The following is a 72,089-nucleotide window of genomic DNA, read 5'->3' as shown; positions in this document are numbered from 1 at the left end:
CAGGGGCTGGTGGGTTCCAGGAGTGTCAGGGTCTCTCCCCAGAGTGGCAGGGCAGGACCTGGCAGCCAGGACCATCCCACTGCCCCATCCAGGGAATAGGGCAGGTGGGGGGACACCAGGGGCAGCCCCAGGCACCTCTGTTACATGGATTTGATAGCAGTCCAGGGGGAAGATAGGCAGGGACATCTATGGGTGCCCATCAGATAGTCATCCTGGTGTGTTGATGTTACTTTGAAGAAACTATTTTTTTTTTAAATGAATGCTCCATGTTGACTTTTGTTTCGAAGTGATGGGGCCTTAAGAGACATGATCCAGTACAGTAACTTGAAAATGAAAAATTATGTCTCCTGTCTGGTCAAATGAAACATTTTATTTGGCCTGAGATGGAACAAAACATTTTATCTTGAGTCAACAAAATATTTTCTGTTGACACAAATCATTTTTTTTGTTTCCATTTTTTTTGGTTCAGCTAAAATAACCAAAAAATCCATTATTCATTGTGCGCTGGTCTTTATCCTATGCCTGCCAAACTACAGAGCTGATGACATTTGTAATAATTTAAATGAAATTATATAACACATTCTGGCATACTGGAGCTCTTCCATTTGTTTATGACTTGCTTTCATTACTGACCTTGGCCAGATTGGAATTACCAACTGAAAGCACAGTGTTTACCATCTATTGATTCTTCCAGGCTTCAAATCAGAAGTTTTGTGCTGAGCTGTTGAATCATCTGAATAAAATAGCAAAACTCAAACCCAAATGAACTTAACTTTCAGGGGGCTTTTAGTACTTTTATTTGTATTATGATAATGTTTAGGAGTCCAAATAATGAACCAAGTATCCATAATACCTGCCACTGGCAGTGTAGTCCCTAAAGCTAGTATTTCCCACCCAAACCAATGCTCCAGAACTTTTCAAGTAATTAACAAAAGAACAGGAGATCATTATGTGGTTACTTCTATGGTTCCCAGTATTGCTACAGAAATTGTACTGAGTGGTTTTGAAATTTGTTGTCCAGACTATTGGACTGAAGAATACTTATCCTTAAAGAAGTCATGCATTCTTTATTAGGTTTAGATTATATTTAAATCAAACTACAAACATATGAGTGCCACTCAGTTTCAAAGATTTCTGAGTTAACAAATCCCAGAGTTTAAATATGGTTAGGTGGTATTAGGGCCCCACTATGTGAAAAATATTCACAAGCTCTTTTTCTGCTAGCGTCAGGCCAGCTAACCTGGGATGTACTCCACTGCCATTTTAAATCAATTTAAGTGTTTTCACTGGGCTACCAGAGCCGAATAAAGCCTTCCAGAAGCTCTGTCTTGAATTAAGGTTCAGTTTCTACAGGGTTTGCATATGAGATTAAATCAGGGGCTTTTTTGCTTCTAATTAGTAGCAGAAGTCCTGAGACTTTGACCCCAACTTCTATGAACAAGGTAAGAAGAGTCAAAAGATTTCTACCATGTTGAAAAAAGCATGCACATTGATATCCCTTGGTTTTGGGTATAAACATGTCAACCAAAATGGACAGCTCAAGCAAATTTGAAGATTGCTCTTTGGCAGACTTTGATTTGATTTAAAGTTTCAAATGGAATGTTCCTTCTGCAGTATGAAAGGGTTAAGAAAGAAAATTTCTTCTTTAACCCATATTTAAATGTTTATGAATGGTTTTAAAAGAAGGTGAGGAAGTTGTCTCAGTGGGTATTCTCACAGTCTGCATAAAAAATTTAATAGAACACTCATATTCATATTCCATAGCTTCACAGTCTCACCTCTGTATCATAATGAGATTGTGAAGTCACCAGGTGACTGATTATGATTAGAAAGATATACGTAATGTTGTTTTGTCTGGGGAAAAAAAAAAAAAAAAAGAAAAGAAAAGAAAAGAAGAAGAGCAATGCTTCTGAAAGTGTTAATGCAGCACTGCAAAATCATTTTCTATTTGAGTGTGGCATACCCTAGCCCTGACAATAAAGAACCATCCCACATGAAAGTGATAGCACAGTTAGCTTGCTACTGAAGGGAAAATGGTGTGACTTCTGACACCAGTTGTACAGGACTCAGTGTCAGAGATTTTAAATCAATTTATATCCTGCTTTCAAACTGGCTTAACAGTCAAGAGAAAAACAGTACTGTTTAATATTTAAACAAAATGTTCAATGTTTGAACAGTAAAATTATTTTTTTTGTGTGGTAAAATAGGTGGAAGAATTGTTTAGAGCAGTTTAGGGAGAAATAACAAGAAGTAATGGGGTAAAATTCAGTAGAAGAAGAATGGAGAATGAAAACTAGACAAAATGTGTAACTGTGGTCAATTAGAACGTGAAATAGCTTCTGGAGAGTGGAGGACTAATGGGAGCACTGGGGTTCATCACATTTAGGCTAGATACAGTAGCTGGAAATGTCCAGTTTGGGGCTTGTTTCATGTCTTTGAAGTTTGATTTCAGTCCCATGATCAACACAGGTTTCAGCAACATTGGCAATTTGCTAAACTAGGGAGTTTTTCCTCCCCTAAGTGCTCCATTTTTGTGCATATGGTGTCAGCATTATAGAGAAGAAGCCTTTAGTATTGCCCAAACTTTAGATTAGGAAAAGTGTTTAATGCTCATTACTACTTAATCTTTCAGAATGAGATTTTCAAAATGGTATAGCCCCAGAATTTCAAAGGAAATTTAGTGTTTGAATTCCCAGGACTGTCGAATATGTCTTTTTAAGTGGAGGAGTGACAGTGACAAGTGGCCCTGGCAAACTACAAAACTTAGGCTTAACTCCGTCTGCTGATGTACTTGTAGACATCCAAAGCCTACCTTGTCCCTGTTAAAGCTCTTCCTTTACGTGGGGCAAGAAGGTAACCAAATCTCTGAAAGATGTCTTTAGACACAGTTTGGTAATCTGGGTGACTGAACAAACAACTGCCAGGTATATCCTTCTACATCAGCAAATATTGACATTCTGTCTTTCTCACAGTGGTGCATTTTAATCCATCATGTCCATTTTGCCTTGCAGAAATCTACCTTAATGTGTCTGGTTCATTGAATCCTCTGATGTCAGGCTTTGGCGTCGTTTTTTTTTTTTTTGTGGTCAAATACAGAATTTCTCAGGACAGCTTCTAATCAGCCTGGGACTCATGCAGAAGACAGATCTTTTTTTCCTCCTTTTGCTGTTGCTTTTCAAGTTTTTGGTGAGCTCCCAACAGGATGAATTACAAAGTAGTTTTGTTTTCGTTTGTGTTGCTTTGGTTTTTTTGTTTTCCAAACATGTACAATGTTACAGAAACTTGGCTCTGGCCTTAATTATTACCACTTAACATATCCATATGTGCTCTCTTCCACACGGGGCATTAGGAAAAAGGTATTACATATGCAGTAAATGGTGCTTTCAAGGATCACAATAGGTTCTCATTATTTTTACTCCTCCACTGGACCTTTTATACTATCCATATGTATTTTCCTCTTTTCATCGCAAAGTCCTGCTTTGGCACTGTATTCATGGCTTAGTGAATCACTTAAGCAGGTGTTCTCCTTTCACAGTGGAGGGTTATCTGTAATCAAATTTCAACATTTGCTTTGTAATGACCTTGAAATCTTGCATGGTAAATAACATGTTCCATCAGTTCTTCACTGCTCTTGGAATCCTTGTTTGGGATACTATTTTGCTATAGGTGAAAGTGAAGACACCAACAGTTTCAGCCTTACAGTAGTTATTAGTATCTTTTCTTGTCAGTGTGAAATGCCCCAGATTCCTCTTAAGTTTGTTACTCTCAAATTAGGTGTCAGGCAATTATTGTCCACTGGAAGGTCGAATCTAAACCTTTTGCGATGGATAGGACTCAGAGACAAGGCTTCTTACTTGTGCTTTCACTGGACAACGTAAGAAGATGCCTCCAGCCTTGTGAAATATTTTGTTGATGGTTTTTATACATCTTTCAGTTGCAACTAGAAACCATAGCTGCTGTGTAAGGAGGGGCAAGTGCATTATTTAGGAGCAGGGATGGAATGATTTTCTGAATCTTAAAATTGAATTTATTTGCTTCTTAGGTGAAGAGCTGTGAGTAAAGGAGAACTTCTTGTTCTAGTCAAAGTTTAATTGTCCTCTCCCATTACATACCTCTTTAATTATTTTATCTCTTTGGATTGTATTTGGCATGTGAATATTTGCTACTTTCTCCTGTGTATAAAATTAGTCTCACTATTACATTATCTTCAATTGTAATGAGATAATACTTAATGAAAAGCAGAACCCATTTTGACAGATCCCTGGACATGGAACTACATACTGACTCATGTATGAGTCAGAGATATATTCGGGTGGAGGTTTTCAGAGGTACAAATGGATGTTTTGGATTGGAAATCACGTACTGAAGACAGCTGCATTTGAATGTTTTAGCTTCCCACAAGTAAAGAATGTACTCAAATGGGGTATATGGAGACTCTGCGCCTCTTTCTGGCAGGAAAATTTATCATCACAGAGGCTCTAATGAGACAAGAAAGGTAGTAAAGACATACTGAAGAAGGATTTTTTATGCTTTTTTGGATTTCTGTACAGTAAATTTTCTTCATTTCTACTAGTAGAGCCATTGCTGTGGTGATGCAGATACAGTGAGACTGATCCCTCTCTGTTATTCAGTTGTGAATTATTTGTGCTATAACAGTCTTGGCAGAGCAAATGAGGGATCAGTGGTGCCTCTAGTTGTCTTCTGCAGGACACAGAGAACAGTCCCAGATAATGTCAGCTTCCATATGAGTATCAAGGGTGCAGAGCACAGCCTTCCAGAGAGGTGGAAATGCTGACCTCCCCTTTTCCACCTTCTCAGGGGTCACCATGTTGTAGGAAACAGCCTTCTGAAAGGCAGGGGAAAAGAGAGGAGAGTGAGTGTTTCCCTCCTCAGGTTGGACTTCTGTCAAATCTGGGCCTCCCTGTATGACGATGCAGGTACATATATGAAGCTGGGCAGCTGGCAAAGGGAAAGTACTGACTACGCATATCCACAGCCCTCTCCTGACAGGCAATTACCCACCCCGAACCAAACCTCCCTTGTAGGAGAAGCAAAGGCTGGCCTGGGATCAGATGCAATGACAGTGGCCTGTTCAATAGAGGAGAAACTTGCCCACTGTGACAGCATCTTATGCAAGAAAAGAGCGCTGATGGTCTCTTGTGTCACAACAGCAAGAAAATAGTGGGAAGGAAAATTCAAAAAACTCCCTTCTAAGGTTTTATGCATAAAGGAACTCTCTCCTCTTGTGCCTGGCCAGACAGAAACATCATCTAAATGCATCTCTGTGCCAAACATCTCCTACCAACAGTGAGGAGCAAGATATGATTCATTGTCATTTAAGAGTACGCAGTGCAACAAACCAAAATAATGGAAAGAATCCTTCTGAAAAGCTGATTTTCCTGCCACTTTTCTCAAAGCCATCAAGACCTTTTCCCACCAGTAAGATTATACAAAGTCATTATTTATGGAGCTGATAAGTACTGCTTTTTAACCCTAGCCATATTCAAGAGGAGAATGTATTTTATTCAAGAGCCTATTTCCTTCACCTTCTCTGTTTCTTGTTGTTCAGCTATCTAAGCAATACTTTTAAGACTGAGCAACAGCAGAGTGGTAGCCCCTTGGGCAAGCAGGGAAGGGAAAGGTAAAAGCTATGCAGGGGTTGCGAACTAATCCAGAGAGGTGCTGTCAGCAAGCTGCTTCTCCATCACCAGTCTCTTCTCTGAATACAGCTGCCTTGTTTAAATATTTTATGCTATAACAGCATCACGCATGGCAACACATACACAGAGCTGTGTGTACGATATGCCTTGGACTAACATGTCCATGACTTGCTAAGCTAGGGAACACCCCTCCAGTTTCAAGGTGTTCAAGCCAAGCATGGAGGTAAGTATGCCATGAAAAGCCCTTTGCCTTTTTTTGTTGATGGAGGTGGTGGTTGCCCCTGGGTAAAGGAAAACTTGCATCTGTCTTAATCCATACGCCCTGCTATCTTCAGCAAAGCAGGAGCACTGTAATGCTCCTGGCCATTTCAGACTCCTGGCAGGTTCTGCCAGACCCCTTTCAAGCAGCGGAAACAAGGAGGTGAAGGCACAGCAAAAACACGCCACAATAATGAATGCCAGAGCGGGAAAGGAAGGAGAGAGAGGCAGCAATTACAACAGCAACAAAATGTCAAAGGGAACAAGTTTTGAAACAAAAGAAAAATAGGTCAGGCTTTATCTTTATGGGAGTCTGCAACAATGTAAGTGACATCTGAAAGAAGTTTTATTCGAATTGCTCCAGGCACTGTGTTATTTGGCAGTGGATTGTTTCTCCAGTCAGATTTTAATTCTGTCCTCTTTCCCAAACCTTCAAAAGACATCCCTCTAGGATCATTTTCAGAAATAGTAGCTCTTGGGTTAAAGTCACAAACAGCCACAATGTGTCTTGCCTCCAAATGGATGGGGCTGCTTATGAGTCAATCCCTGCAACGTGTAATGCTGGTACAAGTGCACTGTTGTTTCACAGTGCCAGGTTCCTTAATCCATGGGATGAAACCTTTGCAAAATCAGGTTCTTACTGTGCATTTTCAAGTACCATTTTTACCTCCAATGATGGTCTGTAGCCAGTGGCTTATAGACTAGCTTGCAGTGAATATTCTTTGAATGTACAGATGTGCCTGCAAAGTCAGTGTCCTCAAAATGATAATTACAGTTCTGATGGTGTTTCTTTTATATGGTAAACTTTCATTTTTGTCTGGAGGGAAAAAAGGGACTCTGTTTTGGATTACACTTTATCATTAAGCAATGTGTTACTTTCATTTTTTATTACAGTTTGGCTGTCATTAATATACCAGACAAAGTCCTGGAACCACTGAAAATTGAGGTAAGCCTCCATGGCTCACACAGGGCCAGAATTTCACTCCTTTTTGATCTATTATGCCCATTGTCTCCAGTTAATAAATCTTTGTTTCACTTCCACACATTATTTTTGCTTTTTCCCCCCAAGTTTTCTGTCCTTTTTGACTGGAATATGTAGCATTCTTTAGAACTAGAATTGCTGAAGAAAGTAAATAAGACGTCTCTTCCTTTATAACCTCCCAACTCAATATCTTCGTTACTTGATTAGCAAACTATTCTAGCATATACCTTCTCCTCACTCAGTGAACTTTCTTTGGGAAAGATTGGGTGGAGAAGAATGCTACTATTTTATGCTTGCCATTAGTTTAAAAAAAAAAAAAAAAGGTTTTGTCTTTTTTGTCCTCCAATCAGCAGCCCATAAACAATTTATTTAACTTAACAATAAAAAGCTAATTAGAGGGATACTTTTTCATCTCTGTAAAGCAATTGCAAACTTACCTCCACTAAGACAGATAAAACAAGACAATGAATGTATAACACTGAGAACAAAAATATGGGTGAGGAAGTCTACGTACTGCTGTTTGTTTATCTTGGTGACTGCAGTGCCTTACTTGCTTTTGACCACTTCATATCTTTCTGCATTCTAAGTAATTTCTAATAGCTGATGGTAATCACTGATATTTCAGATTTTACAGGCCCCTTGTCAGGACATAAAGCTACCCATCAGAAAAGCCAAATAATCTTGTCAGTGGAAATGCACCTTCTTCTTCCTCAGGGACAAAGGAAATCTCAGCAGTATGAAAGGCTACATTTGAATGAACAAATCCAGTGTCACCCTGTCTAGGGTAGTGCTGCAGTACTCTAACCTGTTAAAGGAGATAAATGATGTTTTCTGCTATGAACTATAAGATTTCCTTTACCTTCATTCTATGTAGTATGTAACAAATGTTTTAAAAAAATCACCTCCACTTACATTCACAAATTCAGCCATCATGTCATTATAAACTTTGTCATGGTCTACAAAGTAAGTTGTCAGCTGTTCAGAAGGTCCTTATAACTCTCCCCCCACCCCCCCACCCCCCCAAAAAAAAGGGAGATAGTGACTTGAAACATTTAGACAGTTTAAAAATATATATTGTGAGGAGTATTTTTCTGTGCTGCTACAGCTACTATATAATATATAGAAATATTGCATATGTATTTACAGAATCTTTCTTCCTTTTTGTCACATACACATAATTGCCATTCTCCCACAAAAACAAACAAAAAACCCACCCCCACCCCCCAAAAATCCCAGAAACAAAAAGGCCTTATAATATTTTAAGAGCCCACACAAATGTGAAATCAATCACATAATCACAGCTCATGATAAAAATCCTACAAAAATGAAGCTAATTAGTCTTCTGTCTTTCTGTATAGCATGACATTCCTTCTGCTGTCCAGAATCTTGCCAGGCTTCTCTTCTTAACAATTTCTTTAGATTTCTATAGAATAAAAAGGATTGGATGAAAAAATGTATGACTCAATTAGTACCTTGGATACCAAAAATATTAACTCTTTTTTCTTTTTCTCTATCTTGTGTTTTTTCTTGTTTGGCTTTTTTTTTTTTTTTTCTCCCAGTTCTTCTTGATCTAGGACATTACTCAGGACCAGTACACTCCTACCTGCGAGACTGTGCCTGTGTCTGGTGAAAGGCAATGTTCTTTTGTGGTGATTATACACTTCTTCTTGGTCTGACAACTATTGGCATCCTAAGCTGAAATCTCACCTCAAATCATATGGGTCTTTCTGTTCCTAGAAACTAGGTCTGATAGTTTCTTTTGATAGATAGGACTTTTTATCCCCCAAACCTGTGAAATCTACATAATTACTTGGTCATTGGAGCATGTATTGGCACCAGCTCATGAGGAAGTGGGGAACCTGACCTGACTGTTCCACAGGCTTTGCTAGATAGCTGTTTTCAGATAGATGCTGCCTTCCGGCTAAATCTTAGCAAAAGCTGTATAGGTATACTTAAATTTTGTCCTGTGGATAGCTACCTTTCAATGCGTATGTATTGGTTTTTGTGGCAAGGTTTTGGTAGTGGGGGTGTTACAGGACTGGCTTCTGTAAGAAGTTGCTGGAAGCTTCCCCTGTGTCTGGCAGAGCCAATGTCAGCTGGCTCCAAGATGGACCTGCCGCTGGCCAAGACCAAGCCCAGCAGCGATGGTGGTAGTGCCTCTGGGATAACAGATTCAAGAAGGGGAAAAAAGTTGCAGGGGACACAGAAACTGCAGCTGGAGAGAGGAGTGAGAACATGTGAGAGAAACAGCCCTGCAGACACCAAGGTCAGTGCAGAAGGAGGGGGAGGAGATGCTCCAGGCGCCGGAGCAGAGATTCCCCTGCAGCCCGTGGTGATGAAGACCCTGGTGAGGCAGGCTGTCCCCCTGCAGCCCAGGGAGGTCCACGGTGGAGCAGATCTCCACCTGCAGCCCGTGAAGGACCCCATTTTGCAGCAGGTGGGTGCCCGACGGAGGCTGTGACCCCACGGGAAGCCTGCGATGGAGCAGGTTTTCTGGCAGGACTTGTGACCCCGTGGGGGACCCGTGCTGGAGCAGTGTGCTCCTGAAGGACTGCACACCATGGAAAGGACCCATGCTGCAGCAGTTCGTGAAGAACTGCAGCCTGTGGGAAGGACCCACGTTGGAGAAGTTCATGGAGGACTGTCTCCCGTGGGAGGACCCCACGCTGGAGCAGGGGAAGAGTGTGATGAGTCCTGCCCCTGAGGAGGATGAAGCGGTAGAAAATAACATGTGATGAACTGACCGTAAACCCCATCCCTGTCGCCTTGCGCCACTGCAGGGGTTTGGTAGAGAATCCGGGAATGAAGTTGTGCCTGGGAAGAAGGGAGGGGTGGAGGGAAGGTGTTTTGAGATTTGGTTTTATTTCTCATTATCCTGCTCTGGTTGATTGGTAATAAATTGAGTTAATTTTCCCCAAGTTGAGTCTGTTTTGCCCATGATGGTAATTGGTGACTGATCTCTCCTGTCCTTAGCTCAACCCACAAGCCTTTTGTTATATTTTCTTCCCCCAGCCCAGCTGAGGAGGAGGAGTGATAGAACGGCTTTGGTGGGCACCTGGCGTCCAGCCAGGGTCAACCCAGCACACCTTTTATGGGACAGCCCTTCATGGCAGACTGGTAACTTTCACTAAGGGAACTCATCCCAGGGGCTCTTTTCACTGTTTATCTTCCTAAGCTGCCATTTCAATATTTTTTCTTTCTCAGCAAATCAAGCCTTTTTAGTTTTTGATTTCTTCCACACTTCCCTCTTCCCAAAGCAATCTGGAAGAAAGGCACTCCTGTGAAGAAAGCAGAGCTGGTACAAAATGTTATAATTTGTTGTTGTGTTAAGTTTATGTATGTGCATGACACATGCTTTCCCCTGACAACTGCTGTCATATCTGCTCAGTTTGACAGTCAAAATAATGTTTTTATTACTTTCTGCTTTGCAGATTAATCTGAATTTAGGAGAATCAAACTGACTTTATTTGCTTTGTTCAACATCAGCACTATCAAGATACTACAAAACATGTTCAATTTCAGGAATTATTATAGTTGTTGAAGATGTAAGAGGCTCATAGAAGGCAGCTTGACTCTGACTAAGCTAAATTGCCCCTGTAAGGCTTATATTAGCTGAAAAAAAACATAACAGGGAATTCAGGGAGGCTCTGTGCACAGTACATACACAGTATGCCATTTCACTATCTTTTCTTCTCAACAGATTAAAGTGAAATATGGAATTTTTACTGCAAAATTATTTCAGACTCCAGATTTTTCATATGCTATGCAAAGTTCAGAGTTGACTCATTTATATAGCAAATATAACTAAGGTTTATGTGAACTTCCTTTAAAAAGGAATTTGGTTGTAGGGGAAAGCTAGCTCTTTTTCAAAGGCAGACTTTCCTACTGTTAAGGTGCACATGCAAAATAGGCACTTTGGGGCACTTTTCCTGCAGATTCATAGAAAGGAGAAAGTAGGAATCTAGCTAGGAGGGAAAATGAAATGGGGAAGTGTGCTAATGCAGATGTTTCTGTGTGGAAAATTCTTGTGACAAGAATTTCTTTACCTCTTGCACAATCACAATTCCATTTTTTTTAATTTTCTTTTTTTTTTTTTTACATAAATTGCTCATTTCCTGTGACAAATTACAGTTTGGAGTATTTTATCTTGTCACTTTGGGTAACCAGTGCAGACATTTATCTGAATATAATGCTTCAGTGTTACGGAGCTACCTGAAGCAAGACAGAGAATCACCTGTGCTATCACAGGGGTTTCAAGGGCGTGAATATATCTCTTTCATATTGTTACTGTAAGACATGATATAGGTACCTACCTTGCTATCTCCAAACCCCAGTAACAAAGTCATCCCTCTAAGAGAAAGATGATTTTCAATGTCATTTTAGTAAATTATATTAAGAACCTTTGATACTAAATGAAGGGGTTACAGACTGTCAGTGTTGTGAGACTGCTTTTATAAAGAATAAAAGAAGCATCTGTGAGTGATCCTATATGAGATATCAAAGGGAACTCTTCCCAACTGGTAGAGGATCATAGGAAAAAGATGAAATAGGGAAATGGCAGCTTCTATTTCCTAAACTACAACAGAGAGCTACTTTCAAATCACACCTATGACTGCTTAATGCATCCCAGTCTTTCACTGAAATACATCACAGCGAAATGCAGCATAATATGTATGGGGACTTGTTGTTTGTTTGTTTACCTGCTAACTTCATTCATTTTACGTGCTTGGAGGAATCAAGAGCTGGAATCTGGGAAAGCAGATACCTTGAAATATCATTAAATCAGTAGCTTCCTGAAAATGAACTCAGTATCTTAACTTGCTGCTACTTGGCAATTAAGAAAAACATGGCCATGGAATAATTTTGAAAAGTCAGTATCAAATACCATTTTCCTTGCCTTCAGAATAGTGAAATGAATGTACTTGTTTCTTTTCTGCACTATTTTCCAGCTGAAAAACCCTCTTTCTAGCTGTCAACAGTGTCACTTCCCCTTTCCCTTGTGATGGGTTTCTACTCCTTCTTATTTTGAAACAGAGGTGCTAATTAATCTTCCCACATTCAAGCACTGCAAACATATTTCAATTTCAAATGAGATAAGACCCACGCTTGAAACGCCCACACTTATAATTTTAGATAGCTTTGTACTACATATTGTAACTGGCCTGAATTTTCTTCGTGACATTGACATTATCAACAATGAGTTTGTAAAGCTTTATATCTAATAGGCAGCCTCTACATAATAGCTCACCAACTCATATGGGAGTTAGAGAGTTGGAAATGTACAAGAAAGAAAAAATTAAGAAAACCAATTACTGTTAGCCTGCATACTGGGCTCCTGCTTTTCAATACCCACATACATTAGCCTATTCAGATGCATGCCACTCACTTCATTTTCCAAAATCTGTAGGATTGTCATGCCTCATTCAATTATTTACTTAGTTATTTACTTAACTCATATTTAAGGCCAAATGGCACAAACTGAAGTGCAGGAAATTCCCTTTAAATGGAGGAAAACACTCTTTTACTGTGAAGTTGATTGGGCACTGGAGCATGTTGCCCTGAGAAGCTGTGTGTTCTCCATCCTTGGAGAAATTAAAAACCCAACTGGATATTGCTTTGGGCAACCTTGATCCTCCTTTGAGCAAGGGGTAGGACAAGATGATTGCTAGAGGTGACTGTGACTTGAGAGTTATGTTATTTGCTGAGTGAGTTGCAGGTTGACTTCAGGGTCTCGCTGGCATTTTTTTAAGCACCTGAAGACTACAACCCTATTCCCTTCAAGGGAGAATTTAATGTACTCCTTAGCATTCTTTACATCATACATCATTCCTCATCACTTGGTTGGCATGAATATTCATAGCAAGGTAACAGCTCAATGCAGGGTCCTAACCTGAGCAGCTGAAGACTCCAGTTCTGCTGTACTTGCATTTCAATATCTGATTTGCTTATTTTCACCTCTGCTCAGAATCCCTCTGTTTCTGTCTTCTCCTTTAACCTTCACCTCTGACAACGTATTTATTATTCATGTTCATGTGGCACTGAGTATCTCAGGTGACTTCAAGTCTTCATTGTGCTGGATACTGTGTTAGTCCCCGAGTTTTCCATCCAGCAAACTAATTTCATTCCTTCTCTCATTAGGTTATCCTGTTACACCACAGGAGCTACATCTCAGGTGGATAATCTTTCTATCTTGTGAATTACTATTGATCAAGACTGGATCTCAAAATCTAGTCCCAGATATAAACAGAATAACAGAAAGGAACTGCTAGTGTTACAACACATATGGAGAAATGAGGTAGAGACAGAGAACACATTTCTGAAGAACGCATGAGGCACAATCCATCTCCAAAATCCCACTCCAGGGCCATCACTGCCAGGCAGGCTTTCCTCTTTCTTCTTTCCTTCACCAAAACTCAGCTCACTGCCTGTGATGTTTCCACAAGGCAGAATATTCCAACTCAACACCTGTACCAGTGTACTGGGTACCGGTAAGTGCTTTGTTGAGTTGTGGACTAAGCTGTGCTCCCAGTTACACTGGTGTAAATATAATGAGATTAACTCTTTAAATCAGTATTATTGAAGTTAATGGGATTGCATCAAATTCACATCACTGTCATTCAGAGGTAAGTTTAAGTTTTTTAGTTTCAGCACAGTTTTATTAGACCTCAGTATTACTTTTGCTGCTGTGAAAAAAACACTTTACTAAAGGAATAGTAAGATTCATTACACAAAGCATTTTCAAATGTACCTTCACTTCTTTTTTTTTTTTTTCCATTCTGAAAAGGGATCCTCTTCTTTTTCGTGCTCTGATTGCCATACTGGGCATGATAGCAGTGCCTGGCAATATGCAAATACAAAGTTGTCATGCCATGGTCTTCAAATTTAGTAAGATGCTGTTCCCCTTCACTAGACATGAAAAAAGTCCAGTCAGTGAATAATAATAGTAATAGCTCTTCAGGTTTAACAGGATGATACTATGGTCATTAAGTTTAATCAGTGTTTGTTATTACAAACACTATGGCTTTTGAGTCAAATAACTTAGAATGTGTTTTTAAAGATTGCATTTTATACTCAGGTAAACTGAGGCAAGAAGCAGTGATAATTTAGAAGGCCATACAAAACAGCGAATAAAATCCAGACATTGTAAACAGCTAGAAGGGCTTAGGGCTAGTTACTGGAGCAGCAGGAAAACTATTGATGTCATTTGCCTTTGCACCTAAAAGTCACAAGGACAGGTTTGCTGCCTCTGTTGTCATGGCTCTGTTTGTTTGCTTAAATGTCTTCCTGAGTGATTATCCACCTGAGCACCTGTCCCAAGAGCTCTCCGTCCAAGTCAGTAGGATTTCCAAGGATGGTCTTAGAAATAGAAAAGGGTGAAGAAAAACACTGAGGATCTAAAGGTACACTGGATTTTGCTGCACTTTTGTTTTGGTGTATAATTTGGGATAAGGTTTCCTAAATATTGGTTATGATACTTAATTTAAAGTATTTGTTTATTGCTACATAAGAAAACAATGAATGCTTCGCACACCATCTGCTTACATTTTCCCCAAAGAGTTTTGCATATCTTCAGGAAGAAATTACTCTACATATCTTGCAGTTTTCTCTGAAATATTTCATAATTTCACAGTGTCCCTGTTGATGAAGTACAGTATGTGTCCTTGTAATATGACAAAATGTTTCTAAATTGCTGACAGAATCCTCCAATGTTGTGAAAACATAGCAAAAGTTCTGAAAAGGAGAGGTCCTTTCTGTCTTTGGTCAAGAGGCTCAAAGACTGCAAGAGTTTTTCTTACTGTACTGTTATATAAAGTAAGACTTGTGAAAATCGCATGTGAATAGTGATTCAGACTCTAATATGAGTAGGAAATGGAGAGGAAATGATCTACTGGTATTTCAGTTTTAACAGCCTACAGTGTCAAGTAATTGCCAGCTTCTAAACGTCTTCTCCTGGCAGTCTCTAGGTAGCCTTAGGAAGTTCCTTCTTTAGGTTTATACCTAAATGCTACAGTTTGCCATGCAGCCTTTCTATATTGTTTTTAAACACCTTCTCTTTACCACTGCATGCTCAAATCATTCCCGCTGTTAATACAGCTCTCCACACAAAACACAACTGCTCACCTCAAGACCTAGTAAAAAGGTCACATAAGTGAGTAGGAAAGAGTGAGCAGTGCCAGATGTAAGTTGCAGTTGAATGAACCTGTAGAAGAGAGCAGAAAACCCCAGTTAAGCTGAGTAGTTTTAAAGATGTGCTTAATTTTAACCATGTGACTTGTGTGACATTTCTGGGGCTATTTAGATGATTTAGAAAATGTTTTACAGGAGTGGGGCTATATCTTCAGAAGGCCTGGTTTAGACTAATCTCTTACAGAAGGACTCACTGATATATTTGTCCATGTACATCACAGTACAAGCTGTAGGTATAATAAGGACAGTAGGAGCAATCAAACTTTTTTCATTTTTTTGCTTATTTTTGTTTGTGAAAAACAAAACATGAGGTTTCTGCACTTGAGGCACCTCAAATCTTCAAAGCACAATTGCATGCATTTGTTAAAAGGGATAACAGCAGCAGCCCTGGAGCCGGAAAACCAAGGTCCAGGTGCAAAATGAAGGATAGATAAAATAACCAGTGCCCACCCTTAATTAGGGAGCATCCCTAACCCTGAGTCCTTCAGGATATTATGCTCTCTTTAGAAATGATGAAGGGACACACAGAGTGCCAGATTTGAGTTATTTTGGCCCTTCATAGAGGGCCCTCCCAAAGTAATAACATTTCCTATATTTTCCTAGTAGTACCCTATTTATTTACTTTCAGCTAGCAGGCATGCCTTTTTCTGTCTAATTCATCCATGGAGTATGCATATTAAATAACGGATTAATTTTCGAGGGTATATCCTCAATGCCTGCATTAGGAGGCTAGTTTCCTTAAGTTATTCCTGTGATCTGTGGAGACTGAGGTTTATTTAAGGACACTGAGAGCACCTGGAGCAGATTTCTACCCCAGATCATTTTCTGGGGGAGCATTTTTGTTTGACTACATAAGGAACCACAGAGACAAGTCTTTGAACACAAACACCTGCTTAGGTGCCCAAAAGTAGGTAGTGTGAGTGCCCCTATCAGCTCCCAGTTAGCAACTTTTCATCACTGAGTAAGGTTCTCTGCATGGATGGAAAAATGGACTGTAGATTTCCAGAAGTGATGGGATCCTGACCGGAAAGACAAATTCCCATTGCACCTTTGGGGATTAGCTCTAAAAAGTCCCTATAAATCCATCTTGCTACAAATGGGGATGACATTCACAAAGCTAGTATCTACAAGGGGGAGTGGATTTGTCCCCTGGAAGCAGTGGGTAACTACATTTCTCCAGGAGTCCTATGAAGAAAAGCTAGTTTCCCTTCTTGTGCAGCATGCTGGAGGTGCCGGGCTAGTCCTGGCTGTCTTCTCCATGAGTCTCCCAGGAAGTTAATCCCACTCCAACAGCTCTGGGATGCTTCTCTATACAGATTGCTGTTCTCTGAAGGTGGGAACAAACACAGGCTTCTTTCTTGCTCCTCTAGCCTTCGACATTGTTCATGTTCCAGCCTGTAAGATCTAACTGCAGTTAACCCTGGGATGTTTCAGAGGAACAGCTGTAGCTGCAGTGGAGAATTGACTAAAAAGACAGTAGGCTAACGAGTGCATTAGCCCTCCTTAGCATGGTCTGAAATCATACGTGGAAAAGAAAGTTCATTATTGCTGCTGTCCTCTGACAACAATGTCAAGGGTGAGGCGAGCTGCTTTTCATAATGTATGTTTTTATGGCTGTCATCCTGCAAAGGCAGTGTGGGGAGAAAAGGAAGTAAAGTCGCTGCAAATTGTGATGCATCTTTTAAATTTTTCTAATCACAATGAAGTAAAATGTGTTTAAGAGCTCTGTAATGCCTAGATGCTCCATGAAGTACGCCTTCCATCAAGGTGCTAATTTCCCTGCCTCTAGTGACAAAAAAATAAAAGCAACACTTTTTTAAACCCAGCTGTTAGGGTATCAAAGGAAACAAAATGAAAGGAAGAAATGAAGTGAATGCAGTGTATAAAGGGAAAACACACAGAGTGATAATGAAATGAAAAATTACATCAGAAAATGGAAATTAGTATGTGAATGGAAATGGTGACATGACAATTTTGAGTCACTATCTAAAATTCCTGTAAAAATATGACTTATGTGCATGTCAATCAATATTAAGACCTGGTTTCCACTCTAAGAGAAGCAGAGAATGATGATATATACTTATACTACTTTCACATGGTTACAATGTTTGCAGCCTGTCTTCGAAGAATTTATTTCTCAGTAAGATTCTTTTAAAACAATTTTTAGCAAGGAATGTCTGTCTTTCCATCTAGCCTTATCCAGCATGTCCTCTATTTTTGACATCTATTTCACTCCCACCAAAAGCCTCTGTAAGTCAGGGTTTGGTTATCCAGTATATGTGGAGGAGCATCTCTGGTTTTACAGTTTTGATGATGGTTTGAAATCTAAAAGAAGGCAGAAGAATTGGCACTTTTCTTTCCACTAATAAAGATGAATATACTCCTGTTCCTTCTCCGGAACTGTTTAGAAAAGTCTTATCCCTCTCGGGGACAGCCTGTGATTCAGCAAGTGACTGCAGAAGGGGAGGGTACCAGACCTCAAGAGAATGTAGCGAGGACTGTGTGGGTTTAAAGGGCTCTAGGAGAACTGAGTCTTCCTCATGAGCAGAGGAAGAACATATCTGCTGTGCATTCCCCAAACAGGGTGACAGGAAAAGGAAGACACTTTGCTCCTCTCATCATTGGTGGGTTGTGGTAAGTAAGAGCCATTTCATGCTCTATATTCTGTAGCAATGAACGGGAGTGAAAAACATGGTGCGAGCTCTTCAGTTTCTCTGTTGCTGGATGGTAGATTCCAGAGGAACATGATTTTGACTGAGCCTGTAGCTGTCAGATGGCAAAAAAGATAGATGTTCTGGCTGGGTAAGGGAAATGCTAGACCCCTGTCACATAGTGTCTCAAATTCACTTCCTCCGCTGTTTTCACCAGGGTTTAGTGGACAGCTCCTGTTTTGGACTTCTCAGAACAAGACACAAACTAGCAGCTGGCCTATAGCAAGATCTTCAAGAAAGGCTGCCAGACTTCCCTTCTTACTTGAACACGGAGTCATGGATGTCTGAAAATGAAAGGGTCTGGGAGCTGTGATCTGTGTTTAATGAGAGAAAGAGGCAAAAGATCTTTTGATTTTATTATAATTGTCACATAATTCCTTCTCATTTATCTTCATGTTGGTGACCCGAAGACTTTTTCAAAATCTTGGTCCAGGCCATGAACTACCATTGTAATATTAAGTAAAAACAACTTACATCCTAGTTTGGAACAACACAAACCAAATTAACTCTTTCTCACATGCACACTCTCTCACCCCATCTGCACTGGGGAAGAAAACTGGCTATTTCAAATACTTTCATGGGAGGTAACTGTGCTTCTTTCAGATTGCAACAGCCTTTTCTTCCCTAGCTGGAGAAGAGCAGAAAGCATCCCCCCTCAGCCTTGGAAAGCTTCCTTGAAAGGAAAAAGGAAAAGGTCACTTGAAAAAGTGACCAAAATCAATACAACTCTGCAAAAAACTTAATTGAAACATTTCACCTAGTTCCAAATGTGACAACCAACAGAAAAGGGAAAGTTGTGAACATAACTTGCCAGGGGCGTCTGTACCTAGGATTGAATATCATACTGATGATATCTCTTCTCAGCTTTCCCCATTCCCAACACTATCTTTGGGAAAAGGCAAGTGTCTAAATTTGGAACACAGATATTATATGCAGAAAGCAATAATAAAGATAAAGAAAATACGGAATTTTAATTCCCACAACAAGTTAAAGGCTTCAGGCTCCCTCTTAGAGACACAATTTAAACTGAAATGTCAGAGCTAGTGAGTTTCCTGCTTATCAAAGGTTGCTCCTTAATTAAAATAAGAGATCTTATTTTTATACTGTGGTGAATTTAGCTCCCATTTCTTGAGCAGTATTATTTGATACAGTGGATAGAATTAAATCTTTTCCATATTATGAGCCAGAATATCAGTCTCTTGAAATAGTGAAGAGATAGGCACATGAGTAATCTGATCGCTGTCAGGGGGACTGAATGTACTCGGGGTAGGCAAAAGTAAGATTATTATTTATCTCATCTTAATATCTCATTGCTATTGTTATTGAGGCCAAATCTTACAATGCTTAGTCTAAAATACCACTGAAGATCATGGGATTGTATTTGTCATGATCAAAGCCTAAGAAGGCTCCACAATCTGGCCCATTATAATTTTATATTCATTTAAATGGCTTCTCAGAGCTCCCTGCTGCCCTTCCCTAAAAGTCATTCTTTCAAAAAAACAAAAATGCATGGTGCTGGCTCCAAAAAGCCAACAGTCTAAGACCTGCTAACACTCACTGAATGCTTAACTTGCAGCACATCAATAATCCCACAAGTTTTCATTGGATTGTCTTCTGTACTTTGGCAAATCTTGCCCTTTGTGTGGCAAGGTGAGAATAATATTGTGCAGCAACTTAACCATGAGGGTGATGTCTGAGCAGGAAGATTTGGGTGATTTTCATAGGTTTGCCTGATGCGTTTGGTTATCTTTCATTTCTCGCTATACTAAGAAACAAATAGAAAAAAAAAATGTCAAAATCTGCATTGATGAAAAGGTTCATGTCTTTCTTAAGACAGTTTCTTGTTTCACTTGAAATTGGAAAAAAGAACATGAGCACTAGAAATATTTAGATTTTAGGGTACAATGGGTGGGAGATGTGCTTAAGTCCAGCAAAGAAGAGAAAGGAAGTTGATGAAGAAGTGATAGTTCAGGAAGAAAAGGTGCAATATTGTAACTGAGAGCATTCCTGGAAAACTGTAAGAGAGACAACATGATCATTACCAGTTTTTCTTCTCTTTTTTTTTTTTTTTTTTTTTTTTTTTTTTTTAATACTTGTTTCTTTTATGAATAATTTATTGCTATGGACTTGTGCGGATGCGTGTAAAGAGACAAATTCTGAATTGTGCCTGCATGAATGCTGAAGTGGGAGTAAGAGCATCTTACTCTCTTGCTTGAAGACCATAGCTGTGAAGGGAGTGAAGTATGAGAAGTACCCACAGGCTGTATCTATACTGTTTCGTAAGAGCATCCCTGCTTAAACATCCTCAAGGTAAGATTTCCTGACCACCCTCAGTGTCTTTACAGTGGAACATTTGGGAAAGCAGCCCAGACTAGGAGGTTGCCTGGACTTTACAAGGTCCCTCACCTCCCTCCAGGCAGTGTGGATGTCCCAGGGGGAGAGCAGTCATCCCTGTGGATATAGGTGTCTGCCAGCACACGTCCCACCACAGCAATGTGCCGACCTGCCCAATGATGTTGTGTTGGACAACCCCTCTTCAGACACCCCATGGGATGTGGAGAGCTGTGCTCCCTCACCAGGAGCATTGCATCAGCGGGGAGGGATGAATCCTCTGGGAAGGTGCTTGTCTTGGTCAGCCCAGGGCACCTGCCTCCCTCCTTACGTGTAAGCTATGTTTGCCCTGATGGACTGGATCAGCCCTGATTGTACTCCAGAACCAGTCCTCTTTGCTTATGTCCTGAAGGAAGCTGGACGAATTTTGGACTGAGGGTTGCCAGGCAACACAAAATTACCTAGCAACTACTAGCCTGCAATGCAAGTGGGCAGCCTAGGAAGCCCTGCTGCCAGGGTCACATGGATGTGGACATCTGCTGCTCTTTCATACTTCTGTAGGTCCTACACACCTTTACGTCTCAGCCAGCTCAGCCTGGTTTGCTGTCTCATTTCTGAGCCACCATTACCTCTGTCCCACAGACACAGAGAAAAGCCAGGAGGGAAGGTCTGTTATTTGTTTTCAGGGCACCTCCCAGGCTCTACAGGTCCGTCTATCCCTGACCCTCTTGCCTCCCTTTGCCCTCCTCTCACTCCTTTCCTGCATTTTAGCCCCATGTGCTGCAGAGGAAGGAACACATACAGCTCCATGAGTGGCACAGAGCTGCTGCCTTGGATACAAGCTGGCCAGATCAGGTGTCTGAGTGCATGTCAAAAACAATATTCAGAGCAGCCTACAATGTATACAATGCTGTATGTTCAAGCCACACAGGGAGGCATATCAACTCTCTCTTTGTGCTTTCGGTTGTCTCCAACTCCCACAGGCAATGCCCACCACCACTTGCCCACCTTTCATGTGGCCATGTCTCCAAACAGTCTGGCTTTCCTGGGAGAACCAGACTGTAAGTCTGGTGACTCCATCAGGACAGAACTGCTGGGCAAGAGTGCTGAAAACAACAGATGGGGGGGACTCTGTGCTTTTCATAACAAGAAACAGAGCTGTGTGAGGAACTAATGTGTTTACACAAAGCTGGTCTGGCCTCTCCCAGATCCTTCTCCCTCCTGAAGATTGCAAATGGGGTATAACCCCAGAGCTGGTAAGAGCCAGGAATGGTCTCTGCAGCCAGGAACTCAGACTCCCCCTTTGTTGAGTTGCCACAATAGGGAAAGGAAGAGTCTCTGCATAAGCTACAGTATGAATCATGGAAATTATTGCTATTTTTAGTGGTCATGTCACTATTTATTGCTGAAAGTGCAGCACTTTCTTTTAGAATCTGTCTTGCAGCTGTGCCTTGTCTTTGGGATGCCACTAGTAGTTGTTGTCTATGAAGGGTTGCAGTTTGATCAAATAAGAGCATACAAAAATAATACTTGATATAATGTTGGATCACACCTTTAACAAAAGATCTTTTAAAAGTGCTGTCATTCAAGGACAGCTTGTGAAACCATTTGATTTGTCCATGGTCTCTGTGGTGGGAAGAAAAGATTTTTTGTGCTGGGAGTTTTGTTAGAAGTAAGGTGGAGCTCTTTGACAGACTTTTGTCTTCTGACTTGGAGGGAGGAATCTTAGTTCCCAACTTTTCCCCCACCTGATAGCTTTTGCCTGTGATACCACTGTTGATGAGTGCTTGTGATTCTGCAGCAGACTTTTACAATTTCTCTATGGAGAAATGTATCAGTGTCACATATCAGTGCCTGGGCCCAACATCACGTACCAGCAAGAGGGTGGTTACCAAACCAATGTCCTGAACTTGGAGACTTGGGGATAGATCCAAGTATAGTCACTTGCTCCACACTGACTTTTAGGTAGGAGGAAGTCAAAAGGCATCCACTGTGTGTGCTGGTAGGCAGAAAGGAAGGCTGCTCTTTCAAGGGCATTGGAAAGAGTGACAGCCCTCAGGATTGAAGTGTGTCTCATCCCATCCTAGATTTTTTTGGCTTTGCCTGTTGCTTTCTGTGTAGAGTCAGAGTGGTGTCTCTTCAGCAGGACAATGAGGTGGTGCACATGGTTATGTATCTCAGGAGAAAGGCAAATGGCAGTAGGTGCTGTCATGGTCTGTGGAAATGGCAGTGCTCCCAGGAGTACCACAACCAGTGCCATGGATATGGACATGGATGTGTCTGTCTGAGACAAATGGGGGTATTCCTTAACACCTTGGAGAACGGACACATGCAGGCACTCTCCTGCTGTGCTCCTCAGGGGTCATCTAATAGGAGGTGTGACCACTGAGCAGCACTGCATTTCTCTGGGTTGTTTCACTTTTTGCACAGAGAGGCACAAGTCTTCTCACATATAATTTTTGCCACTGTCAAACAGGACAAAGTAAAATGGTTATCTAAGCAAAACATGCCCAGGTATAAATCTGACACATAACTTGATGCACTCACCAGAGCCAGTGCACAGCAGAAGTATAAGTCATAGGCTCACTTACCACTTACCTGACATCAGAGAAATTCATTGTGAACCCACACAGAGAATTACTGTTTGGTTCAGAGCAACAGCCAATTTAAGCTAATTTGTTATTTGTAACAACTGGTTTGTAAGAAATGACAACTGTGCTTCAGAGAAAAATTAATGCCCCAATATGTGTCCTTGAAGAAAACAGTTTCTTCTAACGGAGAGAAAATAGTGAGCTTGTTCATGTGCAAACAGAAGAAAGATGAAGGCCTCTAGCTGATGCCCAGGTAAGTGGGAATTTATACTAGTTGAGTGTCCCTGCTTTGGTTACTGGACTTGTATGTTTTTCATGTGACCATGAAAGTATGGAGCTGAAAAGAGAAGAGTTTGTGTAATCTGTACATTGCTTTAGGCAAGTACTAAATATAACTAGATTATCCAAGACAGGTATTCATCCAGTTTCTACATTAAAAAAGTGTCAGTTAGAGATGGTGAAACACTCAGAGGTAAATTGTTTGGTACTTTACTTTTCAAAATAAAGTTTATCTGTCACGTGTCGTCCCCCCCCCCCCCTTCCCCCCCCCCAGTTAAATATTTCTATAATGATTTTGCATTTTAACCTTTCCTCTATAAACATGGAGATAAATTCATAGACTTTTGAAATGTTTGGCAGCTCTTATAGTATCACATTTTCAATTCCTTTCTTCCTTATAAACTAATCTTTTCACTACTTATTTATAGATCACATTTTCTAAACCTCTTCATTTTTTATTGTGTTCTTCTTAACCTTCTCTAGTTTGCCTAGAACTGTCTTAAAGCTCAGTGCCAAAGGTGGAGTGCATATTCCAGCTGATGCATTGCCAGGGCTGAGAGAAGCAGAAAAATTAGCTCTTGTGTTATCTATGATACTTTCAATAAGGTGCTGGACAGTTACTTCTTTCATTTTTGTTTATAATTGCCTTACACTCCTTGCAAAAATCTCAGTCAGGTGGGGACTCTGTGGAAAAGAGAGGGAGATTGCTAATGCCCTTGGGGAGCAGCTGAATCTGGGAAGATCTTCCTGAGACTGCAGAGTGGAGGGAGCATGGATGGAATTTGGAAACAGGAGCTTCTGAGGCATGACGGGAGTGTTGAGAGAAGCAAGGAAGGACCACCAGGCCTCAGAGAGTATATAAAGAGAGAGTTCTGATGAACCAGGGGGCTGGAACAGACCTGTTGCCCCTCACAAAGTTCCTGATTTAGCTAGAAGCAACACAGCAAGAATCTAATCCATAGTGGGAGTGTAGGAAGTTTGGTTTAAACTATTTCTTATTCTGACCCATCTAATCTAACCTAGTTTTATTTTACTTTATCTAATCTAATCTAATCTAGTCACTTTTAGTTGTTCCTTCATCCAGAAAGTTAAATATTCTGGTCATTATAAGAAATTGTGACTCTCTGGAGTGTAAAAGCTAATGACATTTTGGAGAAGCTTACTAAAGCAAGATGGTTCAAACTTGTCATTTATCTGGGGTTCAGCTGCATCATATTACATCAAGGTTTGCTTTTCTTGCAACAGTAACTAATTATGAGCTAATTGCACTTTGACATCCACTTAAGATAATGCAAACTTTTTTGACGTGTCTTCTGTCTGTCCAATTTTTTTTTTCATTTTCATGTCTGCATCCAATTTATGAAAGCATTGAATGGTAGTTCGTGATAGTATAAACTCTGCTTCATTGGTATTTCCTCTCAGATTGACAGTAATTTGCCCAGTTACCGTGCTCTATGCATTTACAAGTCAAATATTTATTCCAGTGGCTGTTCATGTAATGAATTTAGGCTAGTCTGTACCCTCTAATCTTTGTTTCCCCTCTCTTACATACTCATTATGTTTGACATTTTCTTTTTTCTATGAGTTCTTGAAGATAATCATTAATACTTAAGGAATTACTTCAGCTGCATCTCTTAGTGTTCTAAGGTCAACTTTGTCAGGCTCTAATAACTCAAGCAACCTAATTTAGCTCAATTTTTCAAAATTATTTTCCCCTCTTTTCTAGCTCAGGTTCCTACTCCAAACTATTAACATTAATTAATACTAAAAAAATCTAATAATAATTAAACTGCTTGTTACAACTGAAGCAAAAAAGTCATTGAACATTTCAGATTTCTCTGTGTGGGGCATTATTTATTCACTTTGTTGGTTACTCAATGAACCATTATCTTTCTCTTACTGCAGCCGATACTACAACATTGCCACCCGTTGTTTCACTCTCCACCACTCAGAGACATTCAGCACATCTTCTTACATTTTCTGGACTGCAGAGACCATGTACTTTATTGACACGTAATGTAAAAATCATGGCCCATTGTTTAAAAGCATGCATATTCAAGAATTAGGCCACTATTCAAACCCTGTGAAATATCCCTTTGAGTATCTGCTCTGCTGACCACACCACAGTTTTGACTGCATGTGACTTGCAGCTATTCTGTTTTTTCCCTAGCTCTAGAGACTTGACATACAAAGGTTTCAAAAGCTTGCCTATTGCTTCTCTTCTGCTTCCTTTATGACACCGTTGTGACTTTCCATTAAGCTCTTAAAAGCATTAATCATTTTGCCTGCCTGCATCTCTCCCTCATACGCACACGTGCACACACACACACACATGCACACACACACGTGCACACACACACGCTTTTGATGCATTGAACCTTCTACTACTTGGTGGTGGTAATAAGAGGCTGTGCACCTTCAGCAGCTAGCTCAAGTTCAACTAGTTCATTTTCTAGTTAACCAGTTTAACTGAAAGATGAGCTAGTAGGACCTGAGGAGGCTCAGGTTTGGCATTATGGGTCTTCAAAGAAGAACATGTGTTAGTCCCACTCTGCTACTAGGTTGTATGGCAGTAGTTTGGTAACTTAAAATATATAAGGAAGAAAAGCTTTTTGACTTAAGAGCACTGTAGGCTTAAAGCTCCATTACACAGATTTAAAATAAATTATGCATTTCCACTCGACATCTGTATTAAATAATTCAGTTAGTTTAAATTTTGTTTAAAAATCTTTTTTTTCTTCTTTTAATTTATGAAATCTCCTGACAAGCAATAAAATGCAATAATGTTTGGGGAGGGAATCCTGGAAAAAGTTGTCTTTTGAAGGGATATGGTAGAGACAGCATGAGGAAGGAAACTTAAAAATGCCAAATGCACTACCAATTTATTTAGTGTTACAGAAGTGTGTCAGCATAGTGTGAACAGTCATAGATGAATGAGGTATATGAATCATATATTTAAGAGCTTGTTTACAAAGGTCTAGACTGAAATATTGCATGGCTTTTTTTTTTTTTTTTTTTTCTTTCCCTGACTGCTTAATTGCTCTCTCCTGACTTTGTTGACAGAGCTGAAGTATCTTTTGTTCTGGGCAAATAGGCACTTCAGTCTTCTTTTTACTTTGCATATCTTTAAGGAACCACAGACAGACATGCAAGAAGAAAGGGAATATGCTACCTTCGCAGTGATTAATCTTCTGTAGAAAGACTATGGGCAATGCTCAGTCAGTCTTTTATATAAGGCAAGATCTCAGCAGTGTAAGGTTCAAGCAGGAAATATTTTGCCAGAGAAAACTCATCTTCTTCTGCTCTTTCCTCAAACTCATGAACTAACTTATTTGAAGAGTCACTGCAAGCCTCCTCTTTCGAGTGCAATATTTTTCAGCAAAGACATGTTGACTACACTGAGCAGCTCAGATACGAGTCTTGTCTTACATGCCTGTTCAGTGAATATATTTGCAGTCTCAGAGTATGCTAGACCGCATGTTTCTCACAGTCATGTACTTCAGCTCACTCCAGCAGATTAGGTTCTGTTCCATTCATTGAATGCTGTTTTGAAGAAATGATGAGGCACAGTGAAATTAGAAACAGAAGCTGTTAAATGGGAAGTACTAGTGACAAACTCCCAAAGAAAAGTCTGTATTCAGGTAGCATTCAATAGTTATGAAATGCCAGTGCTGAGCTGTTGTGCAAATTAAGTCCAATGCCGTCTGCATATTTTAGGGAGAAGTAAAAGAAGACTCATTCTCACTTCTAACAAAATCTACCTACTTCATTGAAAAAGGCAGTTCTGTTTCTGTAAATGTTTGGAAGGAAACCCTGTTAAGTTTCTAGCTCAGTTCTTCCTTTTTCTTAAAGTCTGTACATTCCTGCAGGATCAAATCACTGTTAGCCTCAAAATTTTATATTTTTTTATAATGACCTGTAGCTTTTTTGTGAGCAACATTTGTGTATTTCTTTTACTGATTGGATCTCACTAAAAGCACCTTTTTTTCCCCTTGTTTTTTTTTGCTTGGGAGGGTAATATGAAGGATCTGGGTAAGAGGAAAGGATTGCTGGAGACAGTTTCTTAAGAAACAGAGTTTGTGTGCTACCAGCCTCTCTGACTGTGATATTTTGTTTTCTGCATCTATGACTGAATGGGTAACCTTATGCTTAAGTTTTAGGATGCATGTAATCATATTCACAGGGACTCAGAGATGATGCAGAGAGACCTGTAAACCTTGTGCATGTAGCAGGTACACCAATAAGGACATTCTATGTAAGCTTAATCAAAACAATGTGCAAAGGGGGCCTGTTGGGACTGTCCGCTGAGAAAAGCTATCTATTTCTTCTCGTGCATGGACAGGAAAGTGCCCAGGATCTGTCTGACCACACCAAGGGCAGTCTGAAAAATGAAGCTAGCAGTGGTAGCAAGGAAAAGTGTCAGTGGTCCAAAAACTTTGCTTGCTACCTGTGTGCTGAAGGAGGAGACCAGCCCAGCTGTAGAAAGGGTCTCTGGTGTTAATCAGTGGGAGGCATGTGTGCACCTGGCAGTCCTGAGCCACCTAGAAAGCAGGGCAAGGGGGTAGGGTTTGGGGGCTGCTGTTCCTTAGAGAAATAGGGCAGCCTGAAAAACAGGAGGGAAAACTTGTGCTGAGGGATCAATTCAGCTGTTCTGTATTACTTATTTTTAGTATTCTACTACTTTGATTTAGAAAAACAAATCTGCGAAGTGTAGAATTTCTGACTTTGGGCTGATTTTTTCATGGGAATTACCCTTTAAAGACAAGCAAGCAATTCCTCCTGCTTCCCTCTAAAACTTCAAACTTTTTTACATGGTCAAATAAGCACTGATAACAAGAATGACCCATTGCAGAATTTTCTTGTGCTTTTGTTACTGATTTGTCATTGATTTGTTAGTAGTTAGAATTAATCATATTCAATAGGAATATAGAATTATAAGAAATATTTTAGCAAAAGTATATTTCTATTGCATTTTACACATTTAACCAACAACCAACAGCTGCTGTGAAATCTTCTGTATAACCCTGTACCAAGGCCGGAGAAATTGGCCAAAATCGTCTAGTAGGAACATTCAGAACTTAGATAACAAGCTTAAGATTTAAGATAATTTGGATATAGTGTTTATTAGTAGGAGTATATTATAACCTAGAAGAATGTATAAGATGTCAGAATTTTAAATTAATGGAAACTGATAAGTTCTTTATGAAGCAACTGGTAGTTATCTGCCAAGAAACAGTTAGTTACCTGCCAAGGGCCAAACTGCGCAGAATCACCTAAGGAAGGTCAAGAAGCGGACAAGTGAGGAAGACTATGAAAGACCACCAGAGGACTCTAGAAGACCACCAGAGACCTTCAATGCGCTTGCGTAAAGGACATTAACATATGCTAATAACTTCCCAGAAATCTAATAAATATGCATAACATTTTTGGAAATCTAATGAATATGAATGAATATGTTCAATATAAGGTGTATGATTTTGGTGTTCAGGTGTGAGTGGTTTGTGAGAGGAGTCACCTGCGCACCTGGCTGTCAATAAAGAAGTGTCTGCTTATCTACACTAAATTGGTGTTAAGTTCTTTATTCCGAGTTTTTCGGCAACACTTTAATTACTATTATTAATTAATTCATGCTACTGTGAGTGCTTGATTTAGGAGGAAGCATTGCCAGTTAAGAATAATTAGGAACCAGGGTGCTAGGTGTGATTTTTTTTAATATATATTGAGTGGTAAGAAGAGCAACTACATACACCAACAGATTTCTGCTCATGTCTCTCCCTCTGCCTGTTACATTCTAGCACTAAAATGAGTTTTAAATAGATTATTAGTAACTGATATTTATTCCAGACCATGCAACAGGAAAGAAACTAAGTTCAAAGAGACGTTAATTAACTCAAAAGTGCACAGACTACCTGGAGTGACATGAGTTCAAAGTCATTTGTACCAGGTTCTTTTACATGGTCAGAACTATAATAAGTTGATTTTAGCACAGATTTATATCCAAAACAGTGAATACTTTGATCCCACAATATTTGAAAGATCAAAGATTTATATGTATCACTGTACTTAAGTAGGATCTAGCATAACGCATATGCTGCAGTTTCTTCCAAAAACCTGCAGCACATAGCCTGCTTCAGCTGCTGGGTTCAAATAATAGAAAAATGCCCTTTGACTGGGCATTTTTTTTTAAAAAGTATTGAAAAGAGACTTGCCAAAGAATATGTCTTTCTAGTAGTTTTATGACTGCTCAAGTGATTTTTAATAAAGATTCCTTCCTTGTGTTGCATTTCTATAACTTCAAAGGTTTGTGTGGAAAGTGTGAGCCCGTTCTTATTATTCACTATCTGACTTTATTTCAAACATTGGCTGTTACATTGTGCAGAATGCACATTGGTTTTGTCTTAATTTTAATATAAGCTTGAACCATACTTAGGCTAGGACTGAAGACATCATGCCATATCCCATCCTGCCACAAAGTTTTAATTGCAGCTCAGTTTTCAGCCATGACAAGGACTGAGAGAAGCTCTGCAGACTTCTTTTGTTTAACCCTATTTTCCATTTCTGAACTATTTCTGCAATTCTTACCTCTGATCACATTAAAATCATAAAATTAAAATAGAAGGCATTTTTATTCTGTCTATTTGGTTCACTGAGCATATTTTTAATGACATGTGCTCACCCACAAGAATAAGGCTTAAACTGGGAGGGTGGGTCTGGGAAGCACAACTGGAAGCTGCAAAGAAATTTTGCTAATCTACCTGAGCCAGGTAACAATAGCAGGAGGGAATATAAACTTCAAAGCCGGGCCATACAAGCCTGGGGCGCCTGGAAATGTGCTCTGGCTGCCAACCTGCACCAAAGTCAGTCCTGCTCTCTTTTTGCTATAATTCTTATCCAAGTGAAATACTTTAAACTTTCTTAGGCTGGCAATCCAGTCTCCAGACACAATGTGAGCAACAGCCTGTGTGAGCTGTCCTATATATCCAAGTGCCTATGTATAGATCTCATGACAGGACCAGAGACACTGCTTGCAGAAAGATTGCTTTATGGGCTTTGAGTAAATCTATCCTTACATAAATGACCATGAGTTCTGCTGAACTAGAATTCCCTTCTATATAAGCCACAGCCATTTTTTTAAAAACTCTTTTCAAGGTTCACAATAAGCTTGCAACCAAACTAGATCTCCAGCGATCTCCAGGGTAACTTTGGCCAACAAAGTCATGTGAAATACGTTTAGGGGAGAAGCACATTCTGCAGTCCAACACTTGAACCAATTCCTATTGCTGCCAGTGTGGTTGGATGAAATTAATCCGTTTTTCCATAATGCTTTTTGTGCATCTAGAAATCCAACTTTTTTTGATCTACTTATATTAAACATACCACTTACAAGTTTGTTTTGTGAACTAAAATGACTCCTAGTGTGAATTCAACAGATTTGTTGAAAGTTATGAGAATCAGGAAATAGAGAGTGTCTACAACCAAAGTACTGAAGCTGTAACACATTTATCACAGAACCAGAAGATAATCTTGCAGTACTTTTCACAGGGTTTAGATTTAATTTGCTTGCAACTGTGGTGCAGGATAGAGGGAACTGGATGTAGGATCAGCACCTTCTCTGTCATTTGCCAGCCCATCACCTCAGGTTCAAAGACCACAAAGACCAATGGGCACCTTCTGGTTGCTACAAAAAGCCTTTTGATGAAAGTGTTAACACATGAGAAAGGCACACATTAACATGAGAAGGAACCCTCCCTCCTTGGCTTAAAACAGATTTTATTAGATGTTAAATAAAGTTTTATGTTTATGTAGATGCTTTATGTTGTCTTCTACAAGAAGCAACGTATTTTGGATTAACACTTATAATTGAAAGGAACTTTTAGAAACAGTAATGGAGATTTTTATATGAGTAATGATCACAAGGACTGCTGGGAGAACAGGCACTTACAGCTGTCTGACTTGGGTGCTGTTTTCCTTTGTGAGCAGGGCTGGAGTAGGGAGTGGTAGGGTACCCAGAAGCCCAGCTCCCTTTCCTCCTGGCAGCTTGGTGTGCCACAGTGCTGGCCTCACAGGGAGAAGGAGGAGAAAAGACCTTTAGGGGAAAAATTTTACTCTAACCAGCCACTTCTCTTGTTCTCACCTTTTTCCAAAAGTGCACATCATTCATCCCTAATGCATAATTGATTTCTCTGTCTTTCTTAACAGTAATCTTACCATGAACATTGTTCACATTAGCAGCAGCAAGTCACGCTAGCTTGAAACCGCACATGCACTCAACTTGTGAGGGGGTAGGCCCATAACAGAAAGAGTTAGGGATGAAATGAAGGTACCGCCTGTCAGTGCTGACAAAGCAAGAACTGGGCAACAGCTTATGCTATGCAGCAGGACAGACTGAGAAACACTGACACAGTTTTTCACAACAGAAAATGCCATTGCATCTGGCGGCTGTTGCTGTAAGCAGCTCTTTCAGTCACAAACCCAGGTAGAAAATATTCCATACCTACTAGAGGAAAGAAGGTTGTACTATGATTAAAGTAAGAAACAGTGTTTTAACAGCAGGAAAGCAGGGTTCAACAGATTCCCTCACTGGGCAATACTGGCCAAATCCATGGGGAAATTCCAGCTAAACTGGGTTACACAGGGACAAGTACAAGAACTGCAGGGTGAGAGGGCAGTGGTAAAGGCAGACTGTATGGCCACACTGGGCGGAAATTACATACCCAGTGATAATCTAGCTTTTGTTATTCTTTCCTTGTTTTTTTCATGACTTTAATCTCACTACCCTTCCCCATGCTATCCCTCTTCCTTCATACCTGTCAAAATCCACTGAAAGTTTTGACCTGCTACCTACAAACTACCAGACCTTTCCTTTCAGACAGTTCATGAACGACTCATCCCAAAGGACTGTCCAATATATTTAGCCAAAACCAATACTGAATTCCCGTTAACAAGTTTGAGCCACCCCAGTACCGAAACAGAATTTCAGGGTAATCCAAGCAAAAGATGATTAGCCTAGTCTAACTAAAGCTAGTTAAAAACTTCCACTGAAATTGAGTTGCACATAAAATAACTTTTTTTAATACATAACATTATCTGGTGTTGTCTTTTTCTCCTCTTTTGTTTGGGCAAAACCAGAAGGCATGCAGTGCAAGATGCATGCACAACAACCTCCCAAGTCTGATAAAAATGTGTTTGACAATCAACCATCTTTTTGTTAGGGGTTTTCATTGAAAACTGCAAATGTCTCTGAAAACGTAAACAAACATGATATGTTTTTTACACTGAAGTTTCAGAAGGAAAGAAATAGAGCGAAAGCAAGACAGTGTTCCTTTGCTCAGCATGATTGCTACCTTACCCAGTTTGAGAGGCTGAGGGCTCCGGTCAGAGCAACACAAAAGAGGACTAGATAGGAACTAACAGTTTATTACCGTCCTACAAAGCCTATGGAAAATTTAACACCCTGTAAAGCGGGAGTGTGCGTCCACCACCATTGCCCAAAGAGAGTGCTGCCAGCTCGCCCTGTGGCACTTCAGATTCCTCAAACAGAAATTTCCTTGCATTGCTGGCTGAAAAGCAGGTTTCTGTTATGCTCCTACAGCTCTGTATCAAAAACCTTGTCTCCACCACACTCACTTACACACAAGACTCTCTGTCTGCAGGATATAGAGAAAGGAGAGTTTCAAGGAGACATCTGCCTGCAGAGCTTTTTTCCACATATCCTGCACACAGGCACTGGCTACTCTGTCCTCTGCATTCAAAACAAACCCTGACTGCGCCGCACCACAGAGAGCCTCAGCAGAGGACGGAGATATTTTAGTCTTACTCCTGCTGCACCGCAAGACCTCGGCAAGTCCTTCGGAGAGCCCAGGGTGCAGACCTCCACAGGCTTGGGCAGGCTGTGTCCATCTGAGCCCAACACGCCAGGGTCGGCTGCCTCTGGGACCACAGAGGCAAGGCTTCCCCGTCTTCCTCGGCAGCAGCCGGGGGAAAGGATTTCCTCTCCTCTTCTCCCACAAGCCCACCTGCACGGACTGTCAATCAAAGTGAGTTAGCAAGGCTGTCCGTATCTGCATTAATATTGAAGTAAGCATTAAGCTTTACAAAACAATAAAGTCTGGCTTGAGAGGTGCTAACAACTCCACCGATTTAATCTGAATCAGATTAAATATTCATTTCGATAAGATCTGGAAAGGCCCTTTTTTGAGACTTCTTTAATTTCCAGAGCAAGCCATACAGAAACAAGGGGACAGCAGGGACTCTACTTCTGAATCCACCTCAATGGTGGTATTTGGCAAATCAAAGAAATGTTTATTGGTTTAGTCCTTCTGGATTTGTTTATTTATTCAGCACTGCCTTCCACTCCCATTGCAATTTTGGCAGAAAGCCTGCAGTGAATTCTTCTAGGAGAAGGTGGAGAAGTATGTAATTTCAACTTTTTGCCTGATATACCTATCAAATTATTCATTTCTCAGACTGCGAAAGGTTATTTAAATTCATAGCTTTTCTAACCACAGGCAAGGTTTACACACTGAAGAAAATGAACATTGTTAAGGGTTAAATGCACAGTTTTGTACTTTAAATGAATTACAAATTCATTCCAGACAGTCTTCTAGTGATTTTTGTCTTTATTACTTTATTTTATCATCAGAAATACTTCATAATGGTGGACCATGCTAATAATTTGCATGACAAGAGGAGAATTCAAACAGAAGTGACCCAAGTAGATAACAATCACAAAGCTGATGATGTGAATAGAACAATACTGGCATTGAAACATTTTCAAAAGAAAAAAAAAAAAAGGTTAAATTACATGGTTTTGTATATCTGGGTTGTATGTTTAAATGCAATTGTAATTTGGGTGTCTGATTTGAGTAGGTTCTAAAAAAAATTCATAAATGTGCCTGTGCATATAAATATGTGTGTGTGCGTGTGCGTGTGTGTTCATGCATACTTAGGGTTATGTATATTAGAGATTTCAGTACCACGTGAAACATTAATTAATCATGTCCCTTCAAGTGCATCACCTCTACTCTGCCCACTGCTCTGCCTACACAAAGGCTGTCTCTAATAGCCAAATCTCTAAGCAGCTTCTATGAGCTGCCAAGTTTTAAAAAATAGACAACAGTCTCTCAGCACAACATGTCATCCTTCTGACTAATTTGAGAATCACCTCCTGTGCTCCTGCTTAGCTTCACTCCCCTTTTCTTGCCTGCCCTCCTGTTCTTCATATAAGGTCTGATTCACTGCCAGTATTCCAGGTAGTGAGAAACAGGAGTTTTATGTTATATTTTTTTCATACTTATGTTACACAGACATGTATTACATACGTAAAGCTACTTGAAGTTACTTTGAAAACTTTGAAATCTCTGACTTCCTATGACTTTTTTGCACTGGACTGAGGGTAATTAAGTACAATCCCTTAAAAGTGGAAGAGAAAAATAGCCACATAAAATAACATTTTTACAAGTCCACCTCTAAAGGCCCAAAATACTACCAAAGCAACTTTCTGTGTTATATCAGACACACAAAAAGAGATGGTATAAAGTGATTATTCATTGCTCCTGTTCTCAGAACACTTTTCTAACTAATTCCTCCTCAGTGTAGCTCTAAAGCAGATCCATCCCCTCTGTACTTCGCTGTTCAAAGACCTTACAACCTTTAACATACTTACCTGCAGCACATGCCCTATGAGAAAGAGAAATGCTATTATCCCTCTATTAGTGGTGGGAAACAGACATAGAGAGTAACATGGGCTGCCTGAAGCTACACAGAAAAACTGTGGAGTAATCCAGTCTTGAATCCAGGGCTCCCAGTCCAAGTTATCATCTTGGGGCATCTTTCATCACCAACTTTTGATACAATTTGCACACAGCTGCTCAGGCATAAGGAAGTCTCTGCACTGCAGTAGTATTTCAGGCAGAAAATTCCAGCCATGGTACGTTTTTTGTTGAATTTTGTCACATTTCTGAACTGAAAATACAATTCTGTTCCATTTGCCAAAGAATTTGAATACAATTAGTTTTCACTGCAATTCTGAGTGAAACTAAGTGTAAAAATATCACAGTTCTTCCTAAGCAGAATGCCCCTGTACTTTCAATGCTAGATGCAACAGCAAATTACTGCATTCCCCATCCAACTCTGGTTGCATTTATATGCACGTTAGCCTTGTTGAGCTATAGAAACAGATGTAAAGTGCAGATTTCAAAAGCATCATAATACCTAAATCCTTGAAAGCAGCCAGGCACCTGGTGTTCATTTGGAAAGTCAGGGAAGTTAAACACCTAGGTTTTCAGGTAGGAAGGAAATTAAATACCTAGGGTTTAGGATCTTCCAATATCTGTACCCAGTGTTTACTTTTGAAAACAGGATGTAAACCCCTCAACCACCAACGTGCACCAGCATTCGAGTCAGAATGGCTGACAGTACTTGCTGTGGCTTTTGTTATCTGTGCCACTGGTGCCTGAAGGTCACTTATGCTTCTTCATTAATTTTCCTTTCTAAAACCTGATCAACTAAAACATGAATACTCACACAATCTCAGTTTTTGCAGACATTAGAATGGTGTTGCATGAGGGAAAGGTTGAAGGGTAAATACTTTTAGTTTGATAAAAGTTTGTAATTACCAAATTTAATATTTCTAGCATTCTGTACTAGCATCCCTGAATATTTTACAACCTTTCTTCTTGGGTGATAACAAAGATTCTGCTCATTTTCTCCAAGATTCCAGTACATGTGCAAGTCCAAAAATTGAGGACAAATGATGCTATGTCCTAAAAAAGAATTCAAAAGGTTGATAAAGGCATTCCTGCCTACTATGGGAGAAGAGCTTTGCAACTTACTTTCTTTAGTTCCTTTCCTGACAAAAAAAAAAAAAAAAAAAAGACAAAAAAAAAAAAATCATATGACCTTCTTCTTTCCTAATTTTTTTTAGAAGTATATCACACTGAGTATGACTTTATATGTTTCCATGACATGCACAGTTTCAGAATCCAGCAAACTGTTGAGAACAATCAATGAAAACATCTCTTTCAAAGAAGCCACTTCCTTGTCCAGGAGAAAACATGTAACTGTCTGTCAAGAGACCTTCACTTTATTCCAGCCAATGCAATCCTGACAAAGGACTCCTAGGGTAGATTTATATAAATTATAAATTCCTTAGAGTAACAAGTGAGGAAGATGTGACCGTGGTAAATGTCAGGAAAAAAAATCCCCTGATGGACTGTGATTCTAAAACAAACATAATGCAAGACGGAATTACTGCTTTGCTTAGCTTTGTTTACAGCATCTAGTAATTATGCCTGAGACATACCAAAAAAGAAGAAAGATGCATGAAAAACATAGTGGAGTGAATAATCCTAGCATGAACTCACTTCTGCAGACATAAAGACAATGTCTTCTTTTACCCTGCAACCACAGGCAACCCACATTAAAACACTCTGAGACTAGATCCAGGGCTTCAATGTCACCCTGTTTATCAGCAAGCCCCTTCCATTTTCAACCTGACTTGTGAGTGTATCGCTCTCTCTGCCTCTCTCTCTCTGTTCCCTAAAATTACATTGTTATCTCCCTGAAATGATCTCACACATATTTGTTGAATAAAGATTAAAGAACAAGGCTAGAGGGAGAAGAGAGAAAATGTGTTATAGAGCAGCACTGGTAAGAGGAGTAACGATTAAAAAAAAGGCAAGATGAGCCAAGAGAATATAATTTTACCAAGATCAGCCCTACTGACAGGGCCACCAAGGAGAGACCAAGACTCAGCTGCAGCTCTGCAGAGGCTAAAACTGACAGTCTTCTCTACAGCAAGCTCTCATAGTGGGATGTCACTCAGGTCCTCCTTCCATCCGAAGCTGTGCTTAAATATCTATGCCTGTCCCCAGCCTTTTGCAGAGGGACCAAGGGACTCCCTCAGTGGCACTTTCATTTCAAGCATCTTTGAATTGCTTGTATTTACTGCTACAACTTAAAAGGCCAATTTGTCACCTGCTTAGAATCTCAATCTCCTATTTTAAAAACCCACATCTATGTCTTTATTTCATGTAGTAATCAGTTATGTAGGCAAATCTCATGCCTACATGTCTCAGTAACCATATGTTTCTGCAGACATTTGGTAGGTGCACACAGTTTTTAATGACAGTATTTCCTTCTTGCTTTTCTGAACAAACCTCAGGCTTTGGGTTTTTAGAGCATGCCCTGAACTGACAATATCTGAAAACCTGGCTTCAACATTACAAACATATTTCACCCTTCTTAAAAGACTGAACTAGAGTAGACAGATACCTCTTAGTTTTTCAGCAACAGCACACTGAAAGCATGTAACCGTAGTGTCAGTGTCACTGTAGTCACGTAAATCACACATTTGTTGGTTAGTGAGTGAGATGTGAAAACCAATAAGAAAAAAGTGCATGTATCTCCTGTCATGATCTCCACACTTTCTTGAAGGCCTCCACAGGGTCTTGATAGGCTGCAGAAAACTATTAGCCTTGCAGTCAGAGTTTGCCTAGTTTTCCATGTTGTGGAATGAATTAAAAGCTGGGAAAATATAAAAGGTATATTTTAGTTGATATTAACTGTCCACGTGGGCCGCTGCTGTGACCTTGTTCACCTCGTGCTAGGAAGATAGTCTGCAAGATCAGAAATGGGGGGGGGGGGGGGGGGGAAGAATATAACCACATGAAAACATGGTCTGTGCTAGAAATAATAATCATAATCCTTAGTCTCATTTTACACTTTATACTGAATCTTAAATGCCCATATAATGTATCAATAATCTTTGCTATTGTAGCCTATAAACACAGGAGTTTCCTTCTATTGTTTGCCTTTTCTTTTGGCTTGAATCTGTACCCCATTGCTGCCAGAGCTGACTGACCCTTGTCTCCTGACAGGCGCTTCGCATTTGATTTTCAGCACCACAGCCAAGGCAGACCCTACTCGGGGCTTCCTTTGATGTGAAGTGCCAGACAGCAAGGAACATCCATAAGCCTGGGTATGTGATGCTGCAGTCTGCTCACATCGTAGTGAGATTATAGATGAAGTATTTTGTCTTGACAGGGAATTCAGCTAGCAAATTTGGCAGCCAGCATTAAAATCTAGCAAATTCTGCAACACAATGTCCTGGGTATGAACGTGGCTCCTGTATGGAGTTAGGGTGGGAAGGCACAGTAAAGAAAACAGCCTAGGTTTTTTCCAAAGCAGAGGCATATATGGTTTTATTCTGATGTTTCTGGAAGTGATAGATTGCCTCTTGTGTTTCTGTCTAGCAGGGCTTATTTTCTGGAAATGGTTCCTATTGTTTGCTTCCATTTTCGTGTTTTAAGTAGGACAGTGGCTTGGCTGCCGAAGGTTTGGGGCATGTTTTCTGTCTTTTATCACAGCAGATGAGCAATTATCTATTGGGCCTAAATGTGAGGCAGAACTGACCTAAGCAAGAGTCTTAAAATGCCATGCGGTCAATGATCAGGGAAACTGGTGCCCAGTACAGCAGAGAATACAAAAAATAAATAGAGCAATTTGCCAAGTACACTCCTGGTCCTTTCTTTTCAAGAAAGAAACACTCAGAATTGAAACAGGAACAGGCTTCACAGGGGGACAGGGCACAGAAAACCCATCCTGTGAGAAGGACATTTTGTTTAGTCTAGCAAAACAAAGCCTGAGGTGCAGTATGACAGTTTCCAACAATCATATATGTTCCCAACACAGCCCAGGGAGGCAAACAGCTATTTGACCTAAAGGACGTTACTGGACACAAAAATGACACAGCAGTATATGCTATCGTGAATAAGTTCAAACTTGAAACAAGAAGATTTTTAACCTGTAAAGTGCAGGTCCAGGACTGTCTTCTCAGAAGGGTAGTGCAGGAAGGAGAGGGCAGAAAAGAACTATTTCTAAGACTGCTGATCATTTTATATAAAGGATTAAAATGCAGTTGCCTCCCGTATCTTGGGAAAGGATTTGCTGACTCTGGCAAGCCCTGGCATTTCTGTGTTTTTAACATTTCCTAGATTATTTATGAGTATGCAGCTTTACTGCAGCAAATTTTTGCATTTTGTGAAACACACAAGAGCAAAGCAAGGAAAGCACTGATTTCACTAACACACGTGGTCTTCAGATCCTGCTGATGTGACTACGTCTGTTCTCAATAAAACCAGCCCCTCAAAATCTGGCTACTTTCCCAGCGCCTTTCACAAGAACTTCTGAAGATGACACTCAGTTTCACACTGCAGAAAGTCCTCCAGCCCTACAGTAACTCTCAACTTCTGAATTTTCAATTAATTGTTGTTTTCATTTTCTGATCAGATGTAAAGATGTGATCCTTTACATGCCTTTCTGAAAATCAACAACAGTTAACACCTGCACCAAGCATGTGTAAATTGTATGACCCTTCTTTCCTCCGCTAGTGCTAGCTTCACATTCAGCTGCAGTTAGATGACTAAAAGACAAAGGAAGGGCCAAAAATCCTCAGTCAAAACAACATCTAAACAATGCCTAAATTCTGTTTCTATACCAAGGAAAAGCCCATGCTAGCTGCAGTTTGGGTACGGCTCTTTCATACCAAGTCTTAAAACCCATTTTCCTGGAATATTTTTGGCTGTCCTTGGAAATGTGAAGAAGAGAAGTCTTATTAGTGTTTTGCCTGTGAAAGAGCGGAAAATACTTACCTTTCTGCTTGTGACATTTGTGCATGATGTTTCTTCAGTTCTACCTCTGGTATCAGACAGCTCAGTGTGGATCATGACACAACGGTCTGAGGCACAATCTCAGCTTTTATGTGCTCGTGTTTGTACACTTACAAAAAGCAGTCATAATATATTGAATAACGGCACACAAAAGGTGCATGCTGCTGTGTTTGCACCTTGTCTTTGCAAGTGCGTGATCCCAAACCACTGCTGTCCTCTTCCATAAAGCCAAGGCCCAAGCCTGGCTTTGTACATCCCCTGGGATGGACCCCAGCAGTTGCTCTTAAAACTCACACACAGTGCTGACTCTTGCAGGTTGCCACCTCCATCCTCACAGGAGGCTGTTTCTCAAACGCATTTAAAGAACAATTGTTGTGTCTCACCAAGCGGAGTGCTCCTAAAATTAAGAAACATTGTGACAACAGCCTGTAAATTAAAAGGCTCATTCATACTCCTCAGCCTATACCAACAGGAAAAAGAATACTGTCAGGGGATCGCACTCTTGTTCACTTTTCAGACTATATACAAAAAGAAAAGAAAAAAAAAAAAAGGAATATGGATTAAAGCAAAGGCTTTCTTTTACTGCACTGTAGAGTAACTATAAATCAGAAAATTCAGGCTTGCATTCAGCTGGTTTACTAAGGAATTTTTCCATCTCTGTTAGACTTTAAATTGACTGTCTAGCAATTGTAGATGTCAAGAGGCTCATAACAATAGAAGAAAGCTAAGGAACAGAGAAAGAATGGTCTTTTTAAACTTATTAAAATCATCATAATACTGGTGATGAATAATCACTGTAATAATACTAATGAAATGAGGGTTGATGTTAGCAGCACAAAAATAATAATCCCTCCTCTGTTTTACATGGGCTCACCCGTAAAGGAATAATAGGGAATTGCACAAACTCACCAAAAAAATTACATACACCATCAAAATTTCTTATTAGAGGCTGATTTGGTGATGCAATTTTTAAATATTTCTTTATGTGAGTCTGTTTACATGTGACAGGTTTTAACAGTGTGTAGCTGGTGGTTTTCCAAGTAGGCAAGCTCAAATTTGGTGAAAGAAAAATGATTTAAGCACTTTGGAAAACTACAACAAATTAAAACTTGTTGAATCCCCACTAAAAATGAGTAAATAAATAATTATTAGTCAGATACCTTTTTCCTTAAATAGATCACATGAAAATACAAACATCTGACTCACCCTGGGCATATGACATGCCTGAAAGACAGAGTTTGTGTATGTTCTGTGAACAATTACCAGACCTTTACACTTAAAACCTTTCCTGATTCTGTTCTACTGGTTTTGCAGAGTCAGAAGGCTTCTCGTGAATGACCAAGCACCCTCCAATCTGAACAGTTCGAGTAAACTTTATTTCTATCGCTTCATACAGTGTGGTGAAGACAAGCAGCAAAGCTGACTTGCATTGTGAAAGACCTGAGCATGTAGCGTCAAGAGAAAAAGAACATAAAGCTGATATAGGCAAGCTGATAAAACTGAGCTGGCTCTGGTGGAGTGGAGAAACTGCCTCAGTATAGGGGAAGACTGTCCTTCATGAGCCAGGAAGACTGCTTGTGTGAAGGAGAGGTGGCAGGTACTTGGTAGAAACTGGAACTCACATTGCCAAAAGAGGAACCTAAAATTGGCCCTGTGAGGAGGACAAGACAAACAGAATGGTGTGGGGATATCCACATGCTCACTAAAAAAGGGTCTCTTCTCAAACCTGGCAAAGAATATGAGATGCACCAAATCTCTCAAATATTACGCTGTCATGAAATACTAAAATAACTGATCTCTGCTTGTGGTTACTTTGTTCAGCTCAGTAGGGAACCTTTGTTTTTATTGTTTGTTGTTTATTATATATATTAGTCAATTACTGAAGCAACAAAACAAAGTCTACAGAATGATGACATATTAAAACTAAGGATTCTTGAGAGGAGTGTGTTTGCATTTTGATAGTTTACTGCTGATGGACTACTCTTTCTCCATATGATCCTGCCTCTTCTGCTGCATTCAGTTAAGGAAAGTAAAATTCATGCAAGTATCAATTAGTTTTGCACTAGTGTTTTGCACAAACTACCACACTGACATTTATCTGGAAACTTCCATTTGCTATGACACTTCACCAGTTATCATGTAGCCAGACACATCTCTGCCAACATCACCAAAAAAAAAAAAAAAAAAAAAAAAAAAAAGATAAAGAGAGAAAAAAAATTCTCAAACAATCCCACAAGTTAAGCATAGGTTTGGGATGTGTATTTAAAGTCCAAACCTCTGAAAATTTCTACTTTCCCTCCTCTTTACTCAAAGTAAATGGATGTGTTTTGTTTCGAGAGTAGATCAGAAAAGAAGGGGAGGTTGGAGGGTGGGCAGAGAAACCCGGTTCCCAGAGCATTTATACTCAAGGCTCAGATCTTCAGTTTTAAGGGGTTTTTTAATTCCTAACATAAGAAAGAATTAATAATTCATAGACTATATTAATGGCTGAGTTAAAACTTCAACAAGTTGGTGTTACAAAACTGTCAAAAATGTAACAGTGCCTGCCGCCTTTAATTTCAGCTGCTTTTGATGAAGTGTAGGGAAACGCCTTATTGGTGTGCAGTGTTACCAATTATCTGACAGAGCCAGAGTGTATTTCCAGCTAATCAGAAATAAGAGCACAGAATTAAATCTCCCATGTGAAACTCATCATTTACATATTTATGATTCAGAAATTATAATAAGGCTAATGGGAAACTCACATGGTGCCTTTAAAAGTCAAGCCAATCTTACTGTTAATTTTCAACAGATAAAGCTTCCCTGGTACACAGTAGTCAAAAGATAAAGTCTGTTGATTACAGTTTAGTTTAATTAAACATTACACGTTATTTGTGTGGATCCATACAGGCTTTGCGTCAAGGGGTTAGTTACATAAGCTGGAGCTCTCTCAAGAGAAGTGAATGGACAAGGGCACGCTGCTGAAAAAAAAACATACAGGAAAGGTTATTTCTGCATCCATGTGGGTATAAGCATGATAAAACACAGAAGGAAAAAACCCTATAAAAACTCTTTCAGAGGGTGAATGCTCCTTTAAAACCCCTGTGTAGCAGCAGCAATGTGCTGCACGTGCAAGCTGCAGGGCAGATGACATGTTGTGAGCTGGTGGTTGTGGCCTTTAAGCAGATCCCAACCTTCAGTCTGAACATCATCACCAACCCACCTGCCCCCCCATACTCACTGTACATAAAAAGTAGCTAGAGGCCGCTGAGGTTGCTGATGCTGGCAGCTGACCCTTCCCATGCATTGAAAGTACAAGCTTCAGCTCGTTGTGGGCATCCTGACTTGCACAACAGTGGGTACAATTTTCAGACACTATATAATCTGCTGTCATCACTGACCTTGTTTTCCAGGCATGCCTTGTTTATTATACTTGTCCTCAACCACAAAAATACAAAGTGAAAACTTGGCTACATCGCCCCACTCCAAGAAGAGGTATTTACTTTCACGTGTGTGAGGCTGTGTGAGCAGGAATAGGATCATGCTTCCCCAGGGTTTCTTCCCAAATGCTGTCTCTTGACTTCAGAAAAAGTGTTTTGAAACCATGTGGTTAATAAAACTGTAGGAGAAAAAGAGAAAAAGAAAAGAGGCTGCTTGCCAGTCACATAGCCACTTGGCATTGGGTTGTGCAGTGTTGCAGTAAATGGTTTCCATTGCCCTCGTTTTGCTCATAGCCAGCACTCTACATGCACATCTGTGTATGTTGTGACAATGCCTGCCATCCACATGACAAGGAAAGAAGACCACACCAGTGCCAGCAGACTACAGTAAAGCTGTAAAAGTACTGTTAGCTGTGACCTATAAGTACCTGTTCTTTCCAATATTCTCTGTCCCCAGTGTCTTCTGCAGTAGATAAGGAAGTGAAGTGAAATCAAGTAACTCCTTGTAATTGTGATCCTCTTCAGCCAGAAAAAGAAATCTCTTTCAAAATATATTCTCATTTAATTTTTCTCTTGGCTAGTAGTGACTAGTAGTAATTTTGTTACAAGATATTCATTAGCTTTAAAAATGGACAGATGTTACCAAGAGTATTAACTCAATAAGGGCAGAGAAGACAAATGTACTCACTTCTTCCTCTGCTACCACTGGTTCAGCTAGGTAGCTGAAGATATGCAGTAGCTTACACTAACCCATCTCAAAGCTGTCCATTTCCACTTGTCATGGCAAAGGTCTCTGGGCCGAATAAAGGAAAGCCTGTGTTTTGCAGTCACCGGCTCCACAAAGGAGCAGCCTGCAGGTTCCTTGGGCATGTGTGCACACTGCCAGTGGGAAGGGAGGTCTCCTCCCTGGCCCTGAAAGTCAAAGAAGCAGTGCACCCGCGTGAAAAAGGGGGAGAGATTCTACCGCAATGAAGACAACAAAATGCACCGCTAGTGCTGTTTCCCACCCCACGCATTGCAGCCCACTGTGGGATGCCCAGAGGTCCTTGGAGCCCCTGCAAGACAATGATGGGCTGCAGTCAGGCAATGCAGCCCTCAGAGCACCAGCCATGCTTTAGGTGAAACATGGCCATGCTTCTACTTCTGCTGTTGGTGTGCTGTTGCTCATTGACATTAAAAATTACACTTCCTGGACAGAGGCTCTGCTGGCATCACCCCACCAAAGTCCATGGAGTAACACCTACAAAGAATTTTGTCTTGCAGCCTTAGCTGTAATGGACGGTTTTCATTATTTTTCACATCCCCACAAAACTGTTGTGCTCCTTGCAAATCACATCTATGGTTTTCATAAGTGTCTGCATTTAATTAGCCTCAGATTAGAAACCTGCAGCACTGCTGTAAAGCAAATACTTAGATAGTAGCAAAGGACCAGCATAAAAAAGGATTTATTTTTTTTTCCCCTGAAGGGAATCATTCACAGCTGCAGTAGCAGGGAGAGACACTTTAAAGGGATTATACTATAGACAGTAACGATCTTTATTAGTGCTGTCTGGAAAAGTTGCCACACTCAGATATCAAAAATACCCCTCAAGGCTACACAGCTATGGAACTTTCCTCACTTTTCATATGTAAAACAAAAACATTACCCACATAAAAAACAACCTGAGGAAAAGGTTGACTGGTAAATATATTTTCCATGCTAAACAGAACATGAATTAAAAGAAGCTTATTCTGTTTTTTGAAAAAAATTAAAAAAAAAAAAAATTAAAAAAAATGAATGTGTATCTTTCAGGTTTGGTGAAATTACTTCAGCTTTCAGCAGAAATGAATAATTTTCTTGGGTAAGAAAATGTCTATGCTATTAAAAATTTTTCACTGGAGCTGTCTCTGTTTCCCAAATTCTATATTTAAGTGTAAAAAGGGACATTTTCAAAGTTTGAGGATGGACCTACACACAGAGCTGGTGCTCTAAAGTCCCTTGTGCTTTTGAAGTGCGACCTAAAGAGACTTAAAGAAGAAGCAGGCTGATTTTCAGACGTGAAGTTACTGGAGCATCTTCAGAAAAAGTAACTAGGGTAACATTTGTGTGGTCATGAGGAGAACCAGGCTGGGGATGTGATCCGACTGAGTGACCTGCCCACGGCAATAACAAGGAAAAGGTCATTTCTCAGTCTGGCCATGCCCTGGGCAGAGATCTTCATGCACAATCTTGCAGAGATTTCCTCCATGGAGGGGGAGCTTCAGCAGCCCTCACCCCTCTGTGCTCACCTATCCCTGAAATGTGTCAGTGTCTGCTTTTGTGAGGCTGCGTGGTGAACCAGATGGAGGAGCTGATCTGCAAAATGAGAGGCTTTATTTTCAGCCACGTCATTTCCTTGATGCAGCACAACCACAAGGGCTGCACTGGAAGATCTCAAGGGACACGTGGTCAAGAAGGACCAACAGAGGGAGGGGGGTGAGGGCAGCACGGATACTTCCCTGCCAGTGGAGGCAGCAAGACCCAGACCACAGGACTTCTGGGTAGGAATAGCCAAAACAAGGTGACAGCACAAAAATATGATTTTCTGAAGTCTGTACACTGCTGACAACTAAAATGAGAAAAAAATGGGCACCAAATCCACAAGTCAACCTGCAACACCTCACTCACAAGAGTGAAAGATGCTAGTTGTAAGGCAGTAGACAAGTGTTTTGAAATGAAACAGGAGAGAGAAATCATTGCATTCAAAACCAGAGATGGATCACTTGATGGCAAGGTCAGCCAGCTGGATATTGGTGTGAAGTATTAGTTTGCGAGGTAGGTGTTTTGGTGAAAGAGGATTACTTCACGAATTTCATTATGGTGAGCATTGGAGGGGGAGGCAGTACTTGCTGATCAGCACATTTCATCATTTTTTGGAGTTGGAGAATAGCCATTGAGTCAAAGCGAATTTTTCTGGCACCCCAAAAAACTAAAATATAAAATCCTGCTAGAGAGATGGGTGGTCAAAAAAGCTATATTTTGATGAGTGTCCCAAGCTGTGGCTCCACAAGCATTTCGTCATCAGAGAGCTGATCCCATCGCCATCCTTCCCCGCTGCTTCAGCTCCCTACCACCTGTTCAGGCTGTTGAGCAAATGCTGAGAACCAGACTGGGGGAACAGAATTAGGTGGTGAAAACCTTTACTGAAAACAGGAGAGTTTGAGGTTTTATTGCCACATTAATTTCTTGATGCAGATCATGTCATAGCTGTCAAACAGCTGTGCTGTCACAAATCACAGGAATTGCACGGGTAGGAGGGAGGCTGCTTTTTAACATTTTAAACACTGAAACATGTTTAAATCTGTTTACTCACATTAATATGTTTAAAACATATTAATTGTGTGAGTTTAATACTGCTTCAGAGTAGGAAACCCCAGAACTTCAAGTTCATCCTTTCTTAACCAAAGCACCATTCCCCCAGCAACTTGTTTGTGACTAGAATTTTATAAGCAAACTGTAGAAAATACACCATAAATTAGGATGATTCCACCCAAACCAATGAGATTCATCTGATTTACTTCAGCTGAGGATCTAGCCCATCAGGATCACTGACCAGATGAAATGGCAGGATTTATCAGTCAGTAGCCTCGGCTCTTCTCTGCAGGAAGCTGATTCTCACAGCATCACCTTCCTGCCCTTCTCCTTTTCTTTCCCTCTTGTACCATTGCCCTCAGCCTCTACTACTGGGCAGAGGAATGACTCTGATTAATTTACTGACACAAGGTTTCCTTCTGTGAAGATTGGGCATAATGCAGCTCTGCAGCAATGTTCTCCTTCCTTTCCCTCCATCTCTACTTGTCGTCTTTCTCAGAAAAGCTGAATATTATCTATATGGCACAAAATAGCTGTGTTAGCTTTAAACATTTTTGTTTGTTTGTTTCTTTTGCATTGTTTCTTTTCCATTCATCTCAGGTAACAGTTTCTCTTCTTTGAGCCAGTTCTCTCCCTTACTTGTTTTGGCTGACCAGTATTGAGCATGACACATTTTTTTTCATTGTATTCCCTATTGCATGAGTGCCAAAATATAGAGATGGTTACCTCTTCGGCTTCTGTGGCCTTCAAATCTGTATAAATGGCACAGATATTATTTTTGCATTCTCTGTCTCCCTCTTCTTCTTTGGCTGACTTAAAATATGTCAAAAAACATCAGGTGCAGAAGTTTTCAGCCAAACCTAAAGTAAAGGAATTTTTTAATAAGGAAATTAACAAGTTTTGGTTTCCATTCCTTGTGACTCACTACTTCATCTTAACAAGAATTCCCTGCTGTAACAACAACTGTTAATTTTAGCAATTTCAACTTGTTTTTTTGGCCAGAAATGGACAAAGTGCTTGAATACTTTTTCTTTCCCTCATTCCTTTCAGAGTGTTTCTTTGCTGCTTGAATGTCTGGTCTAGAGGATAAGTATTTTCACCTAGAATCAGCCTAATTTCCATATGTGATTCCCAGCCTCTTGCCCTTCTCTTCCATTACCACCTCTGAATACCTTGTCCTGCCAGAGATTAAGGATGTCACTTCTCTGGCTCTTACTTATGAACTGTACCAGTTTTGTTTTGTCTCCAGTTTTTTTTCCACTGCCTGTTTTGTTTAGTTTTGCTGGCAAGAGCTGCTCACTACTTATCTGTGAAAATTCTCCCCTTCAGCATAAGCAATTTTAATGATAGGGTTTTTGTGAACGCGGTTGTCACTCCCAAGAAGCATGTAAAGAGATAATTCAAGAACCTGTTTGTAGCGGTGGATCAGAGTGACCTCAGGAGCAGGTGGCATGTGAATAGTAAACGTCAATGAAGCACAGTAATGTTTTACACCCAACTCAGCTGCACCTAAGCCAATAGTAATGGTCCTGGAGCTTTGTAGCTTTGAACTAGATGCAAGATCAGATTCCTTAGAAGAGTGAAAAAATCCACTGAAGAACAGCTTGTCCTTAAACTCCTGGAAATGGAACTATTTGGAAGGTTAAAGGCAATTTCAATACTTAAAGAGAGTAACTAAAATACCAAGAGAACTCCCTGAAGAACTTTTTGATAGAAAGAGGATCCTAATACCAGGTCCCAGATGACTTTACATCTATGTCTGTTTTGTCATTCAGGCATGATGTGTCCATGGGTACTGAAGTAACAGCTATTGAACATATTGTTGATTTCACCTTCAATTCCTTTCCTGTGAAGATCTGCAAATACATTTACTGCTGTAATTCTGTGGCATCCTTTAAATGCCTTAATAAAAACGTGTTAGATTTTTTCATGATTGCATTGCTCTGTGGAACTGCTACACAATTTTAGTTCAAAAGTAGTTTCATATCAGTGGTCCAGGTTTTGGCAAAATACTAATGTATACCTTCAAGACGTGCAGACGGAAGGTTAAGATGCAAGATGTGAAAGGTGTTAAGAAAAAGTGGCTATTTATTTCTAGTCAGAGCCAAAGACGGTATATACCTTATGTCTTACTCAAAGGCCTGGCCATGGCAAAAAGTATAACATTATATCTATCCATGCAAAATATGAGCCTAAATGGAGACACAATTTTTTTCTTGGGACTCCTTCTACGTGTTTGTTCACTGAAAATATTTTTGAAAGATAGAAGAAAGGTAGAAAATGGGAACAGATATATAAAACTCTAAAACAATATGCAGAAATAATAACAAATTTTCATAAACAACATATGAATGGGCCATTTTCTTCAATTACTTCCTTCTTCTCAGCTGAAAGTTTCTTCTATTGTTAGTAACGGATTGATAAGGGCTTCCACTTAAGAATCATTTTATCATGGCTTAACATTAAAATGATTATACTTTTAAAAGTTACCTTTTCTGCCCATAGAGGAGCACAAGCTAAAAGCTTGTCCACTTGAGGTAAGCAGCATATGATTTGACAACACTAATTGCTACATGTAGTATCAGCTGAGATTGAGTACTTGCTAAGAAGTGTCAGGCGAAGAATCCACATAGAGTAGCTTTTGCATTATGACATTCATGCCCAAGATTGCTGCAGCTTAGCCTCCTTAGCTCTAATACAGTGCTTGAGTTCCACTACTGCACATTTTGTGAAAATTAATAGATTTGTTCTCCCCAGAATAAAATGCACTAACTCGTGATGAATACAGCACTAATCTGCATTCTGAGCTTTTAGGCTATGTCTGTACTAGTAAGATCATTGCAATCTGGCTGGAAAAATCCCATGTCTATGTTAATAAATCAAATAAGTCTCCAGGAAAAGGTTGCTGCTTGGGAACTGTGTTCTGGGTATGAACTCTGGACTGTTCTTAGTATCAAACCAAGCCCAGGAGCTGTTAGAGCAAAGTGCTGGTTGTAACAGGACGAATTTTTGTGAGAGAGCACTGGGACAATTTGCTAGCAACAGGCAATCACAGCCTGGGGCACAGTAACTCTGGAGGTTGCTAATGTTTATGTTAGCCAATCACACTTACTAAAGTCAAGGTTATAATGAACCCAAATGGCACGGTTCATTTTGGCTACTGACATCTGTAAAGTGGTCTCTTAAAGATGAACTCTTTAAAGCCTAAGTTTACACACAATTATACTCTGCCCACATCTGGCTTTTGCTGAAACATTTTCTTCCTGCAGCTAGGCATGTAATGAGAAAGGCAGGAAAAAGATCTAATTTTCATATTGTTCTTTCTGAGGTATAACATAGTAACTCAGCTCAGGAATAGGTATCAACTGATTTATCTGCTATTCAAAGTGAAGTGATGAATAGTTCTGCAAAAAGTGGAACTGTTTTTGAATAATGGTAAGTTTCTTACACATATACTTACACTCTGATTACTTAAATGGGGGATTCTACAATAATTTTCATTATTTTTAAAACCTTTTTTTTCCCAGCTTGACAAACACCAGCTGATATTAAATTAGGAAGAATAGCAGTCAGTGAAACTTCATTCCATGGATTGCTCTTGAATGACTCACTGTATTAATGCTGAAACTATCACCACCTTGCTACTCACTATTTGCACTCCATTTATAATCTCATGCTATATTTTGAACAGCTCCCAAACCCACAGAGCTGTCCAGATGGCCATGTGAATGCTTTCAGTGTCAATACTCATGCAAACATGCATTCACACCCTTATTTCTGGTATTTTACTTTGCACTGAACATTCTTCTGAACAAAAATTTGCTTTCACAAACATTTGGAGAATGCAAATGAAAGGAGCCCTGAATACTATAGAAGCTGATTCATGGTTTCTATTGAAATAAATGCTAGTGAAGCCTTCTGAAACAGCTATAATCATGAGCATATTCTTCCCCTCCCTATGACCCAGATTCAAAGAGGAAGAAAGTACATGGGTAACTTAAACATGCAAATAGTGTCAGTTGCACATAGATTTACATAGGCAATTACATTTCTTGCTGACCCAGGAGCTATATGATTCTTATTCATGTTCACCTTTTTCTGAAATTTTACTGGAAACCTTAAGGAATAACATAAAAGCAGCAACTTGGCAGACATTAATCACCAATTTTAATGTCATAATGCAAGGGAGAAAGAATGACACTGAAACAAGTGAAACAGAAGAACAAGAGGATACAGAAGAAAAGCAGCCATGGAAAAAGTACATAAAACCCACATGACTGCCAGTGTAAGAACATGAATGCAAAGTCAATGTTTACAAGGTTTAAAAGGCCAATCAATAAAAAATTTCCTTGAAGTAATTCCAGGGGTAGTATTTGTTGATTACAATAAACAACATGAGGAACCTTCAAAAGGCTGGAGTGTTGCTAGGAAAAGGAAACCTGTATGCGAGTTGAGGGAAAATAAAATATAAAAATCATGTGACTAAGAAGGAATCACTGTAACACCACTTAACAACTGAATATCAGTACAAATTATTTGACTACTTCTCCAATAATCACATTACATTCATCTGAATGTATTTCCTTTAATTTCTTTATTATGCATCCATTCAGAGCTTCTTCCTTTAGGACAAAAATAAAGATTAATTTCTAAGACGAGGCATGAAGAAGCTAAACGCTAAACATTTTTATTGTATACATTTTATAACAGGGTGATCAGAAATACTCTGAAAAAAATCTCTGAAACAGATGTTTGTATTTACCTCTGAAGGAGCTTACAATACTACTGGACATCACATAATTTTGGGTACAGAGTCTGTCAGCACAAATAGTTTAAGCAATTGTTTGCAATGCTATTCTTCTCCAAGTCCTACAGATATAACCCACTCAGCCCTCTGCTTCTCAAATTTTATAGACAGCTGGCACAGAAGTAGTGGGTAAATTACTTGGAAAGTGAATATCTGTTTAAGACAGTGATGTTGGTTATGGCTTGTTTTGCTGTCTATGCAAAGTTCTTTAGGAAATTTGGGGACCTGTTAATTAAGGGGTGAGAAAACTAACAGAAAATAGCCCTTAGCTGAGGAAATAAAAGAAATAGGAGAAATGCATGGGGGAGCACAAGGCTGGAGCTACAGTTCAAGGGAAGAAAACTGGGTGGTAGAAGATACAAGAAAAAATAAAGGAACCAGAGCTGAGTTAGGGTCTTTGGGATTAAAGATAAGAAAAGCTACCTTTTTAAAGAATAACTGTGATGTTTAGCTCTCAGTCATTCTTGGGTCCCCTCTTAAACCAACACCAAAGAGCTGGACTTCATTGGTAGTGAGCAGTTGCAAAAAGATAGGAGCTGAAAACACTTTTTTTTTCCCTTCGTTTGTATCAGAAACTTTCATACTTATGCTTCCGGTGTAAGTCCAATGGCCACACTAACACACCTACCCTTCTTTTCCTTCTCCATAAATCCAGTGAGCAGGCTCCATGATCTGGGCTGAACATGCAAGTAGCAACCTTGCATGTCATCAGCGGGAGGGTGATGTCTATGCAGCAACTGGATAGGTTAGGTTCCCCTTCCTACTTATTGATGAGACTGCACAGATGGCCAGTTATAAGATTACAAGGCTGTCTCCTGTGAGATTATGAGCACCTTCTTCTGTAAGGTAATGATTTAATGGTGTTAAATTCATCTTCTTTTCCAATAACTTAGTGGAATAAAAAAAACCCAAGTAATGAAGCTTATATTGAAGGCATGAATATTAAGACTATTCAGTTACTCATGCATTTTTGTCTTCCTCCACTAATAATCAGCAACAAAGGGAAAAGAAGATGAAACCTGCATACATAGAAGAGAATTAATAACAGTAGCAATAATAATAACAGTAATAATAACAACAATAGAATTAGAATTCAGTTGACATCTATGAATGACCTAGAAGGAGAAGCAGCTAAGTGGGTGCATTTTGGTCTGTTGGGATGCTATTTTCAGCAGGATTAAACAAAAAATAGAGGGACTGTCATACTTTCTTCAAGCAAAACTTAAAAATTTTCAAAGCCGCTAAAATAAGTAGAATACTTTATACTCGCTTCAATCCAGTTATTGTTGAGTGCATAGCTGCATGCTTCATATTAAAAAAATATTTGTGGTAAAAGTCCATATGTTTGTGAAAAAGGTATTAGTAACCTGGTTTTCCTCTGGAATCACTATTTTTTGACTGTGACGAAAGAGTACACTTTACACACTTGTAGAAATGTATTATAATCTACAGTAAGACAAGATGTTACTATGCACTGACAACCCCACGACTGTTTTATTACCTCAAGTCAAAGACTGGACTTCAAATTACCTCATTTGGTCAGCTTAGTTTTGGGACTCTGAAACTGGTTTGAAGATGTACAGACCTTTCTCATTGAAGTGAAGCAATTTTCCTTTTTTAAATTAAATCACTTGGAGCAAGAATACATGATCTGGAGTGAGGGAAACAATGATTTGTACACAGGGACCCTTAAGAAATAGTCTCAGGATGCTCAGCCAAAGTTGCCACCCCAAGATTCTTAAAAAAAGTCAGATAATGTAAGTTGAAACCGTCCAGAGGTTAAAATACATAGAAAAATGAAAAGGTCACATGCAGAGAATAGTCTCTTTTGTCTGTCTTTCTCTGAAAATCGGATTGTATTGAAGAACAGTGCTATTCGTGAACCTAATCTGTAATCTGTACATGTTTCCCCTGAGATTTGGGGCAGTTTAGAGTCTGTATTATCCCTCTCCACCCCTGGAGGTGTTTCTCCAGCTTCAGAATAACTCACCCTACAATTTTAAAAGACACTTTCCTCTTTCATCCATCATTAATGGATTCTTAAGTATTTTAAGAGAAAAATACATGAGCAGTATTAACAGAAGTTGGAACACCTTTTCTGTCCTGTAGGTATGCTACATTCACCAGTACTGTGATTTTGTCTGATTTTGTTTATTTTATTTTACTTCTGAAGCCTTAGAGACTCAAAAATGTAATTCATACCACAGAAAAATTTACCATTCTGTGCCTTCTCACTGGTGGGAACAATCAAAGTAATAATACTAACAGATATTCATTTCTTTCTACAGTACTTTCTAATCCAGGAAATTTGTCTTGAAGCCAGAGGCACAGTGTCAAATCAGTGTATGTAGAATACAGTCAACGGACAGCACCATCTTATACCAGACACTTTCTTCTTGAAAACAAAACCCAAGCAGGTGTGAATGATGTGAAGAAAAACAGGGGCAGCACAGATCAGGGGTAGGACACCAAACAGGAGTTAAAGAGATTCCAGGCTGTGCTCTCTCCCCATTTATGTCACCCACAGATTGAGTAGCCTTCTGCATGCCCATGGACCTTTGGATTTCACTTTAAACTTCACATTTGATGCATGGCCTTAGACAAGATCTACACAGAGAGTGAACCCTGAATAAAGCATTGAGAGCAGTCTCATGTAGACACTACATGGGCTTTGCTATGGCCTTGGATATATGAGTTCTCATACATTCATATGAGATGTTTCACATTTATTTCTGTCTTTGTAGTCCGTCAAGAACTGGTTAACAGACATCACCACACTTCCCAGCTATAAAAGCGGGGTGTCTGGAAACAGTTCATTGCTTCCTCCCAAACAGACCCTTGTAAAATAACCCAAGAGCCATTTGGCACCTAAATTAATTTTGGTGCTCTATACTTTAAATTCTTCCTGGTCAGAATTATAATTTACTTTAACTGTGTAATCCATAGGGCAAATGAACTCCAGACTCTGCCAAACTGTAGGACAATGTTCTGACAAATAACATGTTACCATGTACCCTGCTGCCACCTTTCTAATGTAAACCAGGTCACCTTGTTTTTGTACCTGTCAGTGTCCTAAGTAAAAGGACATATCAGAGCCCTGCCTTTGTTATCAGTAAATACGTATAATATGATTGAAATAACCAGGGAGCTGCTAAAGTCCTGTGTACACCCCCATCAGTTAATATTTTAAATAGGGAAACAATAACTAGACATGATTTAGTATTTAGGAACTAACTACTAGAAAACGGAGCTTTATGCTTATGTCAGAAAAGGTAATGGATTGTGGTCTGGTCAATAAACCTCGAAGAACCACTTGGAACTGCCAAGATTAGGGAAGAAGTAAGTAAAAAGTTATTCCTACAGGGGGAGATTGTGACCACCGACTCATTGACCATCTACTCAAATGATACCACCTACCCAAAAGATGGCAATGAAGGAAGAAGACAGAGTCTGCACACTAATTTACATGAGGGGTGAAGATGAAAGAACTGATCATTTAGGAAAATAACAATGAATATGTATTAGTTAAGTGTATAATTATGAGGATTTTTGAGACAAGGGTGTGATGTCTTGCGACAGGCACCCCATTCATGCACATCAATGAAATTAGTTTGAAAATACCTCAACTCTGTGTGTTATTGGCTTGCACACCAGGTAAATGAACCCCATTTGTGGGACAACTCTTATACCAAGACTGATCCCAAAGGGTTAACACAAAAACAGGAGCTGGGAATGTTCAGTTACTGTTTGCAGGACATAACTAAGCAGACTACTTGTTTTAAAGAGTTTCTATTTTTGCCCTTGCTTCTAATTGTCAGGAAAGAGTTACTAATGGCCCACCATTAAGAGTCCTGAAAGAAGAAAAGATAATCATAGAATTTGTTTGAGTGAATAGGTGTATTAAGCATTCACAGGACACTCTTTTGTGCAGTGAAAAATAGCTACAGACAAAGGACACCGTTGATGCTTGGAGTCATCTAACAGGAACATCAAGTTGGGGGGGGCAGTTAAAGTTAATGGATTTTCTTATGTTTCAAAATCAGAGGTTGAGTCAAAACTGTTGTGTGAGCATCAGCAGAGGGTGAGCTTTGCAGAAGTTCTCTTAAGAATGTATGGGGCAAGAACAGAAAAGAAGGTAAGAAAGGGTGAAGGAGAAACTAGAGAAGAAGGGGAAATAAGTCAGAGGCAGACAAACGAGAGTGCAAATGAAAGCCTTCCCTGCACAGCTGGGAGAAGTCAGGGGGGTACTGTTTCTAAGGGAGCAAATAATGGTAATGATAATGCCCATATACTGTGCTATAGATTTTCATCCAAAAAGAATACGCTCCATATTTCCCCAAATTTTGATAATTACCCAGCCAAATAGAAACAACCACCTTTTCCAATACAATGATCTGCTATGGGTATCTCAATTTTGTTGGAAATATGCTTGACTGATTACGTATGAGCAAAGAGATTCTATGTTCTGCAGCTTGAACAGAGTTGGAAGATACAGACTTTCATATTCATAAACAACAAATTTATGAAACAGGCCTGATAAATCAAAGGCTACTGATAGTGCAACTTGCAAGGACTGCAGAGGGCTCTGGGAGTCTGGTGCGATAGGATTTAGAAAGGAAAGGGAGGTACACTAACACAAGTCTGTTGCATTACAGGGAGTCTAGGAAGAAGATTAACAAAAACCAGAAGTGAGACCAAGCACATCCCTCCTTCAGCTTCAGTATCTGTTGATTATGCTGGGGGTATTAAGGGCCAAGTTTCATTCAGAAAAAAAAAGCAACAATGGCTGTAAAAATGGAGACTTAAGCACTTAAAAATACTGATTTGATGACTTTTTAAAAAAATACTAGCATCAGTTAGACACAATGACTAGAAAAAAAAAAGGACAGGGTGAACTGGGAGCCTTAATGAGAGAATCTTGTAGAATATAAATTAAATATATTGAAAATAACTGCAAAGTGATTAAAAGAAGTGAGTGGATAAAATAATTCAATTTTTAAGAGGATTTAAGAATTCTAAAATTCAATATAATTTTGAAGCTGAGAATTTTTACTTTAAAAAAAATATACCTCTTGGAAATGTCAAAATGTGATTTTTAAAGGATTCTAGCCAAAATTGGTGGTGTGAGGGAAAACTAGGTCTTTATTAAGAGCTGGAGACTGGAAACCCTAGAAATGCTAGTTTCCATGCTCTAAGCCTGTAGATTACAGGTCTTGTCTCCCAGCTCCTTCTTATGACTGGCAGCTAGATTCATAATTGTAACCTCAAAATCCCAGAAAACCCACAATTCCTGCTTGAGGCAGGAACTGAAAAGTCTGGGAGCTATTTAATCTCTAGCAGGCAGGTAGGCTACAGAGATGTTAGAAAGAGTTGTTGGCATATTTCAAAACCCTGCCTAGCCTATCACACCCTCACAGAAATCAAACTGTCTCTGCAAACATTTGAAATTTGACAAAATTTCATTCTCTGATAGAAAAATTGTTCCCTTTGAGAATTTCTGAACAGTCTATTTAGCAGAGTTGAAACACATCATATTCCAGAGTTAAGACCTGAGAAAAGAATAAAAAGGTTGTCTGCAGTATTTTCAGTGGTTTCTGAGCCAGCCCCTTGTAAGTCTGTTCTGCTCCTTTACCTCCACCTGAGATCGCCCATGCCTACTTAACAGCTTTATCCTAACTGCACAGCTTCACCAGTTTGATAACAGCCAAGAAATTGTTTTGACACTCAATGCTTTCTGTCAAAAACAAAACTTGTAACTGCAGCATTGACTTGTTGCTACTGTGGTATGCCGTTAAAAGACCTATTTTCACAATTAAACAAACCCTCACAGTTTGTACAACTGCAAGACTAAATCACTTGGTCTGTGATTACTGGAAGACTATCTTCACCACATAAAGACATCTCTAACAATTAAAGTGACAGTGCTAACTGTACACGCAATTTATGGTTCAACAATTTGCTTAGCACATTTGACAATACACTGCCAAGTGAAACAAATTTGGCCTTTAAACCACACAAATTTATTTTTTTTTTGGCCAACATTTTCCAACCAGCTGTGCTCTTAAGGTCTTTTTAATTCTAACTATGTAAGAAACTCCTGCTAGGACTAATGAGAGTCTTAAAAGCCCAGAGAATTTACTTCCTAGGATTATTCTTCAGTACCTTTCAAACAGAAAATTGGAAGAAATTTGGAAGTGCTTCACTGTTATCTTGAGAAGATCAGACAAGTTGTCCAGACAAGTGCTTTCACTGAAATTTTGCTTGCCATAATATGGGTGTGTTTAGCAAAAAAAGCCAGCAAGTGTGTACTGGGAACTATTAGAGTTCACTTAGGGCAGCCAGCTATGTAGGCACATGCTTATGGTAAGAAATACCACAGTCATTTATCTGATTTCAAGTTACTCCTGATTTGTAAGGGTTAAGATCGGAAGAGCAATTACGATTCTGATTTGAGAAAGGTTTTGTTTCTGTGTTTATCAGTGTAATAATAGAACCCTGGTGTAGACTTTAAAGGCTTCTCAGTATTTCTGTAAGGGAGGAATGAATTATTATTGCAATTTGAAATGTGATGACATGAAGAGATTTAGGGCATTTTATTTATATTAAAGTGATACCATTTTTCATAAATGCTCAAGGTCTGTTGTTTGCCTTAGTAAATTTTGAGTGCTACTTCTAAATAGGGACTTAGCACATAAACTCTTGATTTGTAGGTCCCCACTAGACTGCTTCCTGGGGGAATAGTGACCACATTGGGACCCAAAGAATCAGTGCTCTGAGAAGGGCATTTAGGGACAGAGAACAGCAGTACAGGAATTTATTTTTCAGCAGTAGAGTCATGGTTAGACATCACACCTAAGAATGTGAAACAGGACAAGTATCTTCAGCTGTCTGAATTTATGTACCTTGAGTGTAAGAAACAGCACGTGAATATTGATTGTCTTCACAGTTTTGTATTTAGGGGCTTGATACCCACTGAAATTTCACTTTGATCTACTTTTGTATATGAGGAATCTAACAAAATGTTATTATGTCCATGTCCAGCGTAAGTTTTACAGAGTACCAGGGCTCAAGAGTTTAATAATTTAGCCTGAAGGAAGGGACTGGACTGCTTGTGTTCAGTAGTATGCCATAGAAATACCCTTTCTGAAAAGGGGTGACCTGCTGAAGCTGAGGACAGGAGATGAGAGAAAGAAACCCACTGGGGTGTTCTTTAGAGGCTGCTGCTCTGGCCAGACTGCCACTCTGTGAGGCAAGCAGAGGACAGATTTTTCAGGTTCAGGGAGGATCACTCAAGAAGCAAATCCAGCAGTCTCCTTGTAGAAAGAAGATTTGGGATACCAGCTATGAAAGCAGCAGTGCAGCAGCTAGTAGGGCCATTAAAAAAAGAAACAAAACAGGGAACAGCAGAGATTCTGTAAGTCATCACAAAAGTAGTCAGTGTGACACTTCAGAGCGGGAGAAAGGGGCAAGCTTGGACTGCAAAACACAGCTGCAGTCATCAATTTTGGCAGCAAGCCAGAGGATAAAAAAAAATATTCTGTACTCAGAGAGAGAAAAGAAATTGCTACACCTCTTGGCTTTTGCTATGGGACCAAAGGACTCTTGCCCTTTTTATGATCTGTGTAGTTGATTGGTGTGAAGCAATATGGATAAATAACTGGGCAGTGTAACAACACCAACAAATCCTTACCTTAAGCGATGCAGGGTACTTGAGTGACATGAATTAGCTGGGGCAGATATTCACTGAAAAAGGGATTTGCTTCCAGAGTGATGGAGGCATTGCACAAAATGGAAAAAACTTGCCCCAAATATTCATTTAAAAAGAGTTTGTGTAAAAACAAATAACATGTGAATTGAAGGAGTTTGATTATCAGTTCAATATACAACCCTAATACAATTCACTGCTGATTTAATGAAGTGAATCTCTCTTTTCTCTTTAGATGGTGCCCTATAATTGCTGAAATGAATTAGGTCTTCATGCCAAGGGAATCCTTTGGAACTGAGCTTATTATGCTGAGTAAAACAACCCCTCTCCCTGCTCCTTAGATAGGCTGTTGTTATGCATAAGGGCCAAAATAAGACTTGAGAAGGAGTTGTAAGACCATGAAAGACTAAAAACTTACTTAAGCCTCCAAAACTTTATCATAAAAGTACATGTTCATGTGTTTTTATTAACACTGGAGATGTCTGTGGTTATAAGACTACAGAAAAGTTAAAATGATATTTAAAAAAACCTGAATAATTAATACACGTTGTAATAACATGGGAAAAGGTTTCCGCACATTAGCCTGTGTTGGGGAAAAAAAATATTCTTAGTCGAGTGTGGTGGGTTGACCCTGGCTGAACTCCAGGTGCCCACTAAAGCCGTTCTATCACTCCCCCTCCTCAGCTGGGCTGGGGAGAAGAAAATATAACAAAGAGCTTGCGGGTTAAGATAAGGACAGGAGAGATCACTCACCAATTACTGTCACAGGCAAAACAGACTCAACTTGGGGATAATTAACTCAATTTATTACCAATCAACCAGAGTAGGGTAATGAGAAATAAAACCAAATCTCAAAACACCTTCCCTCCGCCCGTCCCTTCTTCCTAGGCACAACTTCACTCCAGGATTCTCTACCTACCCCCAGCCAGCAGTGCAGGGGAACGGGGAATGGGGTTTACAGTCAGTTCATCGCACGTTGTCTCTGCCGCTTCATCCTCTTTAGGGACAGGACTCATCACACTCTTCCCCTGCTCCAGCGTGGGGTCTCTCCCATGGGAGACAGTTCTCCATGAACTTCGCCAACATGGGTCCTTCCCATGGGCTGCAGTTCTTCATGAACTGCTCCAGCGTGGGTCCCCAGTGGGGTCACAAGTCCTGCCAGAAAATTTGCTCCATCGCGGGCTTCCCACGGGGTCACAGCCTCCTTCGGGCACCCACCTGCTCCAGCGTGGGGTCCTCCCCGGGCTGCAGGTGGAGATCTGCTCCACCGTGGACCTGCCTGGGCTGCAGGGGGACAGCCTGCCTCACCAGGGTCTTCCCCACGGGCTGCAGGGGAATCTCTGCTCCGGCGCCTGGAGCATCTCCTCCCCCTCCTTCTGCACTGACCTGGGTGTCTGCAGGGTTGTTTCTCTCACATCTTCTCACTCCTCTCTCCAGCTGCCATTTCTGTCTGTCGCAGCAACTTTTCTTCCTTCTTAAATATGTTCTCCCAGAGGCGCTACCACTGTCGCTGCTGGGCTCGGCCTTGGCCAGTTGCGGGTCTGACTTGGAGCCGGCTGGCATTGGCTCTGCCAGACACAGGGGAAGCTTCCAGCAGCTTCTCATAGAAGCCACCCCTGTAACCCCCCCACTACCAAAACCTTGCCACACAAACCCAATATATCGAGAAAAAAGAGTTACGAATAGTAGGTAACTTGCACATTGGCTGTTTAAATTTACCTAGAGTTTCTTTTGCTCCAGAAAAAGTGGAAGGGCTGGACTGTAAGCAATCCCACCTGCTACTCATCTGCATGCATCACAATCCTAGCACAGATTTATAAATGGTAAGGAAAAGTATCTCTCTCATGAGGAGAAAAAGTCATTGAAAAATTCAGAATAATAGGAGCATTTGAAACGATTATGCTTTCTTTGCAGATTCAGAAAACGATGTAATTTATCTAACAAGTCAATTGACATGAATTATTCACTATCAGAGCATTGCTGGTGGCACATCTGCATGGAGACTGTGTTGGGGTGATACTCTACCCCAGCCTAGCAATCTAGCAGGGCACATCAACATTGGTGCTGAGCACTGACGTGTGAACCCCGTGAGTGATGGATGTTATTTTTCATAGAGTAATTAAGATTTGCACTTCTTTCCTCCCTGAAGTATGATTTTCAGCACAAATGGGAGTTTTGATGCCTTGCCTCACACAGGCTTAATCTTCCTTTTAAGTGAGGAAATGCTGTTGCAATTCTTTATTTATATGTGACTGTTTTTTTCAGCTTCTAGGGAATAGTGTTTAAATGTTTTGGCTTCAGTTTATTTCCCTGGGCTTCAGTCTGCTCTATGGCCATCACTGTTTGCTGGTTCAATAGTTGGAATGTTCCCAAATATACTCTGTGAGTGAATATCATACAGTTTGATCATCGATTGTTAAGACTTCAGTTACATTTGCAAAAGGATGAATCCCCCTTTCCCCCTCACACAGGGGCACTGTCCCTCTGTGCTCAGGATTGCTTGCAGCCAAGATGTTACGGAGCAGGTGACTGGGGAGGAATTCATGGCGTGTCTGGCAGCACCATTTTCTTAGGGTCTTCTCCTGGAACCAAAGCAAGTGCTTCCCAGAACCAGGGAGAAAGTCTTCAACTAAACAGGAGTCTTACTGGGTGGTGAGCATTAGGACATGATTTACACCATTATTCCAGGCTGACGATGACCTCAGGTTCTCATATGGGCTCCTGAAGTTCTAAGTGTCCCAAGTCCTGTGGAGTCACTAGTCTGGCTTCAATGCAGTAAGGTCTGGTGAGATGATCTCTGGTAAGATCTTCTGGTCTCAGCATAAGAAAGCCAAGATTATGAGGTAGTTGGTGAAATAATTCTGGTACACTAATCCAATGCAGCTGGTGAGAGATGAGTAAGGGCCTGATCATATACACTAGTTTGTCACCATCTGCACATATAATTTCCTTGGTAGCTTATTGAACTTTTTCCTGTTTCCAGTAGTAGAAATGTGTGATGCACACTGAAGACTAACTAGATGCAAAGCTCTGCTAGTAACAACACACTCTTCCATTTACATTGCCTCCCCACAATATCAATACCCTCCCTCCCATGACTTCCCTCCAGTCAGCAAAGCAGCTAAGAGAAAGTAACATGCACCGAAGAAGTTGTTAACCTCTGTGCCCTGTTCATTTATCATTCAAACAATAAAAACCAGTTAGGACCCTTAATTTAAAACAACTGACCCATCAAAATCCTAAGAGCATATTCTCAAGGATATTTCTTCTGAAGGAATGAGGAAGTGTAATTACATGTTGCCAGACTCCTTGCTGTCGATGCTTATTGTACCTGGGTGGACTGTGTGTACAGAACTGTTACAAAATTCATCTTATATACCAAAACAGATATGCACATTTACTAGCAAGCAGAGAAACTACTGCCTTTATAGCTTCCAGTATCTAACTTAAAAATTAATAGCTGTGGATAAGATTAGAAGAAGGGAAAAAGGAAGAAAAAAAAAAAAAAAAAAAAAGGAGAAAAATAGGATATTTTTTGGAAGACAAATTACAGATAGCCTACAATTTTTGTGACATAGTTTTAAATCTTTGACTGAGTTTTATTGAAATGTGGAAGAAAGATTAAAAGCAAGCAAACAAACAAACAAAACCAGTGGTAATAGAAAAGTTTAAACATACTTGCTTACATTCCTATGGAAATGTCTTGATTTGAGATGACATTTAAACAGTCCCCTCCACCCACACTGTTTGAAATCCAAACACAACAGCATTATGTTAATTTCACTGCAAGTGAAATTTAACACTGAACAAGAAGAGAAAGGTATATTTTAATTTCAGTAAAAGAAATGAAGCACAAAAATGGTAAACAGAACATAGAGTGACTTAAATGTATAAAATACTTAACAGTGATAATACAAAAGCCATTAGTTAACACATGGAAGAGACTGTGCAGGAATACGTTACCGATGAAAGGAATATTAAACACCATATATTTCACCAAGTTAAAAAACCCTCATCTTCCAGAAAGGCTTGTGTGCTCCTTCTTCTTTTAAATTGTAAGAAAGACATAGATTTCAAATTCAAATAATAAAAAGCAGCAACATAAAATGCTTTCCTACTCTACATTGTCCATGCAAAGTCCAGTTGTCACCCACTCTTCTGCTAGTAGACCCTATACTGGCAGAGATAGTAACCCAATGACTCATGACAGCAGGTGCCTGGGCTGTGCAGGTTGACTTCAGAAAAGTAAATAAATGAGTGACACACAGTGTAACATGATTCATTTGCCTGGATATGCTACTTCTAAAATGGCATGGTTAGAGAGAGCATGCAAAGAAATCACTTCTGGGAATCTCAGCTCAGTATCAGTGGCTCCTTTTTCTGAGGCAGTATCTTAGCTTCCAGAATTGTTTTTAATCAGACCCCGATGCAGAGAAAACTCACTGCTGTTTTGTACACATCACTGAAAGCATGGGAATGCCCCTATGCAAAATTTTGCATAAACAAAATGACATAGGATATTCTCCCCAGCTTTAAACTTTGCTCACATCCCCACCTAAGCTTTAGTGGATAATTGCATTTTACTGACTGTAGAGAATAAAAAAGAGCGGCAGAGGGGAAATGGAAGAGAGGTTCAAGATCCTCTTCCTTAACATGCTGTGCAAATGAAGCAGTAAAACCCACAGAAAATGGTTACTTCTCTCCTCTCGTATTGCTGTATTGCCAGTTGCTGCAGACTCTGCTCTGAAATCACTTGAAACTGCAGCTCAGAAGTTATGCTGGTAATTCTGATACCTCTTCCCCTGAACTGCACTCATACTTTCTGGAAAGGACAGAGGGAAATGACTTCCTGGACCACACACAGGTAAGACCTAACATCTGACAGATCAGCCTGTGTCCTACTTAACACTTACCTGACCTCGGTGGAACTACTCATATACTGCTGTGCTTTCTTATACACAAAGAATTCTTACCCAAATTCTTAGATGGTCTGATTTAGCCCATTTTTTTAATTACCTGACATAACCTCCCCCCCCCCCCCCCCCAAAAAAAAAAACCCAACCAAACCAACTATTATCTTTTTAAAACTGAAACTTTTTCCTGAGCACCTAGCTCTCTTTGATACCTGTCAACCTTCATGACTATGGGTTCTGAAGGATAAGTATCTTGACCAAAAGTATTTTCACACCCCTGAGGTGAGGAAATGCTGTTATCTGCATTTCACAGGAAGAATGTCAATGTCACACAGGAGTTGATGGAATGGTCTCCTTTCTGAGACCAGATTCTATATTTTATATTCTATATTCTGAATACTGGGTGAAACTTGTGTTTATGCATATTTGTCTCTGTTCTAAAATACGCTGCAATTCTTTATTTATTTACACTTATTTTCTTTCTCATTCTTGTTAGTTGTTCAAAAAGATTCAGCTCATGTATTGTGTAACTCGTGGCCCATAATTCAATTTCAAAGAGCTTTCCACCCAAATGGAAGACATACTTACTGGATTTTGTTGTTTGCATGAGTAATTTGGTACTGGTTTTCACTCTGACTAAAAAGGCACAGTTTTTAGTATCACTGTCACTCTGTGCATATGAGTTGAAATTTTTTTTCTATGGGTATTCTATAACACCAGATGTTTTAATAAGCCCCCTTGAAAGACATTTCATAAATTAGGCATAGAAATATCTGAATGTTGAAGAGGTAGAAATGGGAACAAGGTAACATAAAGCAAAGTATCACACACATGTGGATCTTGACCTTTCAAGAATTCCTGTACATATATATGTGCTTGGGAGTAGTTTGCAAGACTGAGGCCTTAATGCTTTCTATAAGCTAATTTTTATAGACATTTCTAAATACCTGCCTGGCTTCTCTCAGCCCTTCTGGTCAATGAATAATACGGGAATGATCCATCACACTTTGGGTTTTTTTCACAAAAAAATAAGCTTTGGTATGTTTTTCCATAGCAACCACATGCTATTGTAAGGGTAGGAAGTCTGTGTGAAGAGGGGTCTCAGAGAACCTGCTCCAGAAGATGAATTTCACATCCATCCAACAGTCTCCTCTCTATCCATTACCCTGGGACGCATGGGAGATGCTGTTTACCAGCTCCTATTGTAGAATCGAATACTTGTTGCATTTTTTACCAATGCAGACTAGTGGCACTACTCTTGTGTACTAGCACAATAACCCTCTCAGGCCAGAATTAACCCTTGACATTTCTGTTATTTGAGGAAATTCTTTAGAGCATAACAGATAGTCATGCTGTTGTACTGCTGAATTCTCTTTGGTCAAGCTGGCCACTTACTACTATCTTTCTTCAAAGTCATGTTAAAATCTCTATTACACAGATAATTACTGAGTAATTGTCCTAGGCAAATAATCCCCTAGTTAGAGGGGATGAGAAGGGTAGTACCTGTTCAAACACCAAGAAGTAAACTTCCTCATATAAGCGTTAAAATCAACACAAAATGTAACTGTTCAGAATTTGTAAATGAAGTCTAGAGATTTCTCTAGTAAACATCCTCTGAAGGTCTTGGTCATAGCCAAGTGCAGATATGAAGTTAGCAGCTGAAGCTGATTGTTTCTAGTTGTATGAGAAAGAGTTATACAAAAAGGAGGTGAGGTTTAGGAGAGAATATAAGTTTCTTGGTTTGCAAATGATTTAAGTGGAATCAATGTTCTTCTTTCTTTTAACTTCATTTTTCTGCCCTTATTTATTAAGAAACCTCTCACAGGTGCTCAGGTGTAACCAATGGATTTCTCCTCAGACACTAAAGTGAGACTGCTGGTAAGTTAGCTATAGATTTTAAGGGAGAAAAAAGGTTTGCCTTAGGCTTGCATTGCACAATATATGGCATTTTGATTAGCATCCAGATTAGTTTAGCTTTCTATTAAAAAGTTTCCTATCATTCTCCCATGCCATGGGTATTCCCTGTGCCACACGTGCAGTGTACTTTAGCATTGGGGTCAATGCCCATCAGAGGCTACAGAGTTCAGAGAAAAAAACAACAAACCTTTAGCAAGACTACTAACTGAACTGACCAAAACCAGCATCCAAATTCTAAAACATGTTTAATTCTATAATAAGGCTGCAAGGTAATAAATGGACTGTTTTCCTTTTGTAGCTCTGGAAACTGAGCACCACTTTGACAGGAAAGCCACAGCATCAGAGAAGTAACTCCTCTCTGGTAGCTGAGAGAGAGTCTGGTAGCTGAGGAAAAATAAATAAGCAGGGCCACCTAAGCAGTGGGGGTAATCTTGCTGAATGAATGAGAAAGAATCCAGCCCCAGCTTCAGCAAGAAAGCAAGGAATGAAATGTAGTGAGATATAAATTTCTTTTGTTTTCCTTGATCCTGGACTTCTGATACATACCTGCTGTTATTTCAGTGTGCCCTTTACATCAGTCTCTGAGAATCCAAACACTTTGATTTAACCTCATCTAGTTGGTGTTGTGCTAATCAACAACCATAAGTCTAATAGCTTCAGATGTTGTAATTCCCACAGCACTGACTACTGATAAGAAGACAGGAGAAAACAGGTCCCCTACCTCCAAAAATGTGGGGAGAGCTGGATGTCCCAATCCTACATGTCATACTCCAAAGGCAGATTCATTTCCTTCTTGAATGAACAGTAAAGATCCTGGTTCAGCAAATGCAATTTTTTGGGGATGAATCTTATTTGCCATCTCATGGCTTCATGGAACAAGACACATCTTATGAAAAGAGAAGGCTGCCCCACTTACACCCTGATGAACAGATTTTCCATATCAGTTGTGGCAATGAAATCTGTATCTTCTTGCATTTGGCATGTACAAAAATATAAGGCAATCAAGTTCTACCTACAAAAATTTGTGCTGGCAAGGGAACACTCCTCAAGTTTTTCTTTGGCTGCCCATTAAGTCACCAGAAAAAAAATCTCATTGCTGTGTCACACAGACCCCAAGTATACCTCAAAGCAAAGTTTTCTGAAAACTCTCATTCAATTCTTAATGCAAAACCAATGAAAATTACTTTTTTTTTTTCTTTTGTCATAGCTAAGTAGCATCTGGAAACGAGGTATGAAATTGTAGAAAGCGCAGTCTGAGGCAGAGGCAGTGTATCAAGTTGTACAGCCCTAATTCCTCTCTAGAAAGCAGACAAGGAGCGTGTCCAGCTGCTAAGGTCGAGTGTTGTGCTGGCACTGCTCCCTTCAGTGACCCACTGCGCCCATCCAGAGAAGACCAGGCTCTTAGGTAGCATCATGAGCAGAGATCATGCAGGTCCACACAAATGCTAGCGCAAGGCTTTGTGGATGGAGCTAGCATTTACCTGCGGAGTTGCCTCTGCCATCTTAGTCCCTCAGCAGCCTCCCCATCCTGATGGGCAGCTCCTTTTCTCCATTTCTGCACAAGACAATCTCTGGTGTCCACATGGCTCAGCTCCTTGACGAGGTGAGATGGTACAGAGCTTTGTGTGTGGTCAAAGGTACCAGATCAAACCCCTCCTCAAGACACCGAGCCACAAATTCAAAATCACTGAGACCTGTTCATGCACGTTTAGCCACAAGTAAGGGGCAAAATGCTCCAGGTGTACTTCTCAGTGCGAGTCATTCATTCAGCTCCAGTCTGATCCATTCAGCAGGAAGGCTGCTGAGGCTAAGGTTGTCGCTGCTGCAGATATATCAGCAAAGGAGAGGAGAGCGCAACTTGACTCATTCCCAAAGTGTGGTCTTGCAGTACAGACACAGGCCTCAACATCCAAACAAGGAAACCTTTTTGCTCAGACCAGTGAAGCATTCCCAGTACAGAAACAACCTTTTGTAATGCTCCCTTTGGGCTCTTAAAGCGTACAGTCCTGTCAGTTTAGGGCAATGTAATTTTGAACAGTTTTCAGGACTTTGCTGTTGTGCTATTTGGGTTGTTGACTCAGGGATTCAGTTGTATGACCCCCATCAATGATATTCTAGTTGATGTGTAGCACAGTGCTTCACCTCAACAATACGTTCTATTTTCCATTCAGGTTCTCCAAAGCCAAATGATTTTATGTATGTATGTATGTATATATGCATGCATTTATTTAGACTTCTGTAATAACAGACCTTGAAAAGTTCTCTACTTGGTGATCCCAGAAATCATCAGAAGCCTGTTTGAAAATAAAAAAAGAAAAGCCTGCATATGCAGTTTTCTCAGAGTCTTGGCTAGACTAAGCCTTGCCTTTCATAACACCAGTTTTAAAACAAAAACAGAAACAGTGGCAAATTTTGAAAGAAGAGTGGGAGGGCTCTTGTCTTGCAGAGCATGGAAGGAAAAAGAGGTGCAGGCGAAGTGAAAGGAGGGACAAGTATATAGCCTCAATGTGAATAAAAATCTTTTAGTGAAGTTAGTTGCTACAAAGTTTATTAGTCTCAGAAGAATAGAGGGAAATTCAGTGTTGCTATTGCACAGCAATACCAGAGCCAGGTTTAAATGAGCAGAAAGGGTAAATTAGCTGGTGAGGAGCCCTGTAAAACCTTTCTATTATGACTGATTATCTGGGAAATAAAAAGCATATACTGTGAAAAGCTGTATCTTTATGTGGCTTTGTCACTTTCTGATTATGCCTAGCTTTTTTTTTTTTTTTTTTTTCTTTTTTAAGAGACAGTAAAGAAGGATGCAATCTGTTCTCTCATGGATACACTTGCAAATGCACAAAAACACTGTTTAGAGAAACTTCTCTTGTTCTTAAACACTTACATCAGGGAAGAAAAACTCAGCATCTGTTTGTATACATACAGGGAATGAATGCATAAAAAAGGATGTAAATATGAATCTAACTAAATAGCTATGGAGAATTTGAAGAAATGTGTTCCTTCATGTCTGAGCAGTACACACCAGTTTTTAGTCATTGTCTTTCCAAATAATCAAGGCATCCTTGAGGGTGAATTTGCTTACCCCATCTCTGCATTGAGGGAAATGAGATGCAGTGAATTACATAGTTTGGGTTTGACTTTCTGAAAGGGTCTGCACTGAAACAATTTCTTTGAGCAGTGTGCTATCGACTACCTCGCACAGTCAGTCACTCACTAACATATTGAGCATGGTGTAGAGTTACAGGCGGGATTGCATTGCGTTAAGGGAGAATGTATCTGAATAATCACCTGAGAGCTGCTTGAGGGCTCCTGTCAAGGAGCTGATGGGCTCAGAAAACAAGGTGGTCCCTACCCTGACAGCTGCCTTTCCAGCTGGTAATGTTCAGCATCCCACATGGGGAGGTGAAACCAAGTGAATTGTAACACCAAGACTCTGCCTGCCCAAGCAAGTGCCGGGAGGCGTTGATGGCACAGCATGTGGGACTTGCCCTGCCACTAACACCTCAGCCGTGGCCATGGAGCTGGGCTGGGGGAGGCTTATACAGCACTCAGACCTCCTCTGAAGGCAGCAGTGTGGAGACCTTCAGTGGTCTTGTGTTGCCTCGCTGTGTTAAGGGTAAATTTCACACAGCCTTTGCAACGAAAGGATTTCATTTCCACAGTCACAAATCCAGCGCCTTCCACCAGCTTTGCATTCACTTTCAACTTAAATAAATTGGAGCAGGCAGCAGGGCAGGGGAAATTAAGCTAGCAAAGGAAAGAAAAAATTACTTAAACAGACTGGAACAGTCATTGCTGCCTGCTAGGAAATGTTTTTCTAGTCTTTTATTACCACATACAATCCTTAGTCCCATGTGATTAACAAATTCATCTTGAAACACTGGTGTTGCTTGACTGCAGTTGAAAAATTAAGTGGTATCTTTAAATTCTTGCTCCTCATCTCATTTAAAAGAGATATTTTGCAGCACTTGGATTCTAGAATATATAATCAGGCTGCACATTTCCTATCGCATCCAACACCTGGCAATCTCCTGTGTGCCGACTGTGCACAGTGCAATGATATGTCTAGAGGTAATTATTTCTATCACCCACATAAGGGCAAAAGATACGAGAGTCATCACATGCTTACCTTTTGTACAGTTTTCATTTTAACTTTAAATGCCTGGCTGGGTTGGTCTATACAGGGGGACATATTTTATTGTAGGAATTTGTTCCTGAAAATGAATGCTAGTGGAGACAAATACAAAAGAAAGGGGCCAAATCTGCTGTCTTTTTCAGAAGTGTCTGGAGCTTCAATGAGTGAAAGTCATTTATTCTCTGCACTGAAGAAACTCATTGGGATCACTGCAATGGACAGACAAAGAAAGGATGAAGTAAATAGATTTTTTCTATGACATAAGGGAGAAGCCCAGAAAAAGGGTCCTGGAAATATTAGTGAATGAAAATTGAAAGCCAAATCCTTGGCCCCTTCTGCAGCTTTACAGGACGAAAAACCCTCAGCAGTGATTGTGTAAGGAGTCCCATAAGTCCAGGTCCTTCAAAGGAGCCATCACAGAGCCTCCCAACAGCCCCTGCCATAAGCTACCCTGTCCCTGTGAAGGGCCAGTCTACATAGCAAGTCCTCTATCCCATGGAGGTGATGCAGGCCACCCGTGGGAAATACAGCATCTGCAGAGAAGAGGGTGCTGTGAGGCAGCCACAGTCGCTGTGAGCATGCAAGAAGCCATGGTGACATGAAAAGAACCATCTTGCTCGGTAATGGGTAAGACTGCAGCAAGCAGGGCAGAGGCTTCATCTTACGAGAAGACGCATGTTGGTAGTTGAGTTAGTGAATGATGTTTCTCATCACTGGAGGGGTAGTATAAGAATTTAGTCAAAGTGGTGGCCAAATGACCAAAACCCAGTGAGTCCTACCTTAGCACACAGAGGAACCATCACTGGCGACACTTTATAATCCTTTTTATTTGCCCTGCAGATTCTGCAAGCTTGTTTCCTTGCTTTCCAACACTTCACCTAGATTTTAATTTTTTTGTCAAAGCTGTGTGAAAACCAGCAATACCTTTTGTTCCACTTCAGGCATGTAAGTCTCTTAAGAACACTGCTACTACTAAGATCTGATATCAGATCATATACATGTCCATGGAGGTGAGCTTGGGTGCAAAGGGCAGTGAGGCAGGACAGGAACAAGGAGAACCCTACTGGTGTTCATTCTACAGAGTGAAAACTACTGCCTAGGACTTTGTGCTTACGGAAAACAGCTAACCTGAGGGATGTGAATTGTGCACAGTGGTAAACAATGCTCCATTTGTAGTTCGGTTCTGTGTTCTCAAAAAAACTGGGAGTTCACCTGCCCCAGGTGACTTCCATCCAGCCCTGCAAACGTCACAAGCACTGGCTGTGATCAGAAGTCCTGCACAAATAGGACAACTAGCAGGGCTGATGAAGCTGTACTTCTGCCAAGATGGTCTGGCAGGATCTAGCGGCAGAAAATAATATCAAACATAAAATTTATTGTACTTTGCAAGTGAGCCAAAAGGCTTTAATATCACAGCTTGAGGTAAAATCTTGCTCTACCCTGTGTCAAATATCAGAAATGGAAAACATGTGACCACATGGCAGATGAGGTTCTTCGAGGCAGAACTTTTGATCGGATGTTAGTCACTAGTTTTCTCTTCTCAGCTCCTTTCAGCTCTCCATACTCCCTTCCAACCCAGTGTTACTTATGATCACTAACAGTTCCAGAGCTGAGACAGAAATATAAAACCATACTTGAGGCAAAAACATGCATTTCAAACCCTATTTCAGGTATGCCTCTGGCTGGTCCTTGATATTAGCTGCAAAATTCTGCAATGTGAGCATTAGGTTTTGCATTAATATTTCAGCCATGAACCTGCAAAAACTAACCTCTGGAAAAAACTCACTTGCTTTCAATATTCAATAATTTTCCACACCAGGGAATAAGCTGAGATCAGCAGTTTCACTCCACTAGCAATATCTCTCCAGCTATTAATTAACAATAATTGTTAGTCAACCTACATTCAGACCACTTCTGGAGATATACAAAAGGGTACTAAAACATATACTGTAAATGATCCTCCATCAGCATAGTAAGTAAGAGTTTGCTCAAAAAATAAAAATGTAAACAGCATTTTTATTCTACCTGTGTGAAAGACTAAAAACACCGTCTGCAGAGGTGGCAGGCTGCTTCCAGCACAGGATGCTTCATATAAAAATAGGTCTAAATAGAACATCTATGGGCTCTCCACTGGCTTAAATGAAATGGGTTGAGTTGTCTCTGCTGTGTTCAGAGTGGGCAGCTATCCACATT

Source organism: Accipiter gentilis, chromosome Z (assembly GCF_929443795.1).
Source record: "Accipiter gentilis chromosome Z, bAccGen1.1, whole genome shotgun sequence".
Classification (NCBI taxonomy): domain Eukaryota; kingdom Metazoa; phylum Chordata; class Aves; order Accipitriformes; family Accipitridae; genus Astur; species Astur gentilis.
Note: the sequence above shows the minus strand (reverse complement) of the source record.